Genomic DNA, 72,089 nt, shown 5'->3' with positions numbered 1-72,089 from the left:
TGACAGCCCATTGGCAGCCATGGCTTCCGGCCAAGGGAGAGGAGGGAGAGAAAAAATCAAATTTTTTCTCTTTAAGTCCCCTATTTATAGAAAAACCCTAAAAGTGCCTCGAAAGGGCTCCGCCGGGTCTGGAAAAGTGGATTTTGAGTAAATGTGCTCAAATGAAAAAACTCTATGAACAAAAAAGATTTAAAATGAGAAAATATGAATAACGGAAGAAACGACGTCAAAAACTGAGTCCCGAGCAGAGAGATATGTCCCAAACAAGTTCGGAGGCAATCGGTGTCAGAAATCCCTAAAACTGAGAAAAACGTCTGGGAGGAAATCCTAAGAGTCCATGACTCGACGAAAAGTGAAAATGAATCCCGTACGAGGATCCAGGCTCAAAACAAGGTATTTTGCAATAACTTTCTTTAATTGCACAATGGCCTCTACAAAAAGGGTTAACTGTAAAACTGCCCCAGAATGAAAATATCTTCTACCTCTGAAATAAAATATCTTCAAAACATATTTATGAAAGACACCCCAAGAAAAGAAAAAGATTCTAAAGAATTGGGCATCCATGCCCCTATGGACACCGAGAGCAACCAGAGTACTTTCTTACAAAAGTAAAAATACGTATTTCATGGAAACCACTTAGGATGAAGGCACATGAAGTCAAAAACTAACTCCGAGCACGAAAAGTAAGGTTATGCCAAAAACTGACAAACGGAGATAAGATGAAATAGGGAAAAAGACGAAATAGTGAATAGTGTCCGAAAAGTGAAAATGCGAAAATGACTCGGTCCTCAAAGGAAGTTGTCAATTCACATTAAAAAGTCTCAGAAACCATTTACAAGCACTCAAGATGACACTATGTGACAAGAAACAAAACTCAGAAAAGAAAATTAAACGGAAAAAAATTTATCCGTAAAATTTCAGGAAAAAATGAAAGGAAGGAAAATGACCGGGTCATTACAGGTTCCTAATGTCCTTGCGTTTTGTCATACCCTTGCATGTGGCGGGCATTTTAGTGCAAAGAAGACTGCCTTAAAGGTTCTTCAAAGTAGGCTATTTTGGCCTACCATTCATAGTGATGCATACAATTTTTGTAAAGAGTGTGAAAGATGTCAAAAAATGGGATCAATGTCAAGAAGAGATATGATGCCCTTGAAAAATATTCTTGTTGTAGAGGTTTTTGATATTTAAGGCATTGATTTTATGGGTCCATTTCCTATGTCTTATAGCTTTCAATATATTCTGCTTATTGTTGATTATGCTTCCAAGTGGGTGGAAGCTTGTGCTACCAAAACAAATGACCATTCCGTGGTTATTCAATTCATTAAATTCAACATCTTTCGCTTATTTTGGTATGCCAAGAGCCATGATTAGTGATGGAGGAAAGCATTTTTGTAATCAATTATTGATGCACTTATTTCTTAAGTACTCCGTTACTCATAAAGTTGCCACCCAATACCATCCTCAAACAAATGGGCAAGTAGAAGTGTCAAATCAGGAAATAAAGCAAATTCTTGGGAAAACAGTTAACACAACCCGGAAAGATTAGTCGCGCAAATTGAATGATGCTTTGTGGGCTTACCGAACGGCATATAAGACTCCAATTGGCATGTCTCCTTATAGACTTGTATATGGAAAACCTTGCCATCTCCCGGTTGAGATAGAACACAAAGCCATGTAGGCGATTAAAAAGCTCAATCTTGACCTTGACAAGGCCGAAGAGAATTGGTTGCTACAATTGAATGAATTGGAAAAGTTAAGACATAATGCATATGATAATGCCAAACTTTACAAAAAAATAACTAAAGCTTTTCATGACAAACATATTGTGAAGAAATCTTTTGAACCTGGTTTGAAAGCATGGCTCTTCAACTCTAGGCTAAAACTCTTTCCCGGGAAGTTGCAAACCAAATGGGAAGGCCCATTTGAGATCATTTCTGTTGTGCTTCATTGGGCGGTGGAAATACAAAGCTTGAAAGATGGAACTACATTCAAAGTAAATGGACAAAGGTTGAAGCCCTATATTGAACGACAAGTGTTCCAAAGACATATGGAGTCCGCCCTCTTGGTAGATCCAGTATCTGTTGATATTTGAGATTATTTGAACGTCGACTAGAGATGTTAAATCTAGTTCTCATAGAGTTGCCAAACTCTATTTCATCCCATCTTTCATTTTTGTAGCATCTGAATAATGCTATTTCATGATCTCATTGAAGTTTTCCAGGCATGTTGTGAGTTTTTGAAAAATCTGCATTCTTAAAGTTTTTTAGCCTGGGAAACTTCTATCGATCGAAATTCATTTCAATCGATCGAGTTGAGGCTTCAATCGATCAAAATTAATTTCAATTGATTCCTTTTGCGTTGGAAATTTTTGCTCCATCAATTTCTTAGAGATTCTCGATCGATGATAGGATTTTCGATCAAAGAAGGTTTCAATCGATCAAAAAAAAAAAATTTATTTTCATTTTTCATTATTTTGTTCTTGCATCCTTTCTTACTTTTTGTTTTTCATTTTTTGCATCGTACATATTCTTTCATTGCATTTTACCTTCTTTATTTTTCTTTTTGTATTTTGTGCATGCATTTTATTCTTCGATTTTCTTGCATTTTGTAAATATTTGCTCTCATTAAAGAAAAAAATATTAAAAAATTCATCATTATGCTCTTATGTGTAGTCATGTTACTTTCATGTTTTATCTAAGGCTTAATCTCTTATCTCTCTTGCATATTGTGCTATATTGCCTTGGAATGCTTGATTTAGTTATCTTTATCCCATTTGATATTGATGTGAGTTTGCTAGTGTGGTTATTCAAGTAGGTTGTTGATTCCAAGTTTAAGGGTGCACTCTTTCCCAATGGATCATTACCGGGCTTCTTGTCTTTTGCACCACGGTATATTCTTTCCATCTTTTCCATTGTTCTCATTGCACATTGAGGATAATGTACGGTTTAAGTTTGGAGGTAAGGTGATTTTGTTGCATTCTACTTAAGTTTGAGACTAAATTGCATGATTGAGATTTAGGATCCATTTGAGCTATGATTTTGATCTTTTAAGGACCATGATACTTAGAATTTAAAAATTGCTAGACTTGAGAGTCCAATACTCCTTATATGCCTTGTGGATGCCATTTAGGAGTAAATTTTTCGAATGATTAATATCTTGCTTGCATTTGTGGTCCACATCATCCTGATCTTGTGATTATTTTGAAATTCACTCTAGGATTCTACACTAGCACAGTCACACATTAGCATTCATTTGTAGGGTACATGCTTTATTGATTATTGAATTGGTTATATCCCAATTGAGTTAGTAATGCATTGAAAGCTTTCATCTTAACAAAAATGGATAACAATCCATTTTCATTGAGTAGCCGGGATTCTAACCTTATTAAGCACTGAATTTCTCGCACCAAAAGGTCGAAGACCCAAACTCTATGTTAATAATTGAATGCAAAAAAAAAAAAAAAAAAAAAAAAAAAAAAAAAAAAAAGAATGTTGTTGCAAAAGCAATAAAAAAGTGAGGACTTCTCCCAAAAGGTGAGAAGTGGGAAATGATTAGATGGAGGTTGTTTTGATTTATAGCCTAGTCGATTTGAGTTTGTAAGTCCTTAAGGGTGTTTAAATACCTAATGCCCTAAAGCCGTCTGGTTTAGGAGTCATTAACCTAACGCTCGACCTCATGAATCGCTAGAAAGCTTAATAGATCAACACATTGCACCATGTTTCCATCTTTGATCCTTAGGACTTAAAATAAAAAATAAAATAAAAAATCGAGTGAAAAGAATCAGCGCACCTAGTTGAATAAGCTTTAATAAAAGGTTCACTCTTTGTTTTGATGATCGGGACTAGATTTGTGTGCTAGTTTTAGGGTAAGGATGTGATCACTTTTTTAGTTGGCTTAGATAGCAATATATTTGATGCCGGTCTATTTAAAAGAATTCTAGAGTTGTTTTGATTTGTATGATCATTATCTTGATGTATGGAGGACCATATTTGTTAGCTTGATGTTGAGATTTTGGGAGATTGCTAAGAAAGGGTTGAAAAATTGCATACTTGATGTAGTTTTCTCCCGATGCTTGTTTTGTCTATTGGTACCTCTCTTGTGAGAAAGAGCTCAATGTTTGTGGGTAGTATTTCTGAAAACTCTCACGAGACTTCACTCATCCACTAGGGGTAACCTAGGGGTTTAAAAGGCTTGTTGCTTACGCTAAATGCAATCGTGTTCCCTACGAAAGTGGCATTATCCTTTTATTGCTTTCTAGTTCATAATTACTTAGTTGTTTACTTCTTTCTTCTCCTTGTAGTTCATTGCTAGGGACTAGCAATATCTAAGTTTGGGGGTGTGATGAGAGCTTAAATGTGACGCATTTTAGCACATAAGCAAGGGTATTTTAGTCCATTCATCTATCTTACTTTCATGTCTTAGATACTTATTTGTGTTATTGCCTATTTCAGGTGAATAATGTTTAAACAGGCTAACAAGAGCCATTTAGACCATTTTTTGAGTTAAGGAGCAAAGTTGGAAATAAGCCAAGAAAATTGCATCAGGGGAACTTCGATCGATCGAAGGGAAGTCCTGATCGATCGAAGTGGTCTACAATCGATTGAAATGAAGGTGGTGCCAGTTCAGCAAAGTGGATAAGGCCCGAAGATATTTTTGATGTCATGTCAGTTTCGATCGATCGAAGCTAAATGTTTGATAGATTGAAAATCTTCGATCGATCAAAATGCCTGCTAGCAGTAAGTTGTCTAATTCCCGAGCGTGCCAATTTCTACCTACCGTGCATAGCTGCGAATTTCCCCTAATTAGAGGCTATTATTTTGACTTGGTCCTTATTCAAAGGAGGGCGTAAAATATTTAATGAACATCATTGTAGTAGATAGATATTAGAAATTATTATTACCAAATATAGAATAAATAGTTTTTCTCTCTAGAATTGGGGTTTTAAAGAAGAAAGCAATGATGAAGATGATGATGCCAACCTCCAAGCTAGCCCTTGAGGGTTCCATGTCCACTTCAATAAGTGACTAAATCCTTCTCTTGGGGCTAGAGATAGCCCATAGGCTTGCTTCTCAAACCTAGCTTTTGTGTATTTTTGGAGATTTTAGTTGTAATAGATGTTTTGACCATAAATAAATATAGATTTTGTGATTTCTACTTGATTTGTATCGATTAATGCTTTCAATTGATCATTTAGCTCTAGTCATATGTCTATATATGCTAGAATTGATGTTCATGTTTTTATCTCTAGATTTAATGAATTTGATGCATGTCTATGTATATTGATGATGTTAATCTAGCGATGGTCAAGGCATGGTGCTTAATGGTACACTTGTGTGATTTATTTGATGATTCATACTTGTTTATTGATGGATTGTATCACATCTCTAGTTTAATTAGTTTAATTTCATGTCTCCAGCCTAGTTGTAGTGTAGATGCTTTAATTTCTTAGGTAGGTGAACAATCAATTCTTGTTTCTTGATGTTCCATACTTGTGAATGCAAAGAGTGTATATTTCTAGATATTTGTGTGTGCATTAATTGTGGTTTAATTGAATGGAATCTTGGTCTCATTTGATAGGTTGTGCTATTCATTAAAATTGGCTAGACAATTTATACTATTTGCCATCCATGCTTAGTTTCAATTAATGCCACACACACACACACACAAAGTTACAATTTAAATTTCCCCATTAATGTACAATTGCTAGTATTTGATGAAGTAAAGCTTAGTGGTGACTCTATGCCCCAAGACCTCTCTCCTATATCTTTTCCCTATTTTTTAGATTGCCCTCTTTTTACTCATTAATCTTTAATTGCATTGTAGCTTAAGTAATCATTCACCAACAATCTTTGATCATTCAACCTACTAATCCGGCATTAATTTTCATCACAAATATACCTCCAATCCCTTGGGATGATCCCTACTCACTCTAGCTATACTTTTAGTTAGAAGTGGTAGTGGCATTTCATAAATTTAAACTTGGCCACACTACACACATTTTCATTACAATTTGGTGCATCGACACGGCACACACTAGTTGCCATGAAAGAATAACTTGAACAAACTCGTAAGAATGACACTTGAACTCTAATTCCTAGACCTATGACTAACAATTTTATTGGTTCCAAATGGGTTTACAGAAACAAGCTGGATAAAAAAGGGTCCGTTATCAGAAACAAAGCTAGATTGGTGTGTAAGGGATACTCTCAACAAGCTGGTGTTGACTACGATGAAAATTTTGCCCCAATTGCTAGGATGGAATCCATTAGAATGCTCTTATCCTTTGCTTGTCGCAAACAAATCAAAGTTTATCAAATGGATGTTTAGTCTGCCTTTTTAAATGGAGAGCTAAAATAAGAAGTGTACCTAGAACAACCTAAAGGTTTTGAAGATCACAGGTATCCCTCTTATGCTTTAAAGTTAAATAAGGCCTTGCATGGTCTCAAACAGGCTCCTAGGGCTTAGTATGAAAAGTTACATCAATTCTTGGTTGAGCAAGGTTTTCAGAGAGGAAAAGTAGATAGCACCCTTTATGTCAAGCTTTATCAAGATCAGTTTCTTATTCTTCAAGTCTATGTTGATGACATCATGTTTTGTGGCTCAGATACCTCTTTAGCCTTAGAGTTTGCCAATTTAATGAAAACCAGATTTGAAATATCACTTTTGGGAACTCTCAGATACTTATTAAGCCTTCAAATCCATTAAACTTCCAAAGGGATCTTCATTTCTCAGCAGAAGTATGCCTTTGAGCTACTTAAAAAATTCAATATGAATGATTGCAAGCCTGTTTCAACTCCACTATGTCCTAATACCAAGCTATCTCTTGTGTGTACCACAGAATCTGTTCCCTCTACTCTTTATAGGTCTATTATTAGAAGTCTATTGTATCTCACAGCTTCAAGACCTGATATTATGTATTCTGTGGGTTTGGTAGCAAGGTTTCAAAGTAACCCAAGAATCTCTTATCTTCAAGCTGCCAAAAGGATTCTTAGATATGTCAAGGGTACTATCTCCTATAGTCTATATTATATCTTCTCACACACATTGCCTATTATAGCCTTTTCAGATGATGATTGGGGTGGATCCTTACCTGGCAGGAAAAGTACATCAGGATGTTGCTATTTTCTTGGTTCCAACTTAGTCTCTTGGTTAAGCAAGAAGCAAGATACTCTTTCTTTATCTACTTTAGAGGTTGAATACATAGCTGGTTCCTAACTTCTTTGGATGAACACAACTCTTGCAAATTTTGGTATTAAATTCTCAGGTCCCGCTAAGCTTTACAATGATAATCAAAGTGCCATTGCAATAAGTAAGAATCCCATACTTCACTGGAAGAGCAAACATATTGATATCAAGTATCATTTTCTCAGAGACAAAGTTCAGAAAAGCCTTTTTGACATTACTTATTTACCCACTGAGGATTAACTTGCAGACATCATGACCAAACCTCTTCACCCTCGGAGATTTTCAACCTTAGAGATCTTCTCAGGGTTGTTCAACGACCTTTCTAAGCCTCTCATTGTTGGTCCTTCTCACTTTTTGTCCTTCAATAACAAAAAGTGGGAGAAAAATGACTGAAATAAGGGTAGTCAGCTCAGTTACTCCTTTTTATTTACTATGCTTATTATGTTCCAGCATTCCTATGGTTGAATTTGCTTTACTGAGATCTTATTTCATGTTGAAGTTTTTGTCATGAAAGGCAAAACGGGGAGATTGTTGGTCATAAAGTCCCTTAAGTATTATTTACCTCTTTAATGTTAAAAACCTATGTAGCAGTGGCTTCAAAGGGCTTATATGTCTCCATTGTTGTTTGAAATAAGGTTTAAGGTTAGTTTAGTTATTTCTTTCTCAGTGACTTTCCTTACTCACTAACTTCAGTGTGTGTATCACAGTGTATTCATCAGTTTTTATTGATTTTGCTGAAGTTAATTAAGGTTCAGTTCTTGTAAAGCTCTACAAGTGTTCTCAGGGGCAGTATTGTATTTTCTCTGCTGTATTTCATTTATATTCGTATGCCCAGGTAGCTGCATTGCACTGGATTGTCTTGAATGAACCTGCATTGCTTATTATATAGTTTCAGGATTTTTGCTTAGCCGAGAGATGTAAAATCTATCACAAGGGTATTTTGGTACTTTCCAGCTGTGGTCAAATATGGGACACATTTTAGTGGTCCTAGAGGGATGGTATATGCAAGAATATTTCATTCCTTAGAGGCTAAGTCTGGAGGAAAATGCAAATTGACAGTAGTGCATAGTGTGTGTATGATTTCTAGTGTGCACGGTGACAAAATAGTTGAGGTGGCTTGCTGTGATTGGTGCTCTCCTCTAAAAATATCTAAATAATGCTCTTTCAATCATTGGCTGAAGGTGACATGTGTATTCCCTTGGTGTATAAAGCCTTGTGTTTGCTACATTGCTATATATATGTTGTTATAGTAAGTTTAGTGTTTTAAGCCTTTTGAGAGGAATGAAAAATTGAGCTACAGCCTACATCTTCTTGAGAGTACTGAATGATATAGTTTTTCTGAGCATTTTCATGATGATTGATACTTGAAAAACCTACTGAATGTAAACCTTGTTAATATACTAGTTGTAGTGATGTTGCTGCTGTGATTTTTACTGGTGCAAGGGTTGGACTAAGTAATGATTTTGAGTTCCAAAGTGCTGTGGTTTATTATGAGGGTTGACATAGGTATAATTCACCTTTTGACACTTGCTCAGTGCTTAGTTTTGTTGAAAACATGCTGAAATTGAATTTTGACAATGAGATCACCTGTTATGTTTATTTTGCTGATTTATTCTTAGAATCAAGCACTGATTGACTATATCTTACTATTTCATGAGTTTCTTAACTGCTAGCAAGTATACTTTGATGATTCAAGAGTGTTGAAGTTGATTTTGTGACAAAATATTAGTTAGCTGTGCTTTTGAGCATTCAAACCCTAAGTTTTAAGGTGTATTTTGCTGAACCAAGGGTTGCGGCTAAATTTATACTTATCTCATGTTATACTTCATTGTTTAAAGTTATAATAATGAGTACCACAGTGAATGAAGACCGAGTATGATACAATTGAATGAATCTCGAGAGGAAATTCTAATTTTACCCCTCAAACCCTAACTATTGCAGATTAAAGTTTTGAAGTGGTATCTTGGTATTTTGAGCTATCAAACCTATTTCAGTTGTAGTAGAGACTTGTTTATACTATTTTACATTTGTTATGATGTATTTAATGAGCTTTGAGAGCTTGTATGGTCCAGGCAGGTTTGCCTAGGATAGGGGGAGTGTATGTATACACTATTTGGTGTTAGTGTGTGAGTAAAGTGTATAAAAGCTAGTGTCTACTTCTGATACAAGGGTGTGTGCAAGGAGTGAGCCAGCTGAGTGTGTAATAGCTTACTTATAACTAGTGGATGCTTGCATTGGTTGAGGCCAAAACCCAAGGTTTTCCTTATTAAGAGGGTTTCCTTGTAAAATATGTTGCAGCTCTTATACTTTGGTTTCCTAGTGTTTTACTTATCATTTAAGTTTTCTTTGCAAAGGATTTGACCAATTCACCCCCCTCTTGGTCCAACACTTTTAAACCCCTAGGTTACCCCTAGTGGATAAGTGAAGTGTCGTGAGGGTTTCCAGAAATGATACCCACAAACATTGAGCTTTTTCTCACTAAAGAGGCACCAACGTACAATACAAGCATTGGGAGAAAACTACCTTAAGTATGGAATTTTTCAACCATTTCTAAGCAATTCTACAAAAAATCTCAACACTAAGCAAGCAAGTATGGTCCTCCATACTTCAAGACAATGATCATGCAAATCAAAATAACTCTAGAATTTTTATTAAGTGAACCGGCATCAAATATGTTACTATCTAAGCCAACCAAAGAAATGATCACATCCGGTCTCAAGCTAACACACAAATCTAGTATTGATTATCAAGACAAAGAATAAACCTTTATTAAAGCTTTATTCATCTAGGTGCACTTATTCTTTTCACTCGATTTTTTTCTTTTTATTTATTTTTTATAGGATCAAAGATGGAAGCATGGTGCAATGTGTTGATCTATTAAGCTTTTTAGTGATTCATGTGGTCGAGCGTTAGGCCAATGACTCCCAAACCGGACGGCTTCGGGGCACCAGGTGTTTAAACATCCCTAATGACTTACAAGTTCAAATCAACTAGGCTACAAATCAAAACAACCTCCATCTAATCATTTTCCATTTTTCACCTTGTAGGAGAAGTCCTCACTTTTTTATTTGCTTTTTGCAAACTTTTTTTTTTTTTTTCAATTATTAACCTAGAGTTTGGGCCCTCCATCTTTTGGAGCGAGAAATTTAGTGCTTGATGAGGCTAGAATCCTGGCTACTTAGTGAAAAGGGTTTGTTATCCACCTGTGTCAAAAATGAAAGCTTTCAATGCACTACTATCTCAATTGGGATATAACCAAATCAATAGTCAATAAAGCATGTACCCCACAAATGAATGCTAGTGTGTGCTTATGCTAGTGTAGAATCCTAATCACAAAGTTAGGATGATGTGAACCACAAATGCAAACAAGATATCAATCTTTTAAAAAATGTACTCCTAAATGGAATCGACAAAGCATACAAGGAGTATTGGATTCTTAAGTCAAGCAATTTTTAAATTCTAAGTATCATGGTCCTCAAAAGATCAAAATCATGGCTCAAGACTCTCAAATCATACCACATGCATAAAAACTAAGTGCAACATGAAAATATGCTAACACACTCCCAAACTTAATCTGTGCATTTTCCTCAATGTGCAAAGAAGCAACAAATAATGGAAAGAGTATACCAAATGGGTGAACCAAATTAAACCAGGCAATGGAAGCTTAGCTTTGGAAGGCGTACCCCCAAACTTAGATTCCGAAAACTTGTCTGAAAAATGGTCACATTAGCAACTATCACCAAATATCAAATGGAATAAGAAATCAAGCATGCAAAGGCAATATGGCATACAATGAAAGAGAGAAAAATGATCAAGCCCAATAGAAACATGAAAGTAGGAAAACTACACAAAGAGCAAAAAGTGTGAATTTTTTTTTTTTTTTTTTTTTGATCGATCAAAGCTTCTTCAATCGATTGAATCTTTCCATGATTAATCGAAACCACTAAACAAATTGCGGCCAAAGCTCAAAAAATTTCGATGCAAACTCGATGGATCGAAATCATTTTCGATCGATTTAGACCACTGTTCGATCGATCGAACATTTCCGACGCATTTTCGATTGATCGAAAATCAGGTCGATCGATCGAAGGCTCCAGGCTTAGAATTTTGAAAAATACAGATTTTGAAAGGCGCACAACATGTCTGGAAAACTTCTATGAAACAATGAATCATTATTAAGATGCTACAAGAATGAAAGACTAATGAGATAATAGAGAAATAGAGTTTGGAAACTCTATTAGGACTAGGTTTAACGTCTCTAGACGACGTTCAAATAGTTTCATACATCAACATAGACTAGATCCACCAAGAGGGCGGCTTCCATATGTCTTTGAAAATCATCATTCAATTTTCGCGACTAATCTTTCTAGGTTAGGTTCACTATTTTCTTAAGAATTTGTTTTATTTCCTGGTTTGAAACTTCCACTTGCCCAGTTGTTTGAGAATGGTACGGGGTGGCGACTTTATGAGTAATGGAGCACTTGAGAAATAATTGCTTCAAGAATTGATTGCAAAAATGCTTTTCTTCATCACTAATCATTGCTGTTGGCATACTAAAACGAGTAAAAATATTCAATTTAATGAATTGAACAACCACAAAGTGGTCATTTGTTCTGGTAGTACAAGCCTCCACCCACTTAGAGACATAATCGATGGCAAGTAAAATGTATTGAAAGCCATACGACATAGGAAAAGGACCCATGAAATCAATGCCCCATATATCAAAGATTTCTATAACAAGAATATTTATCAAGGGTATCATGTCTCTCCTTGACATTGATCCTATCTTTTGACATCGCTCACGCTACTTGCAAAAATTTTAGGCATCTCTATGGATGGTGGGCCAAAATTTCCCACTTGAAGAACTTTCAAGGCGGTCTTCTTTACACTAAAATGTCCACCACATGCAAGGGTATGGCAAAACACGAGAACACTTGGAACTTCACTCTCTGGAATGTATCTCCTCACTATTTGATCCGGGCAATATCGAAATGAAATGGGATCTTCCCAATAGTTTTTTCGAATGTTGGCGAAGAAATGGTTCTTTTCTTGCCTTGACTAATTAGTTGGAAACTTGTCAATCGCAAGAAAGTTCACAATGTCAGTGAACTAAGGCAATTTTCCATTAGAAATTTGGAAGAATTGTTCATCCGTAAATGAATCATAAATTGGTGAGCTTGGGGAAGATTCAACCATTATCCTTGAAAGATGGTCGGCAACCACATTTTTGGTGCCTTTCTTGTCTTTGATTTCAAAATTAAATTCTTGAAGGAACAAAATCCATCTTATTAAATGAGGTTTAGTTTCCTTTTTGGTAAAAAGATGCCTTAGACTGGCATGATCCGAAAAAACAATGACTTTTGACCCTAAGAGGTAGGACCGGATTTTATCAAGAGCATACACTACGGCAAGTAATTCTTTCTCAGTAGTGGAGTAATTCAATTGGGCTCCCGAGAAAGTCTTGCTTGTATAGTATATGGCGTACGGAAGTTTTCCTACCCTTTGTCCCAAAACAGCTCCCATTGTATAGTCAGATGCATCACACATGATTTCAAATGGTAAAGACCAATTGGCAGGTTGCATGATGGGAGCAGATGACAATAAACCACGGAGTGTATAAAAAGCATCTAGGCATGCTTGATCAAAGACAAATAGGGTCTCCTTGGCATGAAGATTGCACAAGGGTCGAGCAATTTTGCTAAAGTCTTTGATGAAGCGGCGATAAAAGCCGGCATGACTTAGAAAGGAGCGGATCTCTATCATCATAGAAAGTGGAGGCAATTCAGATATAAGCTCAACTTTTGCTTTTTCAACCTCGGTACCCCTTTTTGAGATGACATGTCCCAAAACAATCCCCTCTTGAACCATGAAATGGCTCTTCTCCCAACTAAGAACGAGGTTTATTTCACAACATCTTTTAAGCACCAAAGATAGATTTTTAAGGCGTGCATCAAAGGAAGACCCAAAGACTAAAAAAATCATTCATAAAAACTTCCAGGTACTCTTCCACCATGTCCTAGAAAATTGACATCATACACCTTTGGAATGTGGCGGGGGCATTGCACAAACCAAATGGCATCCGTCTATATGCAAATATGCCAAAAGGACAAGTAAATAAGGTTTTCTCTTGGTCCAAGGGGTCAAGGGCTACTTGATTGTAGCCCAAATAGCCATCAAGAAAGTAGTAATATTGTTGCCCAGCCAATCTCTCTAGAATTTGATCAATGAATGGGAAAGGAAAGTGATCTTTTCTAGTGGCGGCATTTAATTTTTGGTAGTCAATGCATACACGCTATGAATTGGCGGTACGCTTAGATATTGCCTCACCTTTTGAATTTTTAACCACCATAATCCCTAATTTCTTGGGAACTACTTGGGTTAGACTCACCCATTTGCTATCAGAGATTGGATAAATTATTCCGGCATCTAAAAACTTTACAACTTCCTTCTTGACCACCTCTTTCATGTTTGGATTCAATCTCCTTTGGGCATCTCTAAAAGGTTTCTCATCCTCTTCTATAAGAATGCGATGCATACAAATGGAAGGGTCAATTCCCTTTAGATCGGCCATACTCCATCCAATAGCTTCCTTATTTTCTTTAAGCACTTTTAAAAGGTCATAATCCTGGTCCTCTTCAAGACTTAAAGAAATAATAACCAGAAGAGTCTTTTTTGGCCCCAAGAAGGCATATTTAAGATTGGATGGAAGAGTTTTAAGCTCAAGAGTGGGCGGGGAGACTAGAGATGAAACCGATGGAGTACTAAAGAGTGGAGTAAGAGAATTTTTTGGAGCTTTCCAAGGTGGGAAATCCAAGCTTGCAATGGATTCCATTAAATTGCTTACCTCACTCATTGATCCCTCATTGTCGAACCCACAATTCCCATACATTTCAAGGAGATAAGACGCAAGAGGGTCCTTGGAAAGGAGAGATGAAAGATTGTCCTTGGTCAATTTTTTTTCATAATCATGGAAGGAATGAACTCCTCAACAACTTCATCCAAGACATCTATTAGACAACACTCATCTTCATCGATAGGATGTCAACTTGCATTGAAAACATTAAGCTTAACCATCATGTTACCAAAAGAAAGGTTCATAATCTCGGATCTACAATTGATGGTTTCATTCGTGGTGGCAATGAATGGCCTTCCTAAGATAATTGGGATGTGGTTGGTAGGGTTGGCAACCGGTTCAGTATCAAAAACCACAAAATCCACCTGGAAATAAAACTTGTCAACCTTAATGAGTATGTCCTCAACCATGCCTCTAGGTGTTTTAATGGATCTATTAGCTAATTGAAGCACCACCAAGGTTGGCTTCAAATCATTCAAACTTAGTTGGACATACACAGAGTATGGAATCAAATTGACACTCGCTCCTAAGTGAAGAAGAGCTCTACGAACTTCATGGTTTCTAATTACACATAAGATGGTCGGAGCACCGGGATCTTTAAACTTAGGTGGAGTGTTATGTTGAATAATGGAACTCACTTGCTCCATGAGAAACACTTTTTTAGGGCTTTGTCCCTCGTTCTTTCTATTTTGTGTAAATAAGTCTTTCAGAAATTTTGCATAAAGTGGAATTTACCTAATTGTATATAAGAAATGAAGATTTATATTAACTTGTTTAAACACCTCCATCATATCATAGATTTTTCCTTCTTGTCTCCCAAAAGGTGAAGTCTTTCTCAAGGTATATGGAAATGAAGCTTTTGGTTCATAGGATTTTGCAACTTGAGGAGATGATGAGGAAGATTGAGAATTCTTAGCGGGACCATTTTCATCCAAGGAAGTAGGAATAGGATTCGAAACAGGACGGGTGCTAACTTTAGGTTGCACCAGTTCACTATCTTCACTTGGTTTTTCAACCCTATTACCAATTTGCCTACCACTTCTCAAAGTGGTAAGTACTTGCACTTGCTCTTAGGAAAGGCATCCCGATGTAGGATTTGTTTCCACTAAATATTGGGCTTTTGGGTTTCTTTCGGGTTGGCTAGGTAATTTACTAATCTCTTTCATTTAAAAAATTAGTTATCATCCCAATTTGGGATTCAAGCTTTGATATCGATTGAGAATGAGAATATAACAATTTAGTGTTCACTTCCAAACTACCCAAAGCCACCAAAACCTTATCTTCAAATGTGGAATTGCTAGAAAGTGCTTGAGAGTGATGTAAGCACATTTGAGGATTGTACACTTGAGGGTGAGAATTGTGGTTCATTCTTTGATGATAAGAAAAAAGAAGAAACAAATCCTTGAGAACTTTTATTTCTTTTATGAGGAGGAACTTACCGACTTTGAAATCTTTTAGTTTGAAATGGACTTGAATTTTCACTCCACACCGGAACATAAGCATTTGAATGAGGGTGAGCAAATGTAGCATTAACTTATTCATAGTGTTCATTAAGCATATGTCCATGGGGACAATTGGAAGTACTATGCAATATACTTGAACGTGTCCTGCAAGGCTCACAAGAATGATGAGGATGATGATGATAAGGAGACAATTGAATAGCCGATTTTTGACTCAATAGAAATTAATCAAGTCTTTTGGTGAGAGTTTTGACCTCGACTACAATCTCCATTGGACTTTCAATTTGACATACCTTCAAGTTGTTTCCTTTTTCATTAAAATGATGACTCACCCGAGATGCCAAATGTCGTCTTCATGTTTCCCAAAATATGAACCTCCATATGAAGTATTAACTATGTCCCTGTGAGTGTTGGATAGGCTTTCATAGAAATATTGAACCACTTGCCATTTTGGAATGTCATGGTGTGGACATTTCCGTAGCAAGTCATTCAATCTTTCCCAAGCCTCATGTAAAAGCTCTCCCTCCCAATGAGAAAATTCTCTAATGTCGGTTCTCATTGAATTGGTCAAGCTTACGGGGTAAAAAATTTTCAAAAATTTATTTTGCATTTGTATCCAAGAACTTATTGAATTTGACTCCAAATTGTTAAACCAATGTTTCGCCTTATTTTTAAGAGTGAAGGGGAAGAGAAGTAACCTAAGGACTTCTTCTGGGACATTCATGTATCTTACGGTGGAGCATATTTCAAGACATTCATCAAGATGCTTATATGGTTCCTCATCATCTAAGCCATAGAAAAGTGGACACATTTGAATAGTCTCGGGCTTAATTTCATATTGATTGGCCCTAAAATTAGGGAACACTATACAATTCGGTGCATGGTACTCATGAAAATTGTAATAATCACGAAGGAAGAATTGGAGCTTGAACTCTAGGAGGAAATTGGTCGAAGGGAGGATGTTCTATGAAATTCAGATCTAGATAACCAAGATTACCCTCTAGATTTTCCATTGGAGTGGCTAAGATGAAGAGTGGGGAAAGGATTGCACAAAACTCAATTAACACACCAACAAAAACAACAGAAACAAGAACTCCTCATTCACAACACAAAGAAATCAACAACAAGCCTCCACATACATTGATCCCATACTCCCATGCTTTTCAACAAATGTAAGAAATAAATTGCCTCCACGCGGGCCGACGATAAACAATGAAAATAAATTGCCTCCACACGTGCTGATGATTTAACTAAGCAAAAGGATTTAGAATAGCTCACAAAGGGTCCTTAAGCAACTTCAAAAGATTTTTTTAGCTTTTTGCCTTGCTTTGCTTTGAAATTTTTTTTTTTTATTTTTGCTTTTTATGCTTTGCTTAGCTTAGCTTGCTTCTTTACTTTGAAGTCCCTTTTGCTTTGCTTCTCTTGCTCAAAGTACCTAGCCAATCAAAAATAAACACAAAAAGTAAACGAAGTAAAATAAAGTAAAAATAAGATCAAAGGAGTACTAATTCATAATTAATTCTAAATACGGCATTGCTAATCCTCGGAATAGCGCCAAAATTTAGTGACTAGCCGCTATAATGTCCCAAAATTGGTGTGTGAATTTCAGTGTGGCCAAGTTTAAATTTGTAAAATGCCACTATCACTACTAATTACTAACGTAGCAAGAATGAGTAGGAATCGTCCTAAGGGAAAAACAATGTTGGATTAGTAGGTCGAATGATCAAATAGGGGTTTGATTTGGTTAATTAAACTAATGGTTCAATTAAAATAATGCAAATTAAATGACAATCTAGAAATTAGGGAAAAGAGTATGAGAGAAAGGTCTTATGGCTTAGAGTTCACCACTAAGCTTCACTTCACCAAACACAAGCAATTGTAAATTAATGGGGAAATTCATGTTGTAAATTATGTGTGTATGTGTCATCAATTGAAAGCTAAGCATAGATGGTAAATAAGCATAGATTGTCTAATCAATCTAGTGAGTAGCACAACCTATTAAATGAGACTATTAACCATTCAATTAAACCATAATTAATGCACACACAAAAATCTAAAGAAATTTACTCCTTGCACTCATAAGTATGGAACATCAAAAAACAAGAATGGATTGTTTGCCTATCTAGGAAATTAAAGTAATTACAGTATAACTATGCTAATGACATGAAAATTAAACTAATTAAGCTAAGGAGGTGGCACGATCCACCAAGAAATAAGTATAAACCATCAAATAAGCCACAAGAGTAATCAATTAAGCATCATGCCTTGACCATCACTTGATTCATAATATCAACACACATAGACATGCATCAATTTCATAAAATCTAGAGAAAAACATATGAACATTCATTCTAGCATACATAGACATATAGATAGAATTAAATGATCAATTGAAAGCATTAAGACATACAAATCATGTAAAAATCACAAGATCTATATTTATTCATGGTCAAAACATCAATTACAACTAAAATCCCCAAAAATATACAAAAGGCTAGGTTTTGGAAGCAAGCCTAGGGGCTATCTCTAGCCCCAAGAGAATGATTTAGCCACTCATTGTGGTGGCCATGGAACCCTCAAGGGTTAGCTTTAAGGTTGGCATCATCTTCTTCCTCCTTGCTTCTTCACCAAACCCTAGTCTAAAGAGAGAAACTATTTCTATAATTAGTAAAAAATCAACTAGAGGAACTCTTTTACAAATTGGTTCATTTAATCTATATACAAGCCTCTTTGAGTAGGCAACAAGGTAGAAATACTGCATTTGATTGGTGAAAATTCGCAGCTACAAAAGTTGGTAGAGTCCGGGCGTGCTTGGGAATTAGACAGCATACTGCCAGCAGTCTCTTCGATCGATCGAAGAGGGCTTCGATTGATCGAACACTTACTTTGATCGATCGAAACTGACGTGGCAAAGATATTTTGACACCTGGCAACCTTATCCATTGAGCTAACACCACCTTAATCTCGATCGATTGTAGAAATCTTCGATCGATCGGGACTTCCTTCGATCGATCGAAGTCCCTTCAGGTGCAATTTTCTTAACTTCATCCGGGTCTTCTCCTTAGCTCCAAAACTGAGCTAAAAGGCTCTTATTAGCCTTTTTGAACCTTATTGACCTGAAATGACAAAAACACAAATAAGTACTAAAATATGAAAGTAAGATAGATGATTAGACTAAAATACCCTAACTTAGGTGCTAAAATGCATCACATTTGAGCACTTATCACCCGCAACTTAAAATTCTAACTTAACAACAGAGACTCGAGTAGAGAAGCTTCTGCTTAAGCTTTTTGGTAATGGCTCGAGCCACTTGGAAGGGTATTCAAGCCAAACTTCTATACTTAGCTAAATTTCTTCAAATATTTTCTAAAGCATCTTTTAAATCAACACTTAGAATATTTCTAGGATTCTTCTTCACAGTACTCAATCACCTTGACTTGATGCTCGAGCCTTGGGACTTTAGCTCAAGCTTTTTGGCAAAAGCTCAAGCATTTTGACTTTGGCTCGAGGTCCTAGTAACATGGAACTTCTAAAGCATCTTTTCATATTCCGAGGCATATTATACTCGAGCATTTTTGCAAAGGCTCGAGCACCTTGAGTTTCGGCTCAAGTCGAGAGATCTCTGCTCGAGCTATTTAGCCTTGGTTGCTTTTCTTGTTTCTATTAACTTTATGCTCGAGCTATGGAACTTGTGCTCGAGATATGGCTCTTGAACTTCTCTAAAATCATCATTTTGACTCCAAGCTTGCTTCAGATGATTGATAATGACTCTGTAAGCTTAGATATCAATCTTTTCATCTTAAAATCCCAATTTTAACCGTTTCTTTGGGAAAGTACCTACAAATACAAAGTAAACATAAATTAGTCTAAAACTGGATAGAAGTACTACTTAAGGTCTTAGCATATGTATATTTAGGGGCTCAAATATGCAATATTCAGTGCTCTTCACACCCCCAAACTTATATATTGCTAGTCCCTTAGCAATACAAAACTAAAAAGTCACTTTCATGGGAATCACGGTTGCATTTTGCTTATGCAACAAGCCTCTAAACCCCTAGATTACCCCTAATAGACGAGTTGTAGTCTCGTGAGGGTTTACAGTGACGGTACCCACAAACATATCAAAATAGTTCCTTACTTGCACAATTAAGTTCATTCAAACCTATATCATATCATAATGTCCCAGCAATGCATCAACCGGTCAAATTCAATAAGTATAAAGAACTATATTACTCAGGAAAATTCTCAAATTCTCAATATCATATCAGCAACCATGGTCCCCACATGTCAGTTTAATCACTTATTCAACAATCTCAATTCCCAAAATCCTTTTTAGAAGTGAACCCGCAGTTTTAAATATGTGGTGTACTATCTATATTTATTTTTGTTCTATGATATCCCTTAATTCATAAGTAAACCTTTAAAATCCCGATCCCCAAGGTATTTTTTTTCTTTTCCCATGTATGTTTTATTTTCATTCATCACTCATTTTTTTTCAAACAGGGTACTTTTGCAATGGTCGTGTAATGACCCAATCATTTCCTTCCTTTTCTTTTTCCTCAGAATTTTACGGATGAATTTTTTTTTCGTCGAAATTTCTTTTCTGAGTTCAGTTTCTCATCGCTTAGTGTTGTCTCGAGTGCTCGGAAATGGTTTCTGAGACTCTTTCCTTTGGATTGACAACTTCCTTTGAGGACCGAGTCATTTCCACATTTTTCGTTTTTTGACACTATTCACTTTTCGTCCTTTTCCCTGTTTTGTCATTTTCCCTATTTTGTCTTTTCCCCGTTTGTCACTTTGTTGGCGTAACCTCACTTTTTGTGTTTGGAGTTGGTTTTTGACTTCACGTATCTTCATTCCAAGTGGTTTCCACGAAATACATATCTTTACTTTTGCAAAAAAGTACTCTGGTTGCTCCTGGTGTCCATAGGGGTATGGATGCAAAGTTCTTTAGAATTATTTTCTTTTCTTGGGGTGTTTTTCGTAAATATCTTTTGAAGATATTTTATTTCAGGGGTTTTTAAGAAATTATTTTTGGGAGATATTTTCATTCTGGGCCATTAGTGCAGTTTTCACTTTTTGGAGAGGCCATTGTGCAATTAATGAAAGTTTTTGCAAAAATGCCTCATTTTGATCCTGGATCCTCGTACAGGATTCATTTTCACTTTTCGTCGAGTCGTGTACTCATGGAATTTCCTTCTGGTCGTTTTTCTCCAGTTTCAAAGTTTCTGGCCCTTGTTGCCGCCGAACTTGTTTGGGGCATATCTCTCTGCTCGGAACTCAGTTTTTGACGCCATTTATTCCGTTGTTCATATTTTCTTATTTTGAATCTTTTTCATTCACAAAGTTTTGCCGTTTGAGCACGTCTGTTCAAATTTTACTTTTCCGGACCCAGCGGGACCCGTTCGGGGCACTTTTTGAGATTTTCTATAAATAGGGGGACTTAAAATTAAAAAGTCATCTTCTCCCTTCTCCATGCACGACTAAAACCTACTATGGCAGCACAAGGGGGCTGCCACCCTTCTTCTTTCATTTGAACCTTCTACCTTTTGTTAAAAAGTCGAAGTGCCTTCACGTTTTGTGTTTGTCTTGACCACACGCATCTTTCTCCCTTATTAGAACCCGTTTTTGGCTAAATTTTGAGTTCGAGTTTGAAGTCAAGTTGTGATTTTGATGGGGCTTCTTGTGGGTTCATGTAGATCGTGTTGTCCCCGACAAAACCCTTCGGTATCGTCGGATTCGGAGCACTTTTTTTTCAGTGGGCTTTTGAGATTTTCATCTCAAATTGAAAAAGGCGATATGTTAGGTTTATATTATTGTTGTATTGATTATTTTATAAGCATATACAACTTGTGAGCATGCCTTATTCAAGTTTTTAGAATTTAATTTATTTATTTTCTTTGTCTAAGATTTAATTCTAATGATGGTATATAGTTTAGAATTAAATTGTGGCATGCTAGTAAATTAGGCTTTGGTGAGTTGTGTAACATATATTAAATTTGGAGCATTTGAATAAGAATTGCAAAATTTATTTAATATTTATCTTTTGTGAAAGATTAATTCACATAGTTGTATCAAGTATGAAACCAACTTGTAATGTGATATTTAAGTAGGCCTTGGTGAGTTCTTTAACATATATTAAATTGAGGACATTTGGATATGTTTGAAAATCTAGAGAAAAATTAATTAATGAGCTTAATTAATTTTATTTTAAGTGTGTTGGTCACTTAAATTGATATTGAAGGTAATAGGTTGATAATCCCTTGAAATGTAGTCTGTTTAATCACCTTGTAAGTATGTTACTAATTTGATATAGAATTAGTACTTGAGACATCTTAAAATGGTAATTGGACTTAGCATGATATAGAATATCATTGACTTGCATAGCTTGTTTAGATATATCTTGTGTAGGTGTATAGCTTGTTAGAATATTACAATTGTTTACCTTGGAAGCTAGTTACTAAATTGGGACTTATTTAGTACTTGTGGCTTAGTGTGGTAATGTGGTTCAATTGTTGTAAAATATTCTTGTTTTGGTGTATAAATTGCATATTGGAGGCTTGACGTGTCATATGCTATCTAGACTTGAATTCTAAGACATGGTTTGTGTGGATTCAACCTTATTTGTGCATGGAAGATGGTTTTATGCATTAGTGGATTTGGTATAAGTTTGGTCTAACTTATTGATTTTTGTATAAGTTTTGGACTTATTGATTTTTGTATAAGTTTTGGACTTATTGATTTTGGAAAGCTTGTAAGGACATATTTCACGTGATGGCTAGGGTTTGGTTCTAGTACGGGGACAAGAGTCTTCCAAGTCATAAGTGCGCACTAGGTAGTGCCTTGTGGGTCGTAATTGCCCGGAATAACTTATGCATGTGCGCACAATGTAGTGCCTTGTGGGTCGTAATTACCCGAAAACACTTGCTTGGTCTAGTGACCACATGTCCTAGTCTTTCTACTTTGATTTGGTATTCAATTTCAATTTGTTCATCATGGATTACTTGTAACTTGAGAATTGGTGCTTGCTTATGTATTTTAATCTTATTTAGTATACTTGAAACTGTATACTTGAACTTGTATCCTTGTTGGTGTATCTAAACTCTATCTAGTGTATTTACGCTTAGTATGCTTGTCTTGTGTGTACGGATTTCATTTTTGTATACTTGTGCCATATATACTTGTCTTGTGCGTATGTGTTTAGCTTAGGGTACTTGTGTTTGTATACTTGATTTATGAGTACTATATACATATATCTTATACTTGTATATGTATGCTAGATATTGCTTATCCTGTTTAACATGATTTAGTATACTTGTGAGCATGTGTACTTGAATGTCGTGTATCATGTTTTAATACGGTTTAGTGTACTTGAGCATGTATACTTGTATGCCGTAGTTCATTTTAATTGCATGAGTAGCTTAGAATGATCCCTGAGTCTCACTTTGACATAGACGTTAGGTGGCATGAGCCCCTTTAACATGTTTCACCTTAAGGTGATATAATTGTAAAATGCTAGGTCGATGCATACTCATCTCCTACGAGTAGCTTTATGTTACTTACCCACGTAGTGGGGACATTTTTCAGGTACAGGGACCTTGATTTGGGATGCACACTATACCATGGAAGTTTTGTAGACTTGAAGTATCATTTTCATGAAAATGTTAGCATGAAATGCTATTAGTAGCTCATATGTCAAAACTTGTATTCTTTGATTCCAAATATGTAAAGTGTACATAAGTACACTCTTTTCAATGTATTTGACATGTATGAGATGAAACCGGAGACCAATGACATTTATATTGTATTCTATGTAACTTTTAACTTCATGAAATATTATGAAAATATTGGAAAATACCGAGTCATTGTTTCACTATGCTTGCATCGGGTGTGGAAATTCCATTTTTATTCTTTCATGGGGTCTCATTAATCATGTATGAAGTGTTGCCAATGGCTAAACAGTAATTTGAAATCATTTGTTAATTTTAGTTTTCAAATATCCCTTTTCTTGTTCATTTTTGTCTTTTTGCCCGTTGGGGGGTTGGATTTTGCATCGGTGGTATTTTTAAGCCATGGACCATTGTAGCACGTCCTAATAGGTAAGTTGTGTTTGTGTGCATGGTCGTTTCCTGGCAATCTTTCTTCTTTGGTGAAATGAGCCTCCTATGGACTCATTTTGAAACTTTGTTGCATAATCTGATCTAGGGGCTTTTTAAACTTTTCACATCAGTTTTATTTTCTTCTTTCAACATGGTCGCTTAGAAAATGTGATTTTAGGGGGGGTTTCTTCTTCATGTGTTTCCAGAAAATGTCATCTTGGCATCGGAAATCCCTCGTGAAGTTTCAGCTTCCAGTTTTCAATTGTAGCAGCTTTTTGGCCTTCATGACCAGATTTCATGGAGGGATATTTTGGGCATTTTACAGTGAGTTTTTTTTAATTCTCTTATAAGTCACGTAGAAAACTCAATTTTGAGGGGGGTTTCTTCTTTGTGTTTTTCCAGAAAAATTTTTTTGGTAGCCCGTTTTCTATCTCAGATCCTGTAGCAGCTTTTTGCCCTCTTGTCCAATTCTGATCTAGGGGCATTTTAGGAATTTTACGGTGAGTCGGATAGAAAACTCAATTTTAGGGGGGGTTTCTTTTTCGTGTTTTTTCAGAAAAACTCGTTTCAACCTCCGTTTCAAGCCTCAGTTCTGGACACTTAATATTTTTTTTTTTTTTGCTGTCAACATGTGCATGCCATTGGGCGCCCGGCGCGCCATGGCCTTCTTCGGGCCACCGCGACGTCACAACTTCAAACACTCGTTTCTCCCTCGTCTGGACTCCAAATTGAGTGAAATTTTTTTTGAACTTGACTAATTTTTTGCTGTCTTTCCAACGGTGTGCTTGGTTGCACCCGAATCTTCTTAGATAATTACCAGTTTACCCTTTTTGCTTTAAATGCTCGTTTTTCTTCGTCATGCCGTTTCTCCTTTGTCCGGACTCCAAATCATGCGATTCTTGAGTCCATCTTAATTAGTTTTTTATTGTCCTTCCAACAGTGTGCTCGGTGGCACCTGAGTCCACAGTTTTTAGAAATGACTATTTTACCCCTGGGGTCTTATTTGTCATATTTTTGGTCTTTTGCTTCCGCATCAGTTCTTATTGAGTTCCACGACCTCATAGAAGGTCACTTTGACTTCTTAGAGTCTTGTTTTCTGTTTTTGCTTCCGTATTTCGGATCCGTTATCGGGTCAAATTATGGTTCATCACAGGACGCACTGGCTTGAAAAACCAGGGTCATCACAGGTCAGGTCTCTTAAGCTCTCTAAATCCCTTGTATAATGGGTTTTCAACCAATGACTCCCAAACCAATTGGTTTTAGGGCATTAGGTGTCAAAACACCCCTAAGAACTTAATTACTCAAGTAATTTAGGCTACAGACCCAAACTTGACCCTTTGTTTCTTTGTTTTTTTTTTTTTTTCTTTTCTTTTTGTCTCTTTCACTTCTTGGTGAAAAATTTCTTTTCATCTTTATTGCAACATACCATTTTTTTATATTTTTTTTATACCTTGGTTCTCAAAATAATCAAATTCACCTACCCATCTCAGTTTAACACAAAATAGAACAAGATTTCAAGTTTATACCCCATAGAATGCATGTAAGTGTGAACATGTGCAAAGTGAAGTATTTCAAAGATCAAAATCATCAAATATTAATTATCCTGACAAAGTGGACCACAGGCCATGATGTGTGTTTTTATTTATCAATAATAAAATACCACTCGTGATAGAACGAATCCTTATAAGATAGGGCTATGTTGAGGGTTTCGAGCCTCAAGGACTGTGGTGATTTATTGAGTCTTCAATTAACACTATTTTAATTTAGAAAGAGGATTTGATTTGTTGTGTTGTGATGCAATTCAATAACATAAAAGAAAATAAACAGAATAAAAGAATTGAAATCAAGAGAAGAAATACTTAGGGATTGACTTCACCACGAACCTCATACTATGGTCAACTGTTCAACCTTGGGATTTCAACAATTATGTATCATATAGAATTAAACTAAATAACATTCGTTTAATTCAGATTTAAAGAAAGATGTTTCATGAATTTTAGTTAATAATAACCTATCTTTGATTGGCACGAATTATCTACCTACCTACTTCTAACTAATTTTGTAATATAACTCGTCTTCCCTAGGCATAGACTATGAAAACATTCATTTATGAAAAACGTTTGAACACCATTGTATGAACTACAGTCTTATGTCCGATAGGCCTCCACTAAATACCGTCCAATAAGAATGGATTGAATATAATTTAAGAATAATTAAATCTAAGACAATGTATTAATCATTCAAAAACTATGTAATCATTAAAAACCAATTGAATTAAGTCAATTGTCCATAATCATGCAATCAAAATACATAATATATTAAATTCCCAAAGTATAGAACAATCAAACCATAGTATTCAGACACGGACTACATCAATGCCCTAATATAGGAATTAGCTAATCATGATGACGCAAGATATCATCTGTGTTGTTGTGGTCTTCATCGCCATGGACCGCTAAAACTCCTTTTGGATCTTCTTCTTCAAAACCCTAAAAGCCGCCGTTAGAGAGAGATTGATGGATGGATTTTTAAAATGATAGATGAATCCCTTCTTTTATAGTGGAAAACAAGTCCCAATCCCCTTCGGATTGTTTTACAGCTTTTGGTAACAATTGGGCCCATAAGGAAATTAAGAAGAGTCAAAATATATAATTCCTGCATGTATTTTTAACCTTCAGGACGTCAGAGCTCGAGCTCTGTAGTCAAGGCTCAAGCTTAACCTGTCAGCAACTTGTTCCAATGTTGTAACACAATTTTGACACATTTAGAGTGTGAATCTCAAGATAGCTATTAGAGACAAAAACATCAGGCTTTGAGTCTTCTTTCCAGAGCCACTAAGTTTGTTGAATTTGGAGTTTTGAGTCAAAATTTATGTCCAAAATACTGAAGTAGGTCTAGAGTTTTCAGCAATACTCGAGCCCTGAGTGGTTGTGCTCGAGCTTTGGGCTCGAGATTTGGGAGTAAAATTTTTCTGAAACATCTTTTTATTAATGGTGCTCTATCCCTCCTTTATGGTGCTCGATCCCAAGGTGTTGGGCTCGAGCTCTAGGGCTATGGACTCAAGCTCTAGGTGTTAGTGCTCGATCCCTTGAGGTCTGGCACGAGGTCCTGGGACTTGGATCAACTCTTCAAATTCCAACGCATCATGTGCTAGAGCTCTTAGGCAAAGGCTCAAGCACCCTGTGGTTAGGCTCAAGCTTTGAGGGTCAAGGCTCGAGCTTTCTTGCCTTTGTAATTTTTTATCTTTTTTCAGCTAAGCTCGAGCCATAGAACTGAGGCTCGAGCTTCTAAACTTGAAACTCCCCAAAATTCAACATTTTGACTCTCGGCTTGCTTCGAATGACCGGCAACGACTCGGTAAACGTCCTTATCATTCTTTTCATCATAAAAGCCTGGTTTTAATCGTTTCTTTGGGAAAGTACCTAAAAACACAAAAATCAATCTAATAATGGATAAAAGTATCACTTTAGGTCTTAACATACGTATATTTAGGGGCTCGAATATGCAATATTCAGCGCTCATCACACCCTCAAACTTATATATTGCTAGTCCCTTAGCAATACAGAACTAAAAAGCCGCTTTCATGGGAATCACGATTGCATTTAGCTTATGCAACAAGCCTTTAAACCCCTAAGTTACCCCTAGTGGACGAGTTGTAGTCTCGTGAGGGTTTCTAGTGATGTTACCCACAAACATCTTAAATCAGTGCCTTAATTGCACGGTAAGCTCATTCAAACCTATTTTTATGTCATAATGTCCTAGCAATGCATCAATCAGTCAATTACAACAAGTATAAGGAACTATATTAAACAGGAAAAATCTCCAACTCTCAATAACATATCAGCAGCGATGTCCCCATATGTCAGTTTAATTATATGTTTAACAATCTCGATCCCCAAAATCATTTTTAATAGTGAACTTACAATTTTAAACATGTGGCTTACTATCCATACTTATATCTATTCTATGTTATCCCTCAACTTACAAGTAAACCTTTTAAATTCTGATTCCCAAGGTATTTTTCCTAATTTTTTGCATTTATTTCATTCATCACTCTTTTTTTTTTTTGAACTTTTTTTTTTTTCAAAAGGGTACTGTGCAATGCTCAGGTCTATTAAGCTTTCTAAATCACTCCTATAATGAGTTTTCAACCAATGACTCCCAAACCAGTTGGTTTTAAGGCATTAGGTGTTCAAGCACCCCTAAGGACCTAATTGCTCAAATAATCTAGGCAACCTAAACTTCTTATGTAACAAACTTTCAGTCAATGACTCCAAAACTAGATAGTTTTAGGGCATTAGGTGTCAAAACACCCCTAAGGACTTAATTGTTCAAACAATCTAGGTATAGACCCGAACTTGACCCTTTATTTCTCTCTTTTTCATTTGTCTCTTTTACATTGGTGAAGAACCCTTTTTTTCTCATTGCATACATACCATTTTATTTCTTTCATTTTTCTTATACCATCATCAAATTCACCTGCTCATTTCAGTTTAACACAAATCAGAAAAAGATTTCAAGTTTATACCCCACAGAATGCATGTAAGTGTGAACATGTACAAATTGAAGTATTCTAGGAATCAGAATCATCAAATTATAACTTCCCTGACAAAGTGGACCACATGCCACCAACTGATATAAAAAAATTTTTAAAAATCCCTATTTAACTTGAATTCAGCAGACAAGTCATCTTAAACCAATATCACACTACATATGGATATCACAACAATCAACAAACTCAAAATCATGCTTAAATAGTTAAATTGCATCATTTTGTGCACAATATATCATCAACAAAATTTTAAAGGCACTGCCTTACCCCCAAACTTAAGATACACATTGTACTCAATGTGTTAAAACAGATATAGACTTAGAAAGATATTACCAAATACGCACAACTAGCAAAGGTCATGAATTATAGCATAGAAGGGCAAAAATAGGTTTCTCACCCCCAAACTTGGTCCTTAGTACCTAAGAAAACAACCACACTCCAACACACATCAGAATACCAAGTATATGGAGTAAAACAAATATCTATCATTATGTACAAGTTAATCAAAAAAAAAAAAAATTTTTTTTTTAACTAAAACAAACTTAAACTAACCTAATCTAAAAATAAAAGAAAAACACACAAATAAACTAAAAACCTAGAAAACACAATAAACTGAAGAAAAAGAAAAAGAAAATAAATAATCTAACCAAAGTACAAACCTACAAGTGCTAAGTTTAACATCGATAGCTTGACAACATGCTAAGTTTAATGTCGATAGCTCAACGTTAGGCTACTCCTTAGCCTGTATCTAACAACTTAACTACCTCTCTCATCCCAAAACCAGTCCTATGGGTGATTATGAAATTCGAAACAAGAAGAACCAATGTGGTTCCATCAAGACCCAAGAAAGAATACTCAAACTTATCCAGTGGTGGCTTAGGCTCAAGTTTATGAGAAAACTCATAAGAAGGACAAGGAGGATGCGAAATCAAAGGAGGAGGATCTTTTGTTGGAAACATGGTGACTGAGTCCTCATCAATAACATCAATAAAGAAGCACTCATCTTTCTCGGAGGAATATAGAGTGGCATTGAAGATGTTTAATTTGAGCTTTATGTTCCCAAAAGAAATATCTATAGCCCCAGTCCTATAGTTAATGTTGGCATTCGCTGTAGCTAAAAATGGACGACCATGGATCACAGGAATATATCTATTGGGATCTTGAACAGGTTCTGTATCCAGGACAAGAAAGTCAACCAAAAAATAAAACTTATCCACTTTAATGAGAACATCTTCAAGGATCCCACGTGGTTGCTTCATAGATCGATCAGCAAGTTGCAACACCATTGACTTGGGTTTAAGCTCTCCCAAGCCAAATTGCTCATACACCGAGTACAGAAGAAGATTAACACTCGCTCCAAGATCAAGAAGTGCTCTGTCTATCACATTGTTTCCAATGATGTAAGATATGGTGGGAGCACCAGGATCTTTAAACTTAGGAAGAGTGCTATGCTGAATGATTGCACTAACTTGCTCAGTGAGATAGATTTTCTTAGAGACTTGGATTTTTGATTTTCTCTTTTGTGTGTACAAATCTTTCAGAAATTTAGCATAGACAGGGATTTGATTGATAGCATCTAGTAGAGGAATATTGAATTTTACGTATTTGAAGACATCCATCATGTCTTGGATTTTCTCTCATTGCTTACCAAAGTAAGAGGGTCCCTTAAGACGTTCAAGAAAAGGTGTTCTTGGCTTATACGCTATCTTAAGGTTGGGAGTAGATGAAGAAGTGACTTCACCTTCAACTCTTTTAGAGCTTGATGGAGTAAGATGTGAAGGAACATCTGTGGGATGTGGAGTTGGAAGAATAGGATTGATAGGAATCATACGCCTCTTTTTTTCTACCTCTTTTTTCTCAACTTGATTATCAATGATCTTTCCACTCCTTAAAGTAGTAATGGCATTAACTTGCTCATGACGAGAACTTAAAAGATTAGTCTCATCAATCATGTACGTTTGCCTAACTGGATTTGCAATTGGCTGACTAGGTAGTTTTCCTTCCTCTCTTTGAGTCAACACTTTAACTATTTGCCCAACTTGAATCTCTATCTTAGCTATAGATTGGGAATGGGAATGTACCAATTGAGCGGTTGAATTAAATTCGTTAATTGCAGCCAAAACCTTCTCTTCAAATCTAGACGAGTACTTAGGATGAGGAGGATTTGGATTAACTTGGTTTCTAAATTGAGGAGGATAGTAAATGGAAGATTGATTGAAAGAATAATTTTGCAGAAGATTGGATGAATTATGGTACTGTCCCTGAGATTGGGGAACAATATTGCCTTGGCTTTGATTCTGCCATGATATATTGGAATGATCTCTCCAGCCAGGGTTATAAGTATTAGAATTTGGATTGTAACCCGAACTAGAGAATGCAGCATTGGTTTGCACTTGTGGAATTTCAAAAGAATGACCCAAGAGAGGATAACTGGAAGCATAATGAGATAGACTAGCGCAGACAGAACACACCTCCTTTGGAAAAGAGGAATGCTAAGAAGAACTAAGAGTACTAACAGCTGATAAGACTTGGTCAAACTTTCTATTCAACACTTCTATTTGAGTGGCTATCTCTCTAGTTTTCTCACCCTCATACCAACTTTCAACCTAATGGATACCAGGAGTGGACCTAGACTTAGAAGAAGGAGCATGTTGTTATGAATTTTCACTTAGGGCCTCAAATAGTTCCCAATCTTTATTTGGGCTCTTATAAAAGAAACCACTATTACTAGAAGCATCTACCATGTTCCTATATGGATTATGTAATCCATCATAGAAGATTTGCACCAAATGTCATTTAGCAATATCATGGTGTGGACACTTTCTCAGAAGATCATTGTATCTCTCCCAAGTTTCATAAAGTTGCTTACCCAGGATTTGGGAGAACGCCATGATCTCTCTTCTCATTTGTGTGGTTTTGCCCACAATGTAGTATTTTTTTAAGAACTCTTGTTGCAACTTATCCCATGTGCTTATAGAATTATGAGGTAGGGAGTACAACCAAGTTCTAGTTTTGTCCTTGAGAGAAAATTGGAAGAGTTTCATCCAAAAAGTATCATTAGATAGAGTGGACAACTTGGGAGTTAAACACAACTCTAGAAATTCATCTATGTGTTTATAGGGATCTTTAGTAACAAACCCATGGAAAGTTGGAGGCATTTGGATCATAGCTGGCTTGATCTCAAAGTGGGTTGCATCAGATTGTGGAAATTGAAAGCAACAAAGGGATGTTTATGAGATAAGAATGAAGTGATCCCTAAATTGTGGTTGTGGTGGAGGAACAGGTGCTTGTGGCACATGTGCCCCATTTGGATCATCACCATTATTAGCCATATTTGATTTAGAAAATTTTCCTAACAATTCAAGTTAATTTCAATGGTAACAAGTAGTAACAAAAAGAAAATTTTCAAGTGAAGAAAAATAATAAAAACTTACAAAAGGTCCTGAAACTGAAGCTTCTATTCCTTAGGCATCTTCGTCCTCACTGCTAGATTCCTGCACTTGAAAAAAAAAAGAAATAAAGTGATATATCATAAATTCCTAAAACTATAAATTAAACTAGAATTAATCTCAAACTCAACAAATCCGTGACACGGTCCCCGGCAATGGCACCAAAAATTGATGTGTGTTTTTATTTATCAATAATAAAATACCACTCACAATAGAACAAATCCTTGTAAAATAGGGCTATGTTGAGGGTGTTGAACCTCAAGGACTGTGGTGGTTTATTATTGAGTCTTCAATTAAAACTATTTTAATTTAGAAATATAATTTAATTTGTTGTATTGTGATGCAATTCAATAATATAAAAGAAAATAAACGTAATAAAAGGATTGAAATCATGTATGGACCCTCCTAACGTGGCTTAAGCTTTCCAGGAAAAAGTTTCAGTCGTGTATTAAACAACCAAACCTTTTGCCCAGGCTCAAAAATCTTACACAAGATATGCTAGTCATGAAATGCCTTTGTCTTTGATTTACAAACCTTGGCACTTTCATAAGCATCATTACGCAATTCTTCGAGCTCAGTTAATTGAAGCTTTATATTAGAGCCAGCAGAGTTCATATCAAAATTGAGCTTTTTTATGGCCAGAGAGCTCTATGCTCTAATTCTACAGGAAGATGACACCCTTTTACCATAAATGAGACAATAAGGTGATATACCAATCGGAGTCTTAGAAGCTGTTCGGTAAGCCCACAAAGCATCATTTAGTCTAAATGACCAATCCTTATGATCTGGCTTAACCATTTTTTCAAGAATTCTCTTAATTTCATGATTGGATATTTCAACTTGGCCACTTGTTTAGGGATAATAGGGAGTAGCAACTTTATGAGTGATGGAGTATTTTTGTACCAAAGTACGGAAGTACCGATTACAGAAGTGAGCACCCCCATCACTAATAATAACTCGTGGCATACCAAACCAACTAAAAATGTTCGTTTGAATGAACTCAACCATGACTATGTGATCGGCAGTTTTAGTAACCACTGCCTCAACCCATTTAGACACATAATCAACAGCCACAAGAATATACTCATTTTTATTTGACTAGACAAAAGGACCCACGAAATCAATACCCCATACATCAAAGACCTCAATGACTAAGATTGAAGTTAAGGGCATCATATCTCTTCTGGAAATTAATCCTAATTACTGACATCGAATGCATGACTTACAGAACAAATACGCATCCCGAAAAAGTGAAGGCCAAAAGAAACCACACTGAAGAATTTTACCTGCAGTTTTCTTTGCACTAAAGTGACCTCCACAAGCCAAACTATGACAGAAGGTCAAAATACTATGAAACTCACTCTCAGTAACACATCTACGAATGATTTGGTCAGCACAATACTTGAAGAGGTGGGATCTTCCCAATAGTACATCTTAATCTGAGAGAAAAACTGATATTTTTCCTGCTTCGACCAAGATAAAGGAATTTTGCCTATCGCGAGATAATTCACAATCTCAGTAAACCAAGGCAAATTTGTATAAGAAACCCCAAATAGCTGATCATCCAAAAAGGAATCACAAACTAGAATTGAAGTTAAGGTATCCTCAATCAGAATTCTAAAAAGATTGTCAGCTACCATATTCTCTGACCCTTTCTTATCCCGGATTTCATAATCAAACTCTTGAAACAAGAGGATCCATCGAATCAAATGGGGTTTGGTTTCCTTTTTAGAGAGAAGATGTCTCAAACCAAAATGATCAGAATAGACCACTATGGAACCTAACAGATATAATCTGAATTTGTCTAAAGCAAAGACAACTGTAAGCAACTCTTTTCAGTAGTGATATAATTCAATTGTGCATCTGAAAGAGTTTTGCTCGCATAGTAGATAACATAAGAAAGTTTATCTACTCGTTGTCCCAAGACAGCACCCATAGCATAATCAAATGCATCACACATGATCTCAAATGGAATAGCCCAGTTTGGAGGATTCATAATAGGAGATGAAGAAGGAAAAGAGAGCGAAGCTTATGGATAGCTTCTAGGCATGAGTCATCAAAGACAAAAGGAGCATCCTTTGCAAGTAGATTACACAAAGGACAAGAAATTTTGCTGAAATCTTTAATGACATGCCGAAAGAACCCGGCGTGCCCAAGAAATGATTGCACTCCCCTTACGGAGGTAGAAGGAGGCAATTTGGAGATCAAATCTACTTTGGCTCTATCAACTTCAATACCTCTCTCATAAATGGTATGTTCTAAAACAATCCCCTCTTGAACCATAAAATGGCTCTTTTCCTAACTAAGAATAAGATTTGTTTCCTTACAATGCTAAAGTACGAGAGACAAATTTTGGAGATAGTTTTCGAAAGTGGATCCAAAAACAAAGAAGTCATCCATAAAGACCTCGAGAAACTTTTCAACCATGTCCAAAAAGATAGACATCATACACTTCTGGAATGTTGCTGGCACATTACACAAACTGAAAGGCATTCGTCTATATGCAAATATACCAAATAGACAAGTGAAAGTAGTTTTTTCTTGATCCTTAGGATCAATGGCCACCTGATTATAGCCAGAATATCCGTTTAAATATCAATAATAGCTCTGGCCAGCCAACTGCTCTAAGATCTGATCAATGAATAATAATGGAAAGTTATCCTTTCTAGTAGCGAAGTTGAGTTTCTGGTAATCAATACACACACGCCATCCAGTGGTGGTGTGCTATGGAACTAATTCTCCCTTGGAATTCTCAACTACTGTAATACCTGACTTTTTAGGTACTACCTGAGTAGGACTCACCCACTTGCTATCTGAGATGGGGTAAATTATTCCCGTAACTAGCAACTTCACAACTTCCTTCATAACCACCTCCTTCATATTGGAATTCAATCTTCTTTGGAGTTTTCATGATGTTCGGGAATTCTCCTCTAAATGAATCTGATGCATATTGTGGGACTAATTCCTTTCAAATCAGCCACACTCCACCCAATAACCTCTTTATTTTGCTCAAGAACTTTTAAGAGACTACTTTCTTGAGAACTTGAAAGATTGGAAGAAATGATCACCGGGAAGGTCATTTAAACTCAAGAAAGCATATTTGAGCTTGTTCGGTAGTTGTTTAAGCTCAAGTTAAGTGGAGACTCTAAGGAAGGAATAGGCAGAGTACTAGAAAGTGGAGGAAGAGGCTCAAGTCTAGATTTCCATGGAGGAAAATCTGTGATAGGAGTAAAGTTGAGTAAAGAATTCACTTCAGCAATTAAAGATTCGATATCAAAGTCTTCATAATTGAAGTGATTCAGACAAACTTCTAAAGGATCCTTGGATAAAATAATTGGGAGTGATTCCTCAGCCAACTCATCAATAACATCAAAGAAGAAACATTCACTATCATCGTGGGAATGATGAATAGCACTGAAGATGTTTAGTTTGACTTTCATATTCCCAAAAGATAAATCTATGGCTCCAGTCCTATAATTAATGCAAGCATTTGTTGTGGCTAGAAAAGGACGCCCAAGAATAACTAGAATATACTTTTTGGAATCGTGGACCGGTTCTATATCAAGAACTAGGAAATCGACTGAAAAATTGAACTTATCCACTTTTATGAGTACATCTTCAACAATACCTCGTGATTGTCTAACAAAACGGTCAGCTAGTTATAGGACAACTGACATAGGTTTTAACTCTCCCAAAACTAACTTCTTATACACCGAGTAAGGAATAAGATTCACACTCGCACCAAGATCAAGAAGTGTTCATTCTATCACATTGTTTCCAATGATGCAAGAAATTGTAGGAGCACCAGGATCTTTAACCTTTAGAGGAGTGTTATACTTAAGAATGACCCTAACTTGTTTGGTAAGACAAATTTTTTTAGGAACTTTGCTTTTGGATTTTCTCTTAAGAGTGCACAAGTCCTTTGGAAATTTGGAGTAGGCTGAAATTTGCTTTATAGCATCAAGCAGAAGAAGATTGATTTTGACCTGTTTAAAGACCTCCATCATATCTTGAATTTTCTCCCCTTGTGCAAAATTTAAGCACTTATCAGTCTCCATGGCCACAAACACAACGGTTCATGAAACTGACAAAAGAATAAGGTCATTACATATCTTTAAAATAAAATAAAAAAATTTAAAAAATATGCCTTTATAAAAGATATGCAAAAGAAATCATCAAGCTAAAACTAAGCTTGCGGGGTACGTCATCTATCACATCCTTTCCGTTTCTTGAAAATGTTAAATATAGGGTGAGCACAACGGCTCAGCAAAATGGCCTAAAATACACCTCTTGTAGTCTCGTGAAAGAGATTTTTGCTTCTGATTCATTTTCTATTTTATTTCATCTTATTATTTTTGTGTGATAATTAATCAATTGATATTGATGGGTATTTGGATGTTAGAGAAATAGAGGGGTAGTGGTGGTGGTGAAAGGAAAATGTAAATGAGTTTTGCAGTAAATATAAATATAAATATATATATATATATATATATATATATACACACATCTTATAATCTTTTATATTTGTATAACATATGGAGTCAAGAAGGTGCAATAAAGGTGGTGGGTCATAAAGGTGTAACAATCGGTAGTGGGGTGGATTTGGGCGGTGTTTTGTAGTGGCTGAGGATGTGATGGGGGAGGTTGGACGAGAGAGAGAGAGTTGTAGAGAAGAATGAAGGTATAAGTGTGTGTGTGTGTAGATATATATATATATATCATAGAGAGAGAGTAAATTGAGGCTTGTATAAGATTTAATGGAAAAAATGTCCCCGGATCATAAAAAGATGAAACAGGGAGAGAAATAGAGAAGAGAAAATATTTAATTTATTTTTTTATTTTTTATTTTTTATGGGGGTATTTTAGACATTTCAATTGCTAAATTGACATAATGTCCTTATTTGCACAAATTGAAATAATATGAGGTTTCTTGCACATTCGGTATATATCGAGGGTGTTTTTGCACTCAACCCTATTTTGTAAAATGGTTGAGTATGGGTAATTTAGTCAACTTAGGATTTAAATTTATTAGAGGGATTTATTTGCACCAGATTAAAACTTTAGAGATGTTTTTTTGCACTAGATGGACATCCTCCAATAGTGTCATTTTCGGTCATTTTACAAAATTATTTATATTTATATATTTTATAAAATGGTTCAGTAATGATAATTTAGTCAAATTACGTTTTAAATTTGTCAAAATGACTTATTTTCATCAAATTGAAACTTAATGAGTATTTTTGCACGTAAAGAGTGTGTTATGCACTATAAATATATTTTAAAGGTGTTTGACCATTTTTTTTTGTTGTCCCTAATATCTAGATTGACTTTTCTTTCCTTTTATACCTAGGGAAGAACCTTAGATGGGTCTCTTTTGGGCCCTTGCTGTGAGGTCGGATCCTACCAGGGTTCGAGCCTCTATTGGGCCTACGAACCCTTCTTACAAAGATCTAACAAGGGTCGATGGGAATTTTTCCCTTCACGGTAGGTAATATACATCATTATAGTAACCTCCCTTGATAAAATCTTTACGTTTTATTTTTGTTCTTTTAAAAAATTTTAAAAAATACTGTTTCTAATTGAGTCCCTATCTTGCGGTCTTTGTTTAGTTATGATTTGTGATACCACTTGAATGAGAGTCAACCATTGAAATTCAATTTTATATGATTTTATTTTTGGGATGAGAGTGAACTTTAGGATTTTAGATTTTTCATTACTGAATCATCAATTTTAAATGTTTTTTTTTTTTTTTCTTGAATTAATCTTATCATGCATAAAAAATGAGGAAAGCTAACACTTTATATGACTTCTGCTCATGTATATATTATTACTATCAGAAATTTAGGAGTCTACCCAAGTGTTCAACTACCATTTCTTTTTCATAAAAACATGATTCTAATATTTATCAGTTGGAGTAAATTGAAAAATGAAAGCATCTTAATTAGTAGATTTTCTGTCTTCTAGAGAAACTGAACCAATTTGTTAGAAATTGTGTTTGTTTTCGTTTGCTAATGTTTTATTTGCAAGGACTGATCTAACATCTTTATTAATATATTTACTAAAAATAATACCTTGACACACAATAAATAAGAGCACTTACAGCAATATGTTAACGTCTTTATTCATATATTTACTAAAAATAATATCTTAACAAATAATAAATAAAAACATTTCTAGCCGGCTGTTAAAATACTATTTTATGTAAAATATATACTGTATAAATTTTTTTTTTATCTCCAACTGTCACATCGCCAATGTGTAAAATACTGTAAAAATTATGTGGGGTCTTAACATGACACTAGTTGGTATTTTTACATAAAAGTTATAAAACAACCGTTAGAACTAAAAATAAATAATTTAAATTTTTTATATAAATCTATTATGACACATCAGATTTACACAAAAAAATATATATACATATACACAATGGTTGGAGATCTCTAAGTGTTTTGAAAATTTTCAACTCACCTTAGCAATATTTACTTATATGGCTGCACCCTATCTTCAGATTGAATTTAACCAACTACTTTTTCTTACAAATTTTGGTTTTATTTGCTTAACTTTCCAAAATAAAAAATAATAAAAAAAAAAATTAACGAACTACCTATTTCATATTTTATATTAAAAAAATTGAAATACTTCGTAAGAATAGAATGGGGGATGCAATACTATTTCGAAAAAAATGCAGCGAACATGGAATCTTTTAATCTCTGACGCCGTTAAGCATGGGATGAAAAAAAGAATTAAAAAGGAGTGAAACTAATGACATCTAATTAAAAATTAAACTCGAATTTTTTTTTTTTTTTTAAGAACAGAATCAAAAAGAATTTGATGATGAAGGAGGAGAGTAAGAAGGTAAAAAATAAAGAATTAGATAGTTTTAGAAAAGGTTAATTTTAGGGTAAAAATACATGTAAAAGAATTAATTGAGTTCAGAATTGTTTTATTACCTAATCAACGTGTTAAATCATCTAATTTTTCACACTCAGAAAATGAAACTTGGGAAAGATTTCAATAATCTATTGCTTACTTTCAATAAATTTATTAAAAAAATAATTTTTTATAAGAAAAATTATTAATATTAGCATTTTTTGAAATCAATTGTAATTATAATTACATAATTAAGCATGACAGGCACGACAAACTAATCAAATTGTTAAAGAATACAGTATTAATTTCAAAAAGCACAAGAAGTAACTTACAAGATAAAAACAGAAAACATGAAACCACAATCAAATTGTGGTTTGAAAAAGAAAAATATTTTCTTCACTAAAAGTTACACCAGATATTTTGAAATGAAATTATCACCATTCTCTCTATCTACTATAGAATGACACAGACTCAAACACACACTGTAGGTGGGATCTAATTTTATTCTTTGCTAAACATCTTAACTTACATATAAACGGACAGTTGTATTTAATTTTCTCCAATATTTCAATTTATCAAAGAAACAAAGAAGAAATAAAATGAGTTAGATACATAATGATGTGAAAATAATAATCATAATAATAATTGACCGTATGAATGACTTCTTATAATAGAATTAAGTTTATTATTTATCTCATTTTATAAACATCAACAATGTCGAGAGAGGAAAATAAATAAATAAAAAATTAAAAAAAATTCATTCATGAAATTCATAATAAATGCGCGATAGATTTTGTTCCATCACAAATGATAAGTTTGTCAATATCATATTTGTGAAACTTAGATGAATAATGTTATCACGTGAACTCTCTCATGACAAAAGGTATGAGAGATTGAAACAGTTTTGGAGATCGACTCTTATAATTCCTACTTCATAAGAATAATAGTGACCAAAAATGAAAGCCGGTTAAGGAGGACAAATAGAAGAGTTGATGACAAGTTTGGTTCTGTTGACTATGATCTCAGTAATACAATTATTTCTTCTGGAGATACATCTGTGATGAGGTCTTGGTCTTCATTTTGAATATTATTTTTTAGGGTAGATTACAAATTAAATTAGTAATATGCTATTGCAAGTAACGGCACGGCCTGGCCTAAATTGCAGATTATAGATTTTGTGTATTATTCAAAACATCAAATTAGAGCTAAGGAACTAGAGACATAACAAAGAACAGTTCAGAAACAAAATAAGAACTTGTATTGAAGAAGATAAGGTACAAACTAGAGACAGAAAGTAGAGGGAGACGTTATTACTTACAAACATATACTTCTAAGACATAAAGGCTCGGCTTGTTTAGACGTAAAATAGTTTTTAGAAAATATTTTTTTATTTTTTTATGTTTGGTTATCGTAAATTCACCCAATGGACTCGACCTCAATGTCGACCTAAATCTTTACCAAACATCAAAAAATAAGGAAATATATATATAGTTTACTTGAGAAAGAAAAATATTTTCCAAGGATAATATTTTAGCCAAACCAAAGGAACCAAAATGTCTAAATTGAATGTAAACTTCCATGTAGACGTGACTTTTACAATCACTTCAACTACAGCAATTGCCCTGCCACTGCCATGAAACTTGGAGTGAAAAAAAATTGGTGAATAGGGTTAGGGTTTTACGTTTCTGACGTAGCTATTTGGTGAATAGGTTAGGGTTTTACGTTTCTGATGTAGCTTCACAATTTCTAATGTAACTTCACAAAAGGGTCAACGGACAATGGTAAATCCATTCGAGCTGTGATATAGAGTTTGAAAGACGAACACACTTACATAAAAAAAAAAAAATCAAATGTGTCTGACGCTCGGACAACCAATCATTTTCCAATCCATTCTAATCAGATGTCTATCTTGAAAGCAGAATAAGCCGAGACAACCTTCGTTCCAAACATGGATGCAACAAGATTTAGGTCTTCACTCATTCCGTGATTTCACATAACCTACTGTGGAAAATCCCCATCTCAATTGGTACTAAAATAGTTGTAGCCGAGGAGAAAAACTTCATTGTTCCCGTTGCACTGTGCAACGAGCACATCCGGACCATTCGTGTAATATACATGCCCACGCGTGTATAACACGCATCAATAATGAATGGTTGGATGTGCAAAATAAAGCTTTTCTCGTAGCTAAGAAGTAATTGGGTATCCCGAGAGTAGGGGTTAGCTGAGAGAAACACTTTGTTGCACCGTGCTACGAGCGCATTCAACCGTTCATACACGGCATGTGTAATACACTTGTGGACATATGTATTACATGAACAGTCGAGCGCAATAAAGTTTTTCTCGGGCGCAATAAAGTCTTTCTCGTTTGGCCACCAGGGGTATTCAATAACGAATAACCACTACCTCCCAGATATTGTACATTTTCTGGTTGTAGCCAACTAACAAATCTAGATACTGGAATCAAGGAATCGAGATCCATTTCATTCAATGTTGCATCACAAGTTGAGAATCCGAGGGTTATTCATTTAACTCTTATGCTTCGTCCCTCACAAGAAAATAGGGCTGCAAGTTGGGCTGGCCCAACCCAGCTTCAACCCAACCTTAACCCGAATCGGGTTGGGTTGGGCCAACTTGAATTGTACCCAACATGAGTTGTGGTCATAACCCGGACCGAATATTTTCGAGCAGGTTGGGTCAGGTTGGCGGGTTAAGCTTTTTTTTTTTTGCCCGGAAATTTATATATATATGTATATTATATATATTATATATATTTGATTATATTATTATTAAAAATATATATATATATTTTTAGGGCAAATCATTTCAACCTCCCCAATCGCCTCCATCTCTATTCTCGTTCTCAACTCAAAAATTGCCCCTCTCTCTCTCTCTCTCTCTCTACAATTACAAACTACAAGATCAACAAGAATCAAAAGTTCAAAACCCATATATTTCAGTTTATCTATCTGTCTACAAGAATTAAAAGTTGAAAACCTATTACCTATATGAAAACCCCATATCGGCATATCATTTCAGATTGTTCAAAAAATCAAAACCCATATCTTTCAGTTTCCATCGCCCGCTGCTCCAGTTCGGGTTTGCCGTTCGCAAGCTTCAGCCGCTCTCTCTCTCTCTCTCTCTATGTGCAACAGCTAACTTATATGTACGGGTTTTGTTTTAATTTTTGGAAGTGATGACGGCGACAGTCGATCAGCGGCTGAGGACGAGGGACGGTGATGGCGGTAGAGAGAGAGAAAAAAAAAAAGAAAAAGAGAGAGGAGAGAGATAGGAGGAAAAAAAATAAAATAAAAAAATTTATTTTTTATTTTGGATTATTGGGTTGGTTCGGGTTGAGCCGAATCCAACCCGAATATGTCTGGATTTTGACAAAACCCAACCCGAATATGAACCCGATTTGTGAATTTTAAGCCCCAATTTTAAAATTTCTGAGTTGGGGTTAGATTGGGCTGGGTTAGCACGCCGGAGTTGCAGCCCTACAAGAAAACCAGAAAAAGTTGAAATCAATCCAATCAAGTTCTTAGTCAAAATGATTTCCTCAATACCTCTCCAGGCTCCAATCCAATCAAAATCATCTCAACTCTCCATATATGTCATCTGAACCCAAATAATTCCTGATCTGCTGTTTTATGTAACCCTAGTTTGATGTATTCGGTTATATCATATGCCTAAATGTCTTGCAACATCTATTAATCACTCTGCAAATAGCACATTTTCACTAGTCCAACAATTAAAGGGAAAAAAAAGGGGGCAAATTTCACATGCCACAAAACAAAGAATCTTCCTTAATTCCCAATTTCATTGTTAAGACACTACTACCAACAAAGATATTCTTCACACTGTCAAGTAACAAATGCCAGCCCCTACAGCCCCTTTTTCCCACTAAGACAATTCAACTATGGCAGGCAGCGTAGATGAAAAACTAATTTAATTCTTGGCAAGCTCTAGTAACTGAATGTTCAGATAATTCGGTCAACATGATCTAACAATGCATTGGTAAAGAGACAGATAGAAGAATCAGACACAGAATGTTGTTATGAGCATGGAATACAAGGAGCAGAAACATGAAATGTTGTTATGAGCATGGAACTAGAGCAAAATCATATTAACGTAACATAACCACAATTGGAGTCCAATATTTCTAGACCAAAAGGCATTGAAGGCAGAACAAACCCACAATGCAAAATGTGCTGTTCTATTAATTCCATAACGACAATACGTAGTTCTTGTGTAAAGTTTAAAAAAAAACGCACCAGAAACGGAAAATCATGAATCATGTCTATTCACTGCCTGGTTCGAAGATTTCAAAAGGAAAAAATAATTTACAATGAAAACAACTTCCGATTCTATTCACTGCCTGGTCCGAAGGCAGTCATGAATTATGATCATCTAGCCAATAAAACTTTTAAGTATCTACCACGCCCAAAGTTTTATTACTAAATCAAACCATCGGTGTTATCCATCATATGACAAAATGCAACAGCTAAAAGCATAATTTGATCATTTACGGTCTAAAATTTGGCAGGATACTAACAAATGTTCAATAATTGGTCCTGCGAAATCCTCCCTAATTCAGAGAGGGACCTCCACCGCCACTCTCAGGCATATTCTGGCCATGCACTGATGTTGGTTGCTGCACAGGTTCTCTTCGAATTGGCTCTCTCCTTTCAACCTGCATCGTCTCCCGGCGTCTATCATAACGTGGACGAGGCCTGTTCCTTTGTTGTTGCCTGTCATCATACCTATACTGAGGCCTATGGATGACTTTCCCATCGATAAACAGATCCCCTGAAAATCAAATAAAAATAAAAGATATAACACTAAAACATAGGCTATAAACCACTAAAGCAATTGAAAGCCAATATTAGTTAATCTATTATTTGAATCCAACTTCTAATAGTACGCACCTCCATAATCTTGGTTAGGCACATCAAGATAAGAATCAGGTAAAACCCACAGAACACCTGGAAGGGCTATTCACAAGATAACAAAGCAGTATTCCAACAAGATTATCCACCAAACAACCATAATTAGTAACAAACATAATAGTAAAACACAATGCCCGAACCCTAATGCCTAAATCATCCATATGAGTAAATCAATTTCGATTCTTTTACATGCACATAATCAGGAACAACTTTACGATTGAAATATAAACTTGAAGTCCATACCAACAAAACAAAGATGGTTCAATGAAAAGTAACATTTGACGAACATATAGGGCGAGCATTTAGATTCTTAATGTGACAACCCGGATTTTTTAAGATTTCAATGTATATTTATCTCATGATTTTTAGTTGTCAAGATTGAGTATTTAATTTTAAATTTGAGATTTACCCAATTGACATTTTAATTGGTTTTGATTTTTGGACAAAATGATATCAGAGCATTTTATTAGAATTTTAGGGTCATGATAAAGTTAGTTTCAGAGCATTTTATTAAAAAATTTGGGTCGTGACAAAATAGTATTAGAGCCATGGTTCGAAAACTAATAGGACGACGGGTAAAGGCATACCTAGGGCTGTATGGAAGGTAGATTGCATCGTTTATGTTTTTTTGTGTTAAAGTGTTTGTTATTTGAGAAGCATGCTTATTTACTTAATTGCTTATACATTTACGGTTTTAAAAGACATACTTATTTGCTAAGTGTTCACATGCTTACGTGGATAATTGTTAAAATGCGTGTTATATGGCAATGACGATGAAATGTATAAATAATTGAAAACATGTAATTGCGAAAAAATGACAATGATGAACAGGATGTTTATTTTTCACATAATGATTTAATGGACTCGTCGTTTAAATTGATGGGATAGGACACGGTTGTGTCAAGGTATATGTTTCAGTTATTATATGCATAAGTATGCGGGTATAAAAGTATGTGGTCGAGCATGTGATGGTTACTAGTATAGTAGAGTACTTGTTGCGGCATAGCTAGTTGTGTGAGTTTTGACCTAAGTAGGCGAAGAGCTCGGTTGCTCCAGGGTTGTTTGGGTGTCGGTTTTTATCGAACGAATGGCGTGGGTCTTTAGCTCGTGGATCGAGCTATTCGGTACATGGTTGCTTCAATTTTCCCATTGTTTTTGGGGCGTAGTGCTTGGGGTACAACTTTCGAACGATTGCGTATGGCACAATACGATGTCCAGGGTAAGACGTTTGAGTTTCTTGTGTTAGTGCGTGGGTTCCTGTGACCGTGGAAGTCAAGTGTGCGGGTGAGGGTTTCGAGGGAGAAAGGTATGACCTTAGGAAGTTGGTATTTGTGACATGAGTTACGGTTTGGTACGGTGGTTCTTTTCGAACCGATTTGTGATAGGTGTGATAGAGGTTGCAAGAATCATTAGTGTAGTCTATCGGTGGTAGACGTGTTTTTCGGGTATTCTTGTATGGTCCACGGAAGTGTGGTGGTTCTGATTGTTGAGGGGTTTTGTTGGACTTTGTAAGTCTAGGATGGCGCAGGCATTGACTGGAGCCATGCCAGTGTTGGGTAATTGACTGTTTGATGTGATTCAGTTCGTGGGTTGTAAGAGTTTGTTCTAGAAACTGGTTTGTCAAGGGGTGATCCTCATTTTGGATATCTACAAGAGCGTGCTGTGGGTAATTGACTCTCGGTGAGTTGATTGCATATCTCGGTGAATGAGCGAGGTTATAGGTTGTCACGGTTGTCGAGAGAGTCTCGAGGTGAGTATTGTGGTCAGTTTTCGCTGTATTGTACAGGGTTACACGATAAGGCAAGTAGTATGAGGTTATTGAAGTGCTAGTTGTTTAAGGATTCAAAGAAATAGAATGTTGATTGGAATGATTGGGATGAGGGTGATCCCGTAGGTTTAGCTGGTAGCCCCATTTGACTTTTGTCGGGGGCCAAGGGTGTTCTAAGGAACGGTGAGGAAGAGAGATAAAGATGTTGAACTTAGAGCGTGAAGTTATTTTGATTAGGTGCGTAGATTGCCTTGGGGAGAGTGGTTTGAGTAATCGGTTAAGTGTTGGTGACTAATTTTGTTGTAAATGATTTTGAGGAGTCTGTTGGGTATTGAGCATTCTAGTCTTTGTGCCCATTTTTCCTTTTGGGATTTGCCGGCATGGCATTGCCGTATGGAGATTCTTTTCCAATGGTAAATAGTGGCCGTTGTGGGGGAGTATCGAGAGTGATGGTTATTCTTTTGTTGTGATGGTGTTATCTTAAGGATGTTGGAGGAAAATCGCTTGGTAGTGGCTTGATGATTCGGTGGGATGATAGGTTTGAACTATTGTCTGAAATGAGTAACAATAAAGGTGTTATGATGTGATGATTAGTGCTGATGAGCAGGACAGTTTAAGATATGGTCCGAGGAGGGATTGGGAATTGTGAGTTCTTTGTGCCCATTGTTTGTTTTTTTTAGTGGGCGGGTGACGCATTGACTAGCTACCACAACGGTTATGGAGTGTGTGGGCGGGTGACTAGCACTGGCAGCTACCATAACGTCCTACATATCACGGTATTTCACATCGCCTGGGGTAAGGATTTATAGATTTGGTTTTGTGGTTATTGGTGTTTTCGGTTATGCAAAGACTGTCGGATTCGAATTTCGAGGACGAAATTCTCTTTAAGTGGTAGAGAATGTGACAACCCGGATTTTTCAGAATTTTAATTTATATTTATCTCATGATTTTTAATTGTCAAGATTGAGTATTTAATTTTAAATTTGAGATTTACCCAATTGATATTTTAATTGGTTTTGATTTTTGGACAAAATGGTATCAGAGCATTTTATTAGAATTTTCGGGTCATGACAAAGTTGGTATCAGAGCATTTTATTAGAAAATTTGGGTCGTGACACTTAATACCCATAGGGTATGTTTGGCGGCACTGTATTGGAGCTTTGGAATTGGGATTAGGAGTCCCAATTCCAAATCCAATATGTGGATATGACAAATCAATTCGGGATTGGGATTGCATTGTAATCACAAACATTCCAAATCGGCAATTTGAATCCTACGATTTAACCAAAGATTTCCAATACCAAAACAAACCCAACACAACACCTCGCTCACTCAACCCCCACCACTCATGCAATGTCAAAACGTACTAGGTAAATGAAAATTTCAACTGTAACATTTAGTGTCTCGTTCTCGTGTGTGTGTATATATATGTGTGTTTATATATATATGTTTATATATATCTATGTGTGTGTGTGTGTGTGTGTGTGTGCGTGCGCAGGATTATTTGACATTAAAAAATATAAAAAAAGAGATAAAGAAGGGTAATGCAAAATTTTTGATGTAGTGTTTGATCACAATGAAAATTTGATAGCAATGATACCAAAGTTGTGGTATGAAAGGTTTGAATATTGTGTTGATGTGCCACAACATGGGTCAGAATTGCCTCCTATTCTATTGATCTTCAATGAAAGGGTGCTTTAGCTACATATATATATAGGGTCAGAGTTGCCTCCTGTTCTTTTGATCTTCAATGGAAGTGTGCTTTAGCTACATATATATACATATATATATATATATAATATATATATAAATTTTTAAAACTGTAATTTTGTAATGTGGCCATCCACAAGATCAGAGAAAAAGAGAGATCTGAGAGATTAATGATTTGTCATTGAGAAAGTTTTCATTGTACTATTTAATTTTTTTGGTAATATTATACCCTTTTGAAAAAGACTGAAAGTGATTGTAATTTTATCAAAATACAGCTACTGAATTAATTTGCATTACCAAATTTTCATAGTTTTAATTCTGGGACATGGACTTCAAGCTGTAGGAAAGGAAAATGCAACCAAAAAATTTCGGGTGATGGTTAAATTTGTCTTATATATTGTATATGTGTCTATATAATTTTTTATACATATACTTATATACATATCTATTTACATTGTTTAATTCAATTCCAAATCAATGATGATATCCAAAACAATAAAATTGGAATTGAAATTCAATTACACTTGAATTCCAAAGTTTATACAAACAAGGGATTTGGAATTGAATTGGTAGAGGATTATAATACCATGAAATTGCGATCCCAATCTAATTCCAATTTCGCAGCCATAAATAAATCATAACTAAATTCCATAAGAACTGCGAAAATGGGAGATTGGGCTTCGAGGGCTTTGGAAGGTTTCTGCAGGTGTGGCGATCCCCCCGTTACCGGATTCTCTTTTGCTGCTCAGACTGTCTTCTCATGCTGAGGCAATAAGGGTGTTGAGGGAAGGCAAACATACTTGGGGAGATGCTGAGTTCTGACTGGACGTGTGGCCCTTACGTGTTGGGTGTTGCGGAAGTCTCAAGGAAAAGAAGGAGAAGAGAGTGATGGTCTTTGCTTTACCGTTGCATCTGTGGTCGTATGCTCTTTTTCAAGCGATTGGCAACACTTGTTTTGGGGGGGGGGGGGGGGGGGGGGGGGGGGGCAGATGAAAAGAATGATGCAAGCAAGGTTATTATTTATGTTGCCGATGATGGCGTCGTCCCAGAATGGATTCTGGTGAATGATGAACGGCTCTGCAACAGAGTGTCTATGGCAGTTGAGAGGTTTCCAGATCTTGTTCCCATAACGGCGGGCCTTGACGGAAGGGATGAGAGTACCGTCCTTTTGGAAGAGGAATGGTTGAGGTTGCAGAGAAGAGGTGGAAAGGGGCTGCGCTGGAAGATGCTCAGGGTAGTAGAAGACGTGAGCTTCACGCACAACCAACGTGTGATTCCAGAGGCAAAGCAGAGGGGGCACGTTTGTTGGCATGCAACCACACCAGGGGATTACGCCTATCCGGATAAGATGAGGGATATGAGGCATTTGAATTTCAATTACAGGTCACGTGACCTTTCTTTTAAAGGGGGTGAGGGGTGGCCCTTTCGCTTGGGCTGGGCCTCATGGGTGGAATTTTCACAAGCCCACTCGGGAAGGGGTCAACTTTTCTAGGCCACATGCAGGGCAGAAAGAAGGCTCAAGGCCCATCCTACTCAAACTCAAGTGAGGCCCAAAATTCATTCTTTTGCTAATAGGCAGCACCACGGGCCTTTAAAGAATATTTCGACTGGGCTGGAGCTCTGTAATTCATTTGATAGTCTGCAAGACAGATCATGTTCTATTGGTAATGATATTGGCTCATTTGGAGGACCTGAGGTGGTGCCTCAGCCGAGACAGATAAGTGAAGGCGATGGTGCAGGTCTCTCTGCTTCTCGGTTCCATAGACCGAGCTCTCAGTTCAGTTCGAATGAGTGAAGATGGTTCAGGAAGCAGAAACAAAAGTGGGTAAAGTCCACTATTGGAGTTCAGGAACTGAGTATGTGCTCTCTTCGCTCTCTTCCTTTGCCAAATCTCTCTTCTATATCTACTCCTACTTCTACCCCTCCTTGTGGGATGTTGAGGAGGGGTGATGGAAAGGTGGATGGTGGGTTGACCAAGGGGGTTCAAAGGCTGTCCCCAGTTGCTGAAGTGAGCTTTGAAGGCGGTTTTGAGGATGATGGTGGGGCATTGGTTCTTTCGGATGTCACAGGGCATCGGTTCTTTTTAAGACTTGTAGTGTGAAGCATATGGATTGGCCTCTGAAGCTGATCCCAAGTGGTAAGGATGATGAGAGCGTTGTTCTGTGTGTTGGCCTAGTGACTCAGCTGTTGATTGATGGAGGCACAACTGATGCTTTAAAAGCTGATTTGAAGATTCATTGGGAGGGGATGAAGACAGTTTCTGTTGAGCCTGATTTGCTGATCAGGGCAGAGGTTTGAGCACTTCAGACGAGTGGGAGCCGGACGGTGGGTCTTTGCTTTCTGTCTTAGATGCCTTGACCGTGGCGGACTGTCCTTCTACATTGGATATTTTACCACCAGTGTGGGAGAATGGGGGAACTATTGGAATAGATACTCCATTGGCAGCAATTAGAGAGGTGCAGAGGTTTGCTAATTTGGAAAGCAGTAATGACTAATGAGGAGTGGTTTATGGAGTGGATCGGAGGGACTAGTAAGCTGCTGGGATTATCATGTGGTGGGGAGGAAGAGCAGACTCACAACATGTTTCAAGCTATTGAGGATGAGTGGGCAATGGTGAAGACCACGAAGAGTCCTTGCTGGAAGAGGGGGAGAGAACTTTAAAGCTTGATTTCCGATGTCAATTACGATGTGGACAATTGACATATTCTCCCTCTGGAAACAGGCTAAAGGTTGATCAAGCCTTTAAAGCTCATGATTTATAAGATTTGTGCCTAAATCTGGATCCAAAGCCTTCAACACGTAATCTCAGGAGACAAGGGGGTTTTTACAACTGTTGTACCAGAGATATGGCCTAAGTCCACTACTCCGACCAGTCACCAGAGTCATAAACTCCGGTGAAATCCTCTACTACTTTTCTTGGCGATCCTCTTTCCACTCTTGTGTTTTGCTTTCAGTGGTTTTTTATAATTTCCTTGTTCTCATTTGGTTGCTTTCATGAGAGCCCTCAATGGCCAGAAGCCATCGTTTTTGGAGGTCGCAAGCCTCCCTCAATTGGATCTACAAGGAGAGGTTTTTTTTTTGAATGGTATCTACAAGGAGAGGTTAAGTGTGTATCTTCATTCAGAGGGCATGTGTTTAGGGTGGAGTCGGTGGACAATCACAGCACTTCCACTCGCGAATTGATGCTTAAGTCTTGCCTTGAAGGGAGATTTGACAGTGATGTGGGGTCTTTGGAGGATATTGAAGAGTGGGCTACGAAGACAGGGAGGATCTCGTGTGGGGTTACGTTTCTTCTCTGGCTGATGGTCTTTTGCTGTTCCGATTCCCGTAGATTAAGGAGGCACGGAAGGTTCTTGATAGGGGAAAGAAACATGGGGCGATGCGCAGCTGTTCATCGACCTATGGTGTTACATGGATGGGCGTTTTGGGCTGAAGAGCTTGGGTTCATTCGCGGATTCTTAGTGGGCCGAGTTCCAAATCAGTTAGTCATCTCCCACCTGCTCTTTGCGGATGACACTATTGTCTTTTGTGATGCTAGTCTCCTTCAGTTGAGGTATTTACGGTACGTGTTGGCCTGCTTCCAAGTTGTTTCCGGGTTGAAGATTTTTTTTTTTTTTGGGGGGATAAATAAGCAATTCATTTAAAAAGTGTTCAAAAGGGGAACACATCCCTAACAAAAACACAAAAACCTGAGTACCCTAAGGCCCTAGGGAAGCCAAAAACTCAACAGTCTCCTCAGCAAAAGAGCAGAGCCTACCGAAACCCCAAAAACAAAGAGAGCTAATAACAGAAGATTTCAAAACAGTGATGAAAGATTCCTCTCCTTCAAAGGATCTTCTATTCTGCTCCCTCCACAAACACCACCAAAGACACAAAGGCACCATCCTCCAGAACCCTCGAGCCTGTGCTCCCACCCAACCCCCTCTCCAGGTGTCCATTAGGCCTCTCGTAGATCTAGGCATGACCCAACAAACTCCGAATAAAGCTAGCAAAAGGTTCCAACAATCAACCACTACTGGACAATGCAAGAGAAGATGATCAACTGACTCGCCATTGCACTTACACATGCAACACCAATTCACCGTGATAAGCTTTCTCCTTCTCAAATTATCCAGCGTCAAAATTTTACCCCACACAACCGTCCAAGCAAAAAAGGCCACTTTCTATGGCGCCTTAGTGAGCCACACAGCCTTCTACGGGAATACAACCCCATCTGAGTACATAAGGCATCCGAAAAAAGATATCACGCTAAACATTCCCTTGGCAAAAGAAATCCAAACAAAGGTGGTTGCTACACCTGGAGAGAAGGCTTTACAGATTTCAGTGAACTCGCAAGGCCCTTATGCAATTTATTGGGTAAGGATGTTCCCTTTCACTTTGATGAAAAGTGTCATAAGGCATTTAAGCAACTTCGCTCTTTACTATCCTTCGCACCCATCAGGCTCTTGATTGGTCTCTTCCTTTTAAGATTATGTGCGACGCATCAAACTATGCAGTGGACACCGTCTTGGGTCAAAGAGTGGAGAAATTACCAAAAGTAATTTACTATGCAAGCAAGATCTTAACAGAGGCACAATTGAATTACACCACTACTGAAAATGAATTATTGGCGGTGGTCTTTGCTTTGGACAAGTTTCGCTCTTATTTGTTGGGTTTCAAAGTTATCGTGTTTTCTGATCATGCTGCTCTCCGACATTTGCTCAACAAAAAGGCACCAAGCCAAGGTTAATCAGGTGGATTATATTGTTACAAGAATTCGACCTAAAAATCAAGGACACGAAGGGTTCAGAGAATGTGGTGGCAGACCACTTATCCAGAATTTTGGTAGATTCATCTTGCACTCTTCCATTACATGATTCATTCCCAGATGAGCAGTTATTCCAACTCCAGAAGAAGAATTCACCATAGTATGCTGATATTGTGAATTAGAAGGCATCAAGAAGAATTCCGTCTAATTGGACCATACAGGACAAAGACCGGTTCTTCTCCTAAGTGAAATCTTATCATTGGGAAGATCCACGACCAAATTATCTGTTGTTATATGCTAGATAATGAAATTCCAAGTGTTCTGAATTTTTGTCACACGCTTGCTTATGGTGGCCATTTCAGTGGAAAGAAGACAGCAACAAAGGTCCTTCAGAGCGGGCTAATTTGGCATTCCTTGTTCAAAGATGCTCACAAATTTGCCAAGACCTATAATCGATGTCAACGGTTGGGCGCTATGACAAAGAGAGACATGATGCTTCTCTCCCCAATTCTGGTTATTGAAATTTTTGATGTCCAGGGCATTGATTTCATGGGGCCATTCCCGATGTCACATGCCAAGGAGTATATTTTGGTAGAGATGAATTACGTCTCCAAGTGGGTAGAAGTTGTGGCAACACCGACTAATGATCACAAGGTGGTGGTCGAATTTCTTCAAACCAATATTTTCAGTCGATTCGGAATGCCAAGAGCAGTAATCAACGATGGTGGGAAACACTTCTGTAATCATTTCCTTCGAGCCTTATTTCAAGAATATTCCATCTCTCACAAGGTAGCTACTCCTTACCACCGTCAGACAAATGGTCAAGTAGAGATTTCAAATCGCGAGATCAAACATATCCTTCAACAGACGGTTCGACCGGATCAAAAGGATTGGTCAGTACGCCTCAATGATGCTTTATGGGCGTATCGCACTGCATTCAAGACACCAATTAGGATGTCGCCATATCGCTTGGTCTTCAGGAAAGCTTGTCACTTACCTGTGGAATTGGAGCATTGGAGCATAAAGTTTTTTGGCCGTGATAAATTGAACTTCGACATGAGTCAAGCTGGGGCAAGAGGAAATTGCAACTAAATGAATTAGAAGAACTTCGCAATGATGCTTACGAAAGCATCAAGAATTTACAAAGCTAGAACCAAAGCATTTCATGATATGCACATTGTGAGGAAATCTTTCAAGCCAGGTAACAAGGTCTGGTTGTTTAACTCAAAGCTGAAGCTATTTCTAGGGAAATTGCGCTCAAGATGGGATGGTCCATATCAAGTTCATACGGTAGCCCCTGACGGGGTTATCACCATTTTTTATCCGAAGAAAGGCAAGAGCCGCAAGACACTCCAAGTAAATGGTCAGAGGTTTAAATTGTGTATTGAGGATTCCGTGCCTATAGAAGGAGTTGAATCCGTCAATTTGACGAATCCCATTTACTCCACCTAATCATCCAGGTACCACATCGCCTACCAACATTAAATGTAGGAATTGTAAATAGGATTTTTTTTTTTTTTTTTTTTTTCATCTTTTGTTTTGTAGATTAGGAGGATTTAATGTGTTTTGTAGGTTTTTAGGTACTTATGTAGGATGCAATCAGTGCAATGATGAAATGCGTCGTGTTTGATTAGAGGAAAATTAAATCTTCACCACCTTTCCTACACCCATTAGAACTCCTTGACCTTGCCCACTTTCCTTTCTTCTTCCTTCCTCACCATCTATATATATCCCTTGTTTATCCCATTAGATTATCATTCGCCATCCTAATTCCATTGTCATTAGTTGATTGCCCATATTGTTTGCAAAAATTTGGAGAAGAAATCATCGTCATTCAAGGCAAATTCTCAAGAAATTGGGGGCGCCCACCAAGTGTTTGAAAAAGGCCCTCAAAGAGTTTTTCGTCTTAATGGCTCCAAAAAGAAAAATGCTAAACAAGGCGGTGCTTCTACAAGCTGCTCAATTCAATCTTCCGAGATGCTGCCAACTCTTCGAGACTCCGTGGATGAGAGGTGGCATGGTCGCCTTCTAATTATGAAGTGGGTTTTGACATCGCCATTTTAAATGCATGCATTCTGGAAACTCAATGGCACATTGCAGATTTACAGCGCCGGCAAGCTAAATGTCTTTTTAAGCCGGCTAGTGCACAAATCTACCCCAGACTAGTCAAGGTCTTTTATCAGAATCTTCATCCTAAGCAAGATGAACGGGGAGTACTAATGGCATCCGTTGATGGTACTATGATCCGCATTAATCCTTGGACGATTGCCACGGCTATGCGATGTCCACATCAATGCCCGACCGACTTGGAGTCGATTTACACTCCGATGCCAGAGGATCCCACTATTCCTCTGATGATCAGTCGCCTTGTTGCTGGTCTTTTCTCAGGCTCCAAAAATAATTCCACTTCCAAACCGTCTGTGCCATTACACCTATAGTTCACTGATGCCATACTTCTTCATAATGTGTGCCCTCTTACTCATCAGTCTAAACATTGCCAAGAGTTTCTACATGCCTTATTTGCCATACATTTTGGCCATTGGATATCTTTTCTAGAATCATCTAGGGCAGCTTAGAAAATTTTATGATTTTGTAATCAAGCAAACTCCGGAAAAAGAGAAAGATTGGGTTTTTCCTTTGCCATTCTTTCTTATTCGACTTCTCACTTCTCAAGGTTATACCGTTACAGCCAACGAGTTCTCTTAAAAGCGGGAAATTCGCTATGGTGAAGTTGACTGGATTCATAGTCGTTCTCACATGGAAATAAAGGTGGTTGTTGCACCTGGTGCGGAGGACATTAAAGAACGAAGTTGCTCAAATGCCTTTAGACACTTTTCATCAAAGTGAAAAGGAACATCCTTACCCACTAAATTGCATAAGGCCTTGCGAGTTTACTGAAGTCTTTGATAAAACATTTGTAAAACCCTACATGGCCGAGGAATGATCGCACCTGTCTCACCGATGATGGGGGAGGAAGATTAGCTATAAGATCCACCTTAGCTTTGTCCACTTCCATTCCTCTCTTGGATATTATATGGCAAGTAAAGGGGCTAGAATGTATAACATTCTCCGCCTAACACACCCCCAAGCTTACATATTGCTAGTTCCATAGCAATAAAACTAAAGAAACATAAATGCCGCTTTCGTGGGAATCACAATTGCATTTAGCGTATGCAACAAGCCTTTTAAACCCCTAGGTTATCCCTAGTGAACAAGTGAAGTTTCGTGAGGGTTTCCATAGATAATACCCACAAACATACAAAACAATTCAATCCTTCGGCAATTAATTTGTTCTCATATCATCACAATAATCAAGGAGAAGATTACACAAAAGTACTTTAAAAATTATCAACTGACAATACTCCTTGGTCCCTATTTTCATACTTCATCCCAATGTTTCCCATACACTTTTACAATAAGAATAATAGCAAATATCAATCCCCAATGTTGCAAAATTTGTGAACTAGCAAATCACCTATGTAGTAATGTCTTTTCAATTGAACCCAACTTCTATAATTTCAATTCCTCAGATCCCTTCACAAGTTATTTTCTATGGCAAAATATTTTTTTTGATAAGTAAAATGAATAAAAGAGCGTTCAAAAAGGGAACGCGTCCCAAACTATACAAAGACAAAACGAAATCTATGAACTCAAAGAGCCCATGAAGTCAACAATCTCCTCAAGAGAGGAGTAATCTCTACCCTGACCCCAACAAAAGAGGGTACAAATAATAGAAAATTTCAGCATCCCAATAGAGGCTTCCTTCCCATCAAAAGATCTACAATTCCGCTCTTTCCAAAGGCTCCACCAAATGCAAAAAGGGGTCACCCTCCAGAAGACTCTCGCCTGAGCCCCCACCCATTGGCCCCTCCAAATATCCAACAACTCCCGAGAGGTCCTAGGCATGACCCAATGAATTCCAAACAATCCAAAAATCAAACTCCAACAATCATGAGTCATAGGACAATGCAGCAAAAGATGGTCCACCGACTCCCCATTGCTCTTGCAAAGACAACACCGATTCACAATTATATGCCTTCGCTTCGTCAAGTTGTCCAAAGTCAAAATCTTACTCCAAGCTGCAGTCCACATAAAAAAGGCTACCCTAAGAGGCGCCTTAGACATCCACACCGTCTTCCATGGGAATGTGGTACCATGAAAACCAGATAGGCACATAAAAAAGGACCGAACTTGGAACCTCCCCTGAGAGGAAGGCACCCAAATCAAGGAATCTGCACCAGAACCCTCCACCTCCTGTCTGTAAAGGAGAGCTAAAAACCCAGTGACATCATCCAACTCCCAATCCTGAAAGGCTCGCCGGAAGCGCACATCCCAAAATAGGCTTCCGCTATCAAGGTGATAGCAGTCAGCAACCATAGCATGTTTGTCAACAGCAATCCTGAAGAGACTGGGGAACAAAAGAGCCAATGGCCTATCCTCGCACCATGAATCCTCCCAAAATCGGATATTTCTTCCATCCCGAACTCTGAATCTATATATATATATATATATATATATATATATATATATATATATATATATTTCTCTCACACACATTGTATTGATTGGTTGTGCAATGTCCGGTTTATTAAGCTTTCTAGAAGACTCGTGCAACAAGCTTTTAGCCAATGACTCCCAGACCGGGCAGTCTTAGGGCATTAGGTGAAAAGACACACCTCTAAGGACTTATTTGTTCAAGTCAACTAGGCTACAAACCTAAACAAACCAAATCAATTTATTTCAATTTCTTCTTTTTTTTTCTTTTCTTTTCTTTTTTTTTCTTTTTTTTTTTTTCTCATCCTTGGCCCCCACTTCTTAATGCGAGCACTCTATCTATGCTTATGAGACATGAGGCCCAATTACTCCATAAAAGGGTTTAATAATTTTTTTTTTTTTTTTTTTATATGCCATAGTAACAACCTTCAAAGTTCACCAATTCATATCCATCCATAGTCATCAGAATTCAACCAAAAATACAAATACCCATAGATAAAATTCTAGTGTGCATGTGAAATCCATCAGGGACTAACAAATACTAAAATTCCTATCATAGTAGATAACGGAACCCACATAAGATAAAGCACAAATATTAGGAATTCAGGATTATTTCAGAAAAGAATTTTTTAAAAATTATTTAGGTGTCGTAATTCCCCCAACAATTCTCAAATACTTGAATTAAAATCAATATGCCAAAGAAAAAGAATTGGAATTTTTTTTTTATTTTTTATATTTTTTTAATTTTTTTTAAAAAAACAACTAGAGTAGATATGCTCCCAAACTTGAATTGCATAGTGTCCTCTGTGGGCAAAAATCAAAAGCAAGAAAAATAACAACGAAAAAGAAAATAAAAACAAAGAACAAAAACACCTGGCAGGATAGCTAAAATGGAGGCGGTAGAGCATCGGGATTAAGACCGTTATAAATCATAAGCGCGCGCATCATATCCATCATTGATCTTTGATCCTAACGAATCATCCTCTATTCCTCACAAATCATCCTCCCTGATGGATTTGTTAAGTCACCTCACCTCACCCATCATCAGCGTCGTCACTGGCTGCCTCTTCCATAGGCTCATCATGGGGTTCATCAACGGGCTTATCTTCTATGATCTATCCAGTAGCCAATTGATTTGGATGAATAGGCAAAACCTGTTCACCCTCCACAATTTTTCGAGCCTTCTCTCCAGGTGCAACAACCACCTTTATTTCCATATGAGAATGGCTGCGAATCCAGTCAACTTTACCATAGCAAATTTCTCGCTTATAAGAGAACTCGTTAGCTGCAACGGTATAGCCCTGACAAGTGAGAAGTCGAATAATAAAGAATGGCAAAAGAAAAGCCCAATCTTTCTCTTTTCCTGGAGTTTGCTTGATCACAAAATCATAAAATTTTCTAAGCTGCCCCAAATGATTTCCGGAAAAGCTATCCAAGGCCAAAATGTATGGCAAATAAGGCACGGAGAAAATCTTGGCGACATTCAGACCGATGAGTAAGAGAGGGCGCACATTATGAAAAAATATGGCATCAGTGAACCACAGGTGTAATGGCATAGACGATTTGGAAGTGAAATTATTTTTGGAGCATGAGAAAAGACCAGCAGCAAGGCGACTGATCATCAGAGGAATAGTGAGATCCTCTGGCATCGGAGTGAAAATCGACTCCAAGTCGGCCGCCCATTGATGTGGACATCCCATAGCCGTGGCAATCATCCAAGAATTAATGTGGATCATAATACCATCAACAGATGACATTATTACTCCCCGTTCATCTTGCTTAGGATGAAGATTCTGATAAAAGACCTTGCCAGTCTGGGGTAGATTTGTGCACTAGCCGGCTTAAAAAGACATTAAGCTTGCCGGCGACGTAAATCTGTAATGGACATTTAGTTTCCAAAATGCATGCATTTAAAATGGCAATATCAAAACCCACTTCATAATTAAGAAGGCGACCATGCCACCTCTCATCCACAGAGTCTCGAAGAGTTGGCGGCATGTCGGTAGATTGAATTGAACGGCTTGTAGAAGCACCGCCTTGTAAGGCATTTTTCTTTCTTGGAACCATTTAAGATGAAAAACTCTTTGAGGCCTTTTTTTCAAACACTTGGTGGGCTCCCCCTATTTCTTGAGAATTTACCTCGAATGACTACGATTTCTTCTCCAAATTTTTGCAAACAATATGGGCAATCAACTAATGGCAATGGAATTGGGATGGTGAATGATAATCTAATGGGATAAACGAAGGATATATATAGATGGTGAGAAAGGATGAAGAAAGGAAAGTAGGCAAGATTAAGGAGTTCTAATGGGTGTAGGAAAGGTGGTGAAAATGTGGTGATTGTAGAATGGATTTTTGGAAGATGGTATTGAATTTGGTTGATGATAATAGATTATGGTAAGATGGAATGATGTAATATGTAATGGGTGGAGGTAATTTGGTGGTGGGTTATGTATAGATGGATGTAGGAAAGGAGTAGGAGTGGAGAGGAAATTGGCTAATAGAGAGATTGCAACATTCTGCCCAAACAAATTTGACCTGCAGCCTTTAAGACCAAGCCGGGCGACCGTCGCCCATGGGCGGGGCGACCGATCGCCCGGCGCTGCTACTGCTACTTGCGTCAAAAAAATCACCGGGCGACGATTGCCCCAAGGCCAGGTGATCATTCGCCCGATGCTGCTATGTGTGCCAAAAAAAAGTTTAGCCAGGCGATGGTCGCCTAAGGCCGGGTGATCATTCGACCGGCACTGTTCCTCTTCGTTGTCGTGTCGCCATTGGGCGATGGAATTTCCCTCCATCGATAAGGCAAACTCATGCCCCAACTTAAATGTTTGGAGAGAAGTGCTTCGATCCATTTTCCAAGTGCATGTGACTCTTTCTCCAATTAAAGGTAACTTTAGCATTTTCTCTATTTGGAAATCTTCCTCTCAGAAAGCCTCAGACCTGGATTTACTAATTGTTGCTTCTTCCTTGAAGATTAACATTGGGAAAAGTGAGATTGTCCCAATCGGTGAGGTGGAGGATGTTCAAGCCTTAGCTAATACTCTGGGGTATGGTGTTGGCTCTCTCCCGATCTCCTACTTGGGATTCCCTTTGGGAGCCTCGTCAAGGAGAGTTGTTGTGTGGGATCCGATTGTTGAAAGGTTCGAGAGGATGCTTGCAGGTTGGAAGATGCAATACTTGTCCAAAGGGAGGAGAGTTACTCATATGAAATGCATGCTCTCAAATCTCCCAACCTATTTTATGTCGCTCTTTCCGATGCCCAAGTCAATTGTGTGAAGACTTGACGATATTCAGAGGAAGTTTTTGTGGGGCGGGTTAGGAGATGAGTTCAAGTACCACTTCGTTAACTGAGAGAGTGTGCTCCCCTGTTAATAAGGGGGGTTTGGGTATTCAAAGGCTAGAGCAAGCGGTTGTGCAGGTTTGGGGGAGAGAGGACCAAGCTTTGGAGGTGCGTTATCGCTTGTCATTATGGGGAGGGAGATAGAGGGTGGCACTCAAAGGAGGATAGAACCCCAGCAGGTATCGGCTCCTGGAAGCTAATACGTAGAGGTTGGGATGAATTCTACAAACGTATTCAGTTCAAGGTTAGAAGCGCAAGTTATGTCAGGTTTTGGGAAGACAAATGGTGTCGGGATTTGGCTTCAGCTTTCAAATTCTCACGTCTTTACTGGATTGTTGTGTTTAGAGATGTTGTGGTTGCTAACTATTATCGTCTCGATAATGGGAGGGTGACTTGGGATGTGCAGTTCTGTCGACAGTTCCATGATTGGGAACTTTTGGAGGTTTCAGAATTCCTAGCCTTCATTTTCATAGGCAAGTGGTGGTCGGGGTGGGCATGGATGAGATGCTATGAGTGGGTACCTCCCGAGGGGTTTTCGAGGTTAAGTCCTTCTACAATTGTATGTTGGAGCGTCCGAGCCCCAATTTTCCCTGGAAAGCCATTTGGAGGTCGAAAGCTCCACTGAAGGTTGATTTCTTCTCATGTACCGCTACTTTGGGAAGCATCCTGACTATAACCTTAGAAAAAGAAGTCATATTGTGGTTAACAGGTGTTGTTTGTGCAAGATGACGGGTGAATCTGTCAACCATCTTCTTATTCATTAATCGGAGGTTAGGGATGTTTGGTCTATGCTTTTGGTTGCATTTGGTCTTCCATGGGTGTTCTCATGATCCACGGTAGACTTTTTAGAGACTTGAAAAGGGTGTACAGTGGAGAGCCAAGTTAGAGATGCTCGAATGACCACTCCCCTTTGTATTTGGTGTGGTTTGTTGCACGAGAGAAATAGGAGATTTTTTTAGGGAGAGTAGTCTCCCATTTGGGCTATTAAATACAACATTCTTACTTCTTTATTCTTTTGGGTAAATGAGCCGGACTGTAATTCAATGGATTGTCTTTTGGATATTGCGGATAGCTTAAAGCTATAGTGTCGTCTTGGACGGTTGTTGTCTTCTTTGGAAGCACTCCCCTTTTGAGCACAGAGTCACACACATATATATATATTGCAAGTAAGATATATACATACTTATATATATTTACACTTGTATATACAATTACACTTTCCACAAACATATAAACCCTAAACCCCCAAATATTTATACAAAAAGAGATGAAATTTGAACCAATTTAAATGCCAAAAAAAAAAAAAAAATGGTGAAAACAAAAGTCATAAAACAACCTTTGAACACTGAATCCAGGAGTTTAGTACCTTTAATTTTGTAGGAAAGCTCTTCAGAAATCAAAGCACCAAATCCAGTATAAGTCGTTGTACAAACAGAATAAATCTTCTTCTTGGCCTCCTCTTCACTGAAACAGCCATAGAACATCAATATACTTATATATAATATATATATATATATATATTTGTATACATAGACAGGCATGAATTAAAAAAAATCAAAACAAAGGAAATAACAGAGGCAAGGGTTTTTACATAAAATATTTGTCAATGAAAACATCAATCAGACAAACGTATATAACTTGAAAATGAAAACAGAAAAATCATAATCAATAAATAATAAAGCAATTCAAAGTGTGTGTAGTACCTTCCAACCACAGAGGCTAGGGTTTTGACATACGAAGCAATCATTTCGTCTTCGGAGGGTTTCCGTTCGGAGGTAAACTCCATGACAATGAGCCAGTGCTCGTAGTCACAGCCGTCGAGGAGGATCGTCTCCTTCGGTGGCCGGTTGCTCCAGTTCGGCGACGGGTCGTTTAGGGGCGAATAGCCCGACCCGGACGTCTTGGAACGGGTCTGAATCGTGACCGAGTCAGGGACGAGTTGGGTCTGTCTGTTGAGCAATGCGAAGGCAAAGCGAGAACGAGAAGAAGCAGATGGTGATGGTGATGGTGATGGTGAAGAAAGAGCGCGACTGATGAGTGAGGCTAGAGTGCGCCTGGTTGTGAAGATCGCCATGGCTGCGCATGCACGGTCACTGGAAGTGGAGAAAATGTTTTTGATGATACATATGTATGATGTGATGATATATCTTCGGCTTCATACACATACGATGTCGTTCTCAACCGACTCCATTTCATTTATTTTATTTTGTTATTTTGAGAACGCCTCCATTTCATTTCATTTATGCTACGTTTGGTGCGCAGGAATGTAAGTGCGAATGGAATGGAATGGTCATTCTCATTCTATTGTTTTGTTGTAAATATGAAATGTGTAAGAATTGAATGATAATAACCATTCTAGTGTTTGGTTGGACCAATTTAAAATTTAGAATGGAATAAATTTTTAATTGAATTCTCCAAAATACCCCTTTTAGTAACAAATAAATTAAATTAAATTAACGATAGTGGTGGTGGTGGCGGTGGAAGGCGGTGGCGGCGGCAGTGGTGGTGGTGGAAGGCGGTGGTGGTGGTGAAAGATGCTGGTGGTGATAGAAGGTGGTAGAAGGCGATGGCGGTGGTAGAAAGCGATGGCGGCGGTGTTGGTGGTTGTGGAAGGCTGCGGCGGTGGTAGCGGTAGTGAAAGGTGGTAGTGGCGGTGGTGGTGTAGGGCTGTGGCGGTAACGGTGGTGGAAGGTGGTGGTGGTAGTGAAAGGCGGTAACGGTGGTGGTAGTGGAAGGTGGTGGCAGTGGTGAAAGGCAATGGCGGTGGTGGTAGTGGTGGAAGGTGGTGGCGGTGGCAGTGGCGGTAGCGGTGGTGAAAAGCAGTGGCGGTGGTGGAAAGTGGTGGGTGATGGTGAAAGTCGGTGGTGGTGGTGGAAGGCAATGGTAGTGGTGGTGGTGGTGAAAGGCGGAGATGATTGTGGTGGAAGGTAATGGTAGTTTTTGGACTTAGAATATGATGGTGTTTTGGGAAGTCGATTTTTTAAAATAAATTACTTGGGAATGGAATGACCATTCCATAGGTTTAGTTGTGGAATGGATTTTCATTCCCAGTAATGAATTTCTATTCCAATGGAATGGCCATTTCCACTTTAAGTTGCATACCAAATAAAAGAATGGTTGGAATGGGCATTCCATTCTATTTCATTCCTGCACACCAAACGGAGCATTATTTTATTTTGTTATTTTTATATAATTTGAGTGGGGAGTAAGGAAAATGATGGATGGGTAGCTGGGCTGCCTTCTTAGGCCCAGCTCAAATAAGCCTGTCATATTTTCGAGAGAGAAAATGGTTAATAAAATTACAATTAAATTTTTTAAAAAATAATTAAGCAATTAGAAGCGGGAGCGTGAGAGCAGCAGAATTAAGTCATAAAGAGTGAAAATTTGAGCCAGAATGAGCGTGAGAGCGAGAGCGCACTAGGAGCATGAGAGCGACACCTATGTGACCTAGGTATAGACACTGATATGTTGACATATCAAATTATTAAAAAAATAAAACCTTGGTTCTGTCATATTTTCTAGAGAAAAAAATAAAAATAACAATCCAATGATTAATAAAAATACAGTTAATTATTTTTTTATTTAATAATTAAGCAATCAGCTAAGTAGTAATATTGTTAAAGGCACAATAAATATCCCTGAAACCAAGGATCAGTGAATAATTTTATGGACTGTCCATTGCGAATTTTGTAACTGATATTCAAAAGCATGAACTGCCCCCGACTCCAATAGAGTGGGGAAGAAGAGCGAACAACAAACCAATAGGAAGAATTGGTGGGGTATTTATCTCTAGGAATAATGATAGGGAGATTGAAGAATTAACCCCCAATAAGCACAAATCTGACCGTGTTTTTGTTCACCTCATCTACTTAAACAGGTTCTAAAAAATAAATATTTAACAAATGACAAGTATGGCCAACCACATCAAATTTGGTGTTAATTTGGGATTCTTTTTCGGTTCCCTATCATTACTTTATCTCTAAACCGTGCCACCCAAAGTCTTCCTTTAAAGTGATGGAGTCCTAACCTAGAGAGTTGGGATAAGAGTTTCCTACGTCAATCAACCTCCTAATTCCAAATCCTCCTTCATATTTAGGTTTAATAACTTGATTTCAACTCAGAACATAAATTCTCTTATTTGAGTCTAAATTGCCCACAAAAAAAACTCTTTACACATTATTTGAATAATATTTTTGATGGCTGCAGGAATTTATAAAATTGAGCACCAGAAAAGCAAGAAAGAAGTAATGATAGATTTGGTCAATTCAATTTTCCCAGCAAGAGACAGATATTGTGTTCCAAGTAGATAATTTTGCAGAATACTTGTCCACCAAAGGTTTGCAATTGGAGCTCTTAGGGCCAAAAGTGTCTAAAGGAAGACCAAGGAAAACAAGAAACAGTGCAGTGAAGAATAGAAGAGATAGTCTCCTTCTTCTCACAAACTTAAGAAAAAAAGAGAGTTCTTTTATCATTATTAACTGCAAGACTAGAATTGGCTTCAAACTTCACTAAAATATGTTGGAATCGATATATTAAAACGGTGAGTATCAAGGCTTAGAGGCGCGTAATCGCTTCTTGAAGATAGTTGAAGCATTTCCCATGTGCAATGGAAGACAAATGGCAGCACTATTTTCGGGATTCAACTAAGCCCAGCTATCAAAATTGTATGCTCATGAAGGTTGCACTTCTTCTTCATGAACTTGTGTATTTATCTCTGTTCAATCAACAGAAAATATGAAACTCACACACTCAAACTCAATAGTTTGAAAACACTTTTTCAAATTTCTTTTTCTCTCGTACTTGTATTGAGAGTGTGTATGTTGTAGGCTACGTAAGTCTTCTAGTTATACTAATAGAAGTAGGGATGTAATTAACATAACATTAATGAACCTATACTTAATATGTTCATAAATAACATATTAACTAAACTATTTTAAAACATCAATGTAGAAAAGTTTATTAAAATCTTTACTAAAACTTCTTTAAGAATCAGTTGGAGTTTTAGTAATTAATAACTAATAAATTTGAAACACATAACTCCAACAATCCCCCACTTGTTTTAAATTCATTTTGTTGATCGATACAGTCATGTGCATCAATAATGGTGTCTTTTGGACTTGAACCATTACCTAGTGTAAGTACCCTTCATTTCATCTAGGAACTTGGTGAACGATGTCTTGAACCAAGAACAATGTTCATGAATAAGAAATATTACACACACACTTTTGTTTGGAGATATAGTACTAAAGCTTGACACGTTTCAGCCATATGTCTGGAATCCATACTTCCGAGTGTCGTTAAGGATCAAGCCTGTCTGGATGCTATAGAAGTGGCCCTACTTCCACACTCAAATCGGTGTGTCCATCAAGAGTGACCTTGCACACTCCAACTGAATATCGGTTATGGACTCATTAAGAGAATTTAATCTCATCCTCCTCATTGCAAGATAAATCAGTGAATCTATCAAGAGTGATTGTGTACACCTTAATCGAAAATCCGATCTATAGAATTCATTAAGAGATACAAGTCTCAGCCTCCTAGTCGGTGAATCAATCAGAAGTGATCCTGTACACTCCAATCGAAAATCGATCTATAGATTCATTAAGAGATCTAAATGTCAACCTCCTCGGTTACAAGATTGAGCATCACGTCACATCATAGGGAAAGGAACATTGATGTGCTCACACAAGTTGTTATGTTACTTGTTTTTCCCATTGAACCCAGGAGAAATATCATTGGGTTGGGTTCCTATAACAGTACAACTTATTCAATTACAGGCTTTGATCCCACCCCTTTCGATGTCTTAGACACTTTGTCCTTACCCAAGCCCTTTGACAATGGATCTGCCAAATTTGATTTGGACTTCACATACTGAGTAGAAATAATTCCATCAACTAGGATCCTTCTCACATGATTGTGCTTCAATCACACCTATCTAGATTTTCCATTGTAACACTCGCTATTAGCTCGAAGCATTACAGCCATATTGCCACAATATATTGCTAAGGGTGGTATTGGCTTGTTCCATATTGGGATATCTTCCAATATGCTTTTCAACCATTCAGCTTCTTCTCCAGTAGAGGAAAGTGCTATAAACTCTGATTCCATAGAGGAATGAGTTATACATGTTTGCCTTTTTGATTTCCATGAAATCGTTGTTCCACCCAATGTGAAGATCCAGGCAGTCATAGATAATGAGTCTTCTTTGTCAGAGTTCCATGTAGCATCGCTGTACCCTTCGATTACAGCTGGAAATTTGCCATAGTGCAATCCATAATCCATAGTACCTTTCAAGTATTTTACGATTCTCAGCAAAGCATTATAATGCTCCTTTCCTAGATTGCTTGTGTACTTACTCAAAGTACCCACTACAAAGGCTATATCTGACCTTGGGCAGTACATTGCATACATAAGACTACCAATAATCCAAGAATATTCGAGTTGATCCATCATTTTACCTTGATTGCGTACTAACTTCACACTAGGATCAATTGGAGAAGAGACTACAGAATCTGAAAAGTGATTATACTTTTTCAGAATCTTCTCGATATAGCTGGACTACGTAAATGCTAGACCATTTTGGAACCTCACGATTTTGATTCCTAGAATCACATCAGCCTCGCTAAGATCTTTCATGTCAAAACTATAAGTCAAATACTTCTTAGTTTCTATGACATTTTCCATGTCTGTCCCAAAAATGAGCATATCATCAACATAGAGGCAGATTATGACACCAGAGTTTCCTTGAAATCTACTAAAGATGCATATATCTCCTCCATTAATCTTAAATCCAGTAGATATAATCACTTTCTTAAATTTTTCGTGCCACTGCTTTGGACCTTGTTTTAAGCCGTATAATGAGTTGATTCATTTGCACACCTTCTTTTCTTGTCCAGGTAATATAAACCCGTTAGGTTGCTCCATATAGATCTCCTCTGCTAGATCGCCATTAAGGAAAGCAGTCTTTACATCCATCTAATGAATTATTAAATTATTGATAGCAGCTAAGGCAATTAAAAGCCTGATAGAAGAAATTCTTGCAACAGGAGCAAAAGTGTCAAAATAGTCAATCTCCTTCTTCTGCTTGAAACCTTTTGCTACCAATCTAGCCTTATACTTATCCAGCATTCCGTCTGACTTTAATTTCTTCCTGAAGATCCACTTGTAACTAAGAGGAAGATCCACCAATATCCAAGTATTATTGGACATAACTGAATGCATTTCATCATCGATTGCTTCTCGCCAGAATGGAGTATCATGTGAGGACATCGCCTCGGAATAAGTTACAGGCTCATTCTCGATCATGAGAGTATAGAAGTCTGGTCCAAAGGACTTTGGCTTAGCAATTCTGGAGCTCCTCCTTGGTTCAACTTCTTCTGAAGAATCAGAGGATTTTTTCTTTCTTGTATTAGAATCTGAAGGAATCTCATGTTCATTTTTGTCTTATCTCTTCGAAAAAATATTCTCTAAGAAATTTGCATGAACTGACTCGATGATTGTATGAGGTGAGGGAGACTCCAAATTTAAGAATCTATAGGCTTTGCTGGTTGTTGAATAACTAATAAATACAGAATTAATGCCTCTATGACCAATCTTCGACGTCTGCTTATATGGTAGTCTAATATGAGCTAAGCAACCCCAGACTCTGAAATAATTAACATTCTACTTTCTTCCTCTCCATACTTCATATCGAGTCATATTGACTTTCTTATGTGGGACTCTGTTGAGAATGTGGCAAGCAGATAACAAAGCTTCTACCCACATATTTTAGGTAAGCCCGAACTGGTAAGCATTGAATTCCCTATTTCTGTAAAAGTTTTGTTCTTTCTGTCAGCTACTCCATTTTGTTGAAGAGTGTAAGAGGTTGTCAATTGTTTTTTGATTCCTTCATCTTCACATAGATGTTGAAACTTGGACTTAATGTATTCTCATCCTCTATCTGATCGAATAACTTTGATGCTTGAATTTAGTTGCTTTTTGACTTCTGCTTTATATGCCTTGAACTTGTCTAAAGCTTCATCTTTAGATCGTAAAGTATAGACATAGGTATATCTAGAACAATCATCAATAAAAGTGATAAAGTAACAATGCCCTCCATGTGATAAAAAGTCCATTTCACATACATCAGTATGGATCAATTCCAATATAGTGGATTTCCTTTCTATTGAATTGAAGGTTTTCTTAGTAATTTTGCATTTGCTACAAGTTACACATTGATCCATATGTGTTTTATCACAAAATGTGATTAACCCTTCATTAACCATTTGATTAATGGACTTAAAATTCACGTGGCCTAATATACCATACCATAAATCAATTGACTCAGCAATATAAGCAGAAAATATTTCATTTTCAACATTAAGTTTAAACATACCATTTGCAGCATAGCCTTTCCTGACAAACAAACCATTCTTAGACAGAATGAAATTATCAGATTTGAAAACCATCTTGAATCCATGCTTGGAGAGGAGGGCACCAGACACCAAATTTGTAGCACATCTTTCAGAGTAATCACTTTTCCGGAGGTAAACTTTAAGTCCACGCTTCCTTTACCCACAACCTTGGAAGAGGAAGAATTTCCCATTGACATTCCATCCCCCACTATTTCATTGGTTTTGAAAGAGTTAAGATTCGTTGCAATATGACGAGTTGCTCTAGTATCAATCCACCACTCTACTGAGGTTCCAATGACAAAAGCCTCAGTGATTACAGCAGTTAGATTTTCCTTAGCGTATTTCTTAGGCTTTTTCTGGTTCATGAGATCAGCCTTGCATTTCTTACAATCTTTAGCAAAATGGCCGATCTTATGATAATAGAAACACCTTTTGTCTTTTGCATTTGCACCAGAGCCAAAGCGTATTTTGAAGCTTTCAGAAGACTTGGCTTTCAAATCATTTTTCTTGTGATTCTTCTTGACGATTTTGTTGTGAGACCTTTCCTCAACAACATGAGCTTTTACTGTTGTTTCTTTAGAATCTTGCTTGACATCACGATTTCTGGTTTCTTCTTCAATGAAGATGTGTTGCATTAATTGCTCTATAGTAATATCTTTCTTTTTGTGCATAAGTTTATTACGAAAATCCTTCCAAGATAGGGGCAGTTTTGTAATAATAACCCCTACATGGAAGTTCTCATCAAGAGACATTCCAGCAGCAATAATATCGTTTGTGTAACAACCCTCACCCTGGCCAGACACAATATTGTCCGCTTTTGGCTTGCCCAGACCAGAGACTTCCCAGGGGGTCACCCATCCTGGTACTACTCCAAGTTAAGCACGCTTAACTACAGAGTTCTGATGTGTTCACGGCCATCACGGCTTTAAAACGCGTTGTGTTATAGAATGGTGTTGAATCTACATATAGCACTTGCCCCATCCACACCCAGACGATGTGGGATTGTGCACCTGTAGCTCGCCCAGTGTGGTAGCCTACTGGTGCCCCCTGCACACGCTCACACACACCCGCCCACAAGGTCGCCACAATCACCCCCCCTTGGGGGCCCAACGTCCTCGTTGGCCACACTTCCGGCTGGGTCAGGCTCTGATACCAAATTTTGTAACGACCCTAGCTGATGCCAAGAATTTTACAAAAAATTCGACATAACCTCCCCTAAAAATTGACCTACCGCAACCTGTTTAAATGCATTTTTTTTTTTTTTTTTCTAACCTGTCATGCAACAAATTTCTGAATTCACAGCAACAGTATATGATCATACACAATCAAATAACACCCATAATTACTTTAACTAAAATTATCCTTCCCATTCATCAACAAGGTTACATGCTATCAAATTCCCATCCAAAATACCATTAAATACCTTAGTTACATTACATGACAAAGTTTTGCAAAATATACATATACACCTTTATACTTTTAGTGCTTTGCAAAAATAATGGGAAATATACAAAAGACATAAAAGTGAGCTTCTACTATCGCTCAAGCTTGAGGTGGGTTGTCGTCCACCGATTCTTTTCCAAGACCTGAAAAAAAATGTAAAAATAGTAGGGTGAGCTATATGCTCAGTAGGTGACACTTAAGACACAAATCTTGTGTCCTTGTGAATTCAAGCAAAACATAGGCCAATGGGAGATAGGGATCATACAATGTAGGGGATCAAATACAACATACAATTCAATTCCAATTATAAACAATGCAATGCAATGCAATGAAATGCAATGCATGTCAATGACACTCCTCATTTTCATTCTCAAAACCATCACTTTCAAACGTTAATACAGCCCGCTCTTTGGTAACCCCACCGCGACACGAAAGGAGGATTGGCTAGTGTCCCTGACCCTTGGTAACCCCGCGGCGTCATTATGGGGCCCAGCTAGCTCAACCACGCTAGGGAGACTCCCTAGTCCCCTCTAGGCTATATTAACCTCCGGCCCGTTGGTAACCCCGCAGCGACCGGGTTTCGCATAAAACCATTTTATCAAAAACACTTCCCTGAAATTCCCCATATTTATTTCAAGAACAATTTCTCCCATTTCATGCAAACCCAATGGTATGTGCATGCATATATGTTCCATACATTCAATGTCATGGCATTTAAAATTTTTCCATCATAAAATTAAACATTCAACATGTTCAACATCTCCCAAGTAATTATTAACACATTAAGAAACAACAAAATACATTTAAGTATGTGCATGTATATATATATATGAGCTCAACATCATGAATTGGGAAATTTGGCGTAATTTAAATAAGCATACTCTCATACATCAATTTCAGCATGCTAGCACATAGTAAACATAGGAAATCAACAACTAAATATAATTTGCACATGAACCAACCATATTCAAGATCGTGAAAACCCTCTAGACATCATTAATACCATCATAGATATAATTAAATCTAAATTAAGCATATTTAATACAACATGGAGGTAAAATTCACAATAGAACAAGACTAGAGTGGATTAAGATGCCCCTACCTCAAAATAGGCAAAACCCGAGAAATGGGTTTAAATTTTTGAGCTCCAAGGAAGGTAGCAAAACTGGAATTGCTGGTACTAGAACGTAGAGCTCGTCACACTCGTCGTTTTGCCTCAAACGGCACCTAAATTCGGCAAGTAATGAAGATAGAATCAAGGATTGAAGTTGAAAAAGAAAAAAGAAAAGAAAAAAAGCAGAAGCAGCAAAAGAGAGAGATATAAGCTGCCGAGAGAGAAAACAAATTGGAATTAAATGGGTCTACAATGACCCTTATAACTCAAGTGGGCCCCACAGTTGAAAAGTCAAAAACTTTACATTCTCCCCAACTTTAAAAAAGATTTCATCCCCGAAATCAAGACATACCTGGAGAAGAAAACAACGCTGGGTACTTGGACCGAACCTCCTGTTCGAGCTCCCAAGTAGCCTCCTCGACTCCGTGGTGTCTCCAAAGGACTTTCACCATTGGTATCGTCTTGTTCCTCAACACCTTCTGTTGTGTGTCAAGAATCTGAACTGGTCCTTCCTCGTAGGAAACATCCTCATCAATGTCCACATCAACCCAACTCAAAATGTGAGATGGATCTGGCTCGCACTTCCGTAACATCGATACATGGAAAACATTGTGGACCCTATCCAACTGTGGTGGCAAAGCAAGCCTGTAGGCAACCTCTCCTACTCGGTCCAAAATCTCAAACGGTCCAATAAATCGTGGCGACAACTTGCCACTTTTCCCGAATCTCATCAATCCCTTCCGTGGAGAAACCCATAGAAAAACATGGTCTCCCACCTTAAAGGATAACAGTTGTCTCCGCTTATCCGCATAGCTCTTCTGTCGGCTCTGAGCTGTAAGTAACCTCTGTCTTATCAACTTAATCTTCTCAGTAGTCTCGAGTACAATGTCGGGTCCTAAGGCGGCTATCTCGCCTACCTCAGTCCAACAAACAGGAGACCTACAAGGTCTACCATACAACGCCTCAAACGGAGCCATCTGGATGCTCGCCTGATAACTGTTGTTGTAGGCAAACTCAATAAGTGGAAGGTGATCCTCCCAACTACCACCTAAGTCAAGCACACATGCCCGAAGCATATCCTCCAAAATCTGGATAGTACGCTCCGACTGACCGTCTATTTGTGGATGGAATGCCGTACTAAGATGCAAAGCTGAACCAAACGCTGCTTGAAGTCCTTCCCAGAACTTCGAAGTGAACTTAGCATCCCTATCTGACACAATGGTTACAGGAACTCCATGTAACCTTACAATCTCCTTCACATAAAGAACACCAAGCTTCTCTGCATCATCTGTTGCCTTAATAGGCAAAAAGTGAGCCGTCTTAGTCAATCTGTCAATGATGACCCATACGGACTCATTGCCCCTCCTTGCCCTTGGAAAACCTGTCACAAAATCCATAACAATATGCTCCCATTTCCATTGCGCTACAGGTAATGGTTGTAACAAACCAGCTGGCCTCTGATGCTCGGCCTTCACCTGCTGACAGGTAAGGCATCTAGCCACAAACTGTGCAACATCATTCTTCATCCCGCTCCACCAATACTGACGTCTCAAATTGTAATACATTTTAGTACCACCTGGATGAACTGCAAAACGGGAAGTGTGAAACTCTCGTAGGACATCCTTATGACAAACTGTGGGAACCACCAACAAACCCCTGAACC

General features: G+C 37.4%; 1 protein-coding gene across 2 annotated transcripts; it reads right to left on the bottom strand.

The window, feature by feature from the left end:
* Nucleotides 1-42,665: 42,665 nt before the first annotated feature.
* On the bottom strand, nucleotides 42,666-61,600 carry LOC132293851 (multiple organellar RNA editing factor 3, mitochondrial). Of its 2 annotated transcripts, XM_059791499.1 has the most exons (4): nucleotides 61,180-61,598; nucleotides 60,843-60,940; nucleotides 43,394-43,459; nucleotides 42,666-43,274 (listed from the first exon to the last, which is right to left on the bottom strand). In XM_059791499.1, exons 1-4 carry the CDS (start codon nucleotides 61,548-61,550, stop codon nucleotides 43,054-43,056), a joined length of 756 nt encoding a protein of 251 aa, XP_059647482.1. In that variant the 5' UTR covers nucleotides 61,551-61,598; the 3' UTR covers nucleotides 42,666-43,053. The 2 variants fall into 2 exon arrangements, with proteins under 2 accessions (XP_059647482.1, XP_059647488.1); XM_059791505.1 differs by lacking the exon at nucleotides 43,394-43,459 and having other exon boundaries at nucleotides 61,180-61,600.
* Between the last annotated feature and the right edge of the window lie 10,489 nt (nucleotides 61,601-72,089).

This window comes from Cornus florida, unplaced genomic scaffold, assembly GCF_030987335.1.
Source record: "Cornus florida cultivar Cherokee Brave unplaced genomic scaffold, ASM3098733v1 CherokeeBrave_3.0.0_Hap2_Chr01, whole genome shotgun sequence".
Classification (NCBI taxonomy): Eukaryota; Viridiplantae; Streptophyta; class Magnoliopsida; order Cornales; family Cornaceae; genus Cornus; species Cornus florida.
Note: the sequence above shows the minus strand (reverse complement) of the source record. Positions and strands in the feature narration are given on the sequence as shown.

Coding starts and splice junctions, on each gene's coding strand:
- LOC132293851 (XM_059791499.1), bottom strand. CDS start 61,550: ATGGCGATCTTCACAACCAGGCGCACTCTAGCCTCACTCATCAGTCGC. Junction 60,941..61,179: donor CTAGCCTCTGTGGTTGGAAG/GTACTACACACA, acceptor TGGCTGTTTCAG/TGAAGAGGAGGCCAAGAAGA. Junction 43,275..43,393: donor GCCTAACCAAGATTATGGAG/GTGCGTACTATT, acceptor TTTGATTTTCAG/GGGATCTGTTTATCGATGGG.